The 72,089-nt window shown below is 37.6% G+C and overlaps 1 protein-coding gene across 1 annotated transcript; it reads left to right on the forward strand.

The window, feature by feature from the left end:
• Positions 1–8,053: 8,053 nt before the first annotated feature.
• LOC139739058 (uncharacterized) lies at positions 8,054–39,735 on the forward strand. The gene is made up of 27 exons (XM_071649671.1): positions 8,054–8,099; positions 8,592–8,666; positions 9,296–9,499; positions 10,569–11,270; positions 14,220–14,450; positions 15,214–15,367; positions 17,753–17,908; positions 22,627–22,744; positions 23,698–23,985; positions 24,807–24,951; positions 25,707–25,827; positions 26,450–26,583; positions 26,867–27,083; positions 27,621–27,814; positions 28,607–28,780; positions 29,186–29,431; positions 29,957–30,127; positions 30,602–30,805; positions 31,913–32,088; positions 32,552–32,645; positions 33,113–33,289; positions 34,229–34,396; positions 35,212–35,391; positions 35,867–36,043; positions 36,848–37,015; positions 37,686–37,812; positions 39,552–39,735. Exons 1-27 carry the CDS (start codon positions 8,054–8,056, stop codon positions 39,733–39,735), a joined length of 5,031 nt encoding a protein of 1,676 aa, XP_071505772.1.
• The last annotated feature ends 32,354 nt before the right edge of the window (positions 39,736–72,089 follow it).

Below are 72,089 nucleotides of genomic sequence, written 5' to 3' on the forward strand. Positions count from 1 at the left end.
TTTTTTTTTTGGTCTTGTTTGATTTGGTTTTCTGCCCCCCCCCCCCCTTTTCCGGGCGAGTTTTTTTTTTTTTTCTTTTTCTTCTCCTCTTTTTTTTTTCTTTTCTTTTTTTTTTCTTCTTCTTCGTTTTTTTTCTTTTTTTTTTCTTCTTCTCCGTTTTTTTGCGCCCCCGGGGAGTGGCGCCCGGGGCACGTGCCCCCCTTGCCCCCCCTTAGATACGCCACTGAATAAGAGAAATTAACATTTCACCGAAGAAAAAAAACTGGTTTGAATTATAATTTTTGGGAGGGGGCTGCAAAAAAGAATTAAAGTACAGTTGTATTGCACCAAAAGTTTACACCAGATTGCTGAATTTCAGGTCTGAAAATACATGCAAAATCATCTTCGTTTGAGAGGAGAAATGCCCCTTGTGTACGCCCTCGTGTGCACGCACCCCCCCCCCCCTTGAAAAAAAAAACTGGTGACGCCCCTGTCTATCCATTGCATAAAATAAAAGAAGATAAACATACGAATAAATTAGCAATAAATTGAGGATGATGACATGAGGTAATTGATATCTAATGCAATTGCACACTGGAATAAAAACGGTACTTGATAAATCCGTCGCTTAAAATCCATTAATGTTTTCACAGCATCTCATATCAAAATAAAGAGTATTACATATTTCCATATTCACAATAGCCTTTCAATAAAATTCTGCTTTACAACGATATACTCCAGAAAGTTTCTTTTCGTTATTTCTCATTTCTTTCTGAACTTTGTCATCCAATAATACATATACGTGCTGCTTATCGAAGATAAAACATTTTATGTACACACTTTATTAAACTTGACATGCTAAAGTTTTGCAAACTACATCAATTCAATTCATTGAAGACGTAGACGGAGTTTCCTACGACTTGATATGAGCTATGATATAAGATGCTCTCTAATGCATCCTGTTCAAATATCCAGGTATTATTTCAACATTTGAGACCAAACATTGTTACAATGCAGAATATGAGGAAGAACATAACCCCAATAAAATTGTTTTAATTTCACTGTAATTCAATATAATCCTCAGGCGTCGGATAACATCTTATTTCTGTTTAACGATTTGTAAAACATTTTCACATGTTCGTTGAATGTAAGGATAGTGTCAATGGTAACTACAAGACACTTGAAACTAGTTACATAATCCAAATAATGATTATTGATTTTTTTTCCCCTTAGAACATGATTAGGAAAAGCCTTCATTCTCTGACGTGAACTTACCATCCTAACATTTGTTTTCTTAACAATCATAATAAACATATTCCTAACTTAACAATTATAAAAATGCGTTCATCATTATGTCGTGTTTTTTTTTAAATTAATATCTTCTGTTGACGTCCCGCTGACAGTTAAGGGTGACATCGTCAGCATACGTGAAAACATCACGTATTGGTATATTGCTGGGTAAGTCGTCCATCATGAGTATGAAAAGGAGAAGGCCTAACACGGAGCCCTGTGGAACACCCGTGGAGAGGGATCGTTGACTTGATGATTTACCAGATATCGAAACAAACTGATTTCTGTGCATTATATTAGATTTGAACCATTTAACACAGTGTGAAGAACAACCATTCAAAGCAAGCTTAGTTAAAATAATTTCATGATCAACAGAATCAAAGGCCTTTTTTTTTAGATCTTAAAAAAACCCCAGCCATTTACGTGCCATTGGTCAACATTACCAGCTAACACTTCGGCTAAGGATAAAAGTGCTACTTCGCATGAGTGCCCTTTCCGAAATACATGCTGGTTATAGGACAGTGATTATGTGGTGAAATAATCATACAAATGTTCATGTTCAGCCTGTTCTAAAATCTTTGATACTACACACAATAAAGAGATTGGTCGATAGTTCTCCACTTTATTTCTATTACTGACTTTAGGTGTTGGTTGAATTCTCGCGACTTTCCAAGCATCAGGCACACCCCTGCATTTGTGAGAGACAAATCATGAAATGTGTGTCAGACTTTCCAACATGGAGGGCACCTCTATTACTATCTTTGATAATCTAATAGATATTTCATCAGGTCCCGTTCCTTTCTTAAGGTCAAGAGATTCATTTTTTTAACAAGCTGAGTGGTGATAAAAGGCAAATTAAGAATACAGTCATAACATTGACATTTATTATTCAAAGCAATAAACTCATTTGGTTTGTTGTCAGACCATTCATCATTTTCTTGGTCGTTATTTTTTTTCCGCAATCATTTTAGGATCGGATATATGGTTTTCGTCTACATCAACTAGGATAATTTGTCTTGAAGTGTTTTCTTCGTCAAAGCATTTACAACGGTCCAAATAGTATCAGGTTTCCCGCTATTTAACAATGCCGGAACTTACAAATCGTTTGCTTTTTTCAGCTTTTTAGAAACTAAATTTTTCATTTGTATTTACCGATTCCACTAGGCTGGGCTATTGTTTCTTGTGCATGGGCGGGAAAATATCAGCTCTCATCCGGGGGCATGGATTATGCGTATTACGCTTTGTCTTAAAGGAAGCAAATTTCTCCACAGCCTGTCTAAACATCGAGTACCATATTTCCCAGGTTGCATTAACATCGTTTTCAAGTACTATTTTTGAAAAAATGCATGTGTTGTAAAAATATCTTAAAAGCTACTATGTCTTAAGTGGGTAACTGCGATAAGTTAAATAATCATGATCATGACCATGATGACAGTGTTTGGTATGATCCCCACCCTTTTCAACGACAGTATGATACCAAAAATTTGTCACTTTAATACATAGGTTTTCAATACACCTGACTTAACATGTATGTCAAGATCGCTTGTGAAGATGTGATCGATCGATGTCTGTGTGTTACTCGATACTCGTGTTCGTAATGTAATAAATTAATGCATAGGAACATTAGTCATTGCTGTCATTGGGGCATTTGATGTCAAGCTCTTACTCATTGTTTCTACTCTCGTTTTAACGCATTGAAGAAAAAAAAATCCGAATTCACTTTAGTTGTAATCAAATTTAAATTCATGTTGGATATACAACATGTGCACATTGTATTCATTAATGCTACTGAAAACAGATCTTTTGATTGTGGCTGTGTGAAATTGCGATATTCCTAACTGAATAGCCTCTTATCATTCTCACTTTATATTTCGTCATTGTTCTAATCGTTTAGGTATACAATCAAGTTTGAATTGTCGATAGCAATTAACCAGAGCAGCTCTTTGACTGACCTCGATGCTACGTTTAACGCAGAGGAGCATTTGATAGACCATACCAATCAAGCCCTTGAGGCGAATCGTCTGGAATTATCGAACGCCAGTTCGGAAATCGGTATCACACTGATGTTGGTTGAAGATTCGTATGATTACGGGTATGCAGAGCTCCTCTGTCATCCTCCTTTCACGGCTGACAACCAAGATTATCACTGCAGTAAGAATCGCATCTAGAGTTCTTTACAGGAACGAATATCACTACTTTTTAAAAGTGTGTGTATGTGTGTGTGGGGGGGGGGGGGGGGTTGAACTTATAATTCTTATGGCAGTTCCCGGTTTCATTTCTTATTGAAGCGCAACTTCTTCTTGTGCCATTTCCGGGTTTCTTACTCACGCTTCTTCTACCACTTCAGTGTTTCCTCGACAAGCAAGTAAACCGGAAGAAGCTTAATCACGATTTATTTTTTAATGCCACTTTACGGGGTCGAAAAAGTGGGGGCCCAGGTGGCTACACTCTATGTATTCCTATGTATTCTGCCAAAAAGAAAGGGGGCGAGCCCCCACACCCATCCCCCTTCCACCAGCCCTGCATTATCATTGTTATGATAATCTTGCATGATGTTAAACCCCTCTCGATCCTCCCCTCAATATAGGCCAATAATCAGTCTCGGAAAAGCAATATAAGAAGCAATTATTGTGACTATTCATAAACTTTGGAACAATGATATCAATACGGTCATCTTCACGGAAAAAAAAAAAACGTGCGATATAATTCATATTCTCTCTTGAAGCAGATTGGAAGCCTCACCAGAGAGGCTTCCATAAAGTGATAAAAATATTAGGAACTGTCAATTTAGGAGATAGTTTTGCAGTGCAGTGACATAATACTACTCTTTGAAGAATGTAAGGGCATTTTGTATTAGCCACTGCGTTATGACCGTTTGTTGCAATACATTCGTAGAAAAATAATATCATACATTTCTAACTGCTAACGTTCTTGAACCAAATACGTCTGAAAAAATAATTACGACAGCCAATTTTAATATTCTACATGTGTGTACCTTGGGGAGGTTAAAGTGAAGCTTTCATCTATTATTACATACTTTCATAGTGTATGATGTGTTTTGATTATCGCAAATTCTGAATCTGTATTCATCTGCAAAATGTAAGAATAATTTATGACCCTATCATACATTCAAATATCTGTAATAGCTCCGTGTGGGTCAGGGTTCTACTTTGGCAACACAACCAAGAATTGCTTGCAGTGTGAAATAGGCTCATACCAAAGCAAAGCTGCCCAGTTCACATGTGACAAGTGTCCAGATGGTCAGTCTACGCTGGAACTTGGCGCCAAAAACATTACACAGTGCATTGGTAAGAGTCCAGGTGTCGATTCTCTTACTGTTTGAAGGCTATTTGCTACTTAAGAAAAACATTCTTTAAAGTGACTTAAAATCAATTGTGCCACCCGGGCATGAAATTCAGTGAAGCTCAGTAAAATAGTACGAATTATATTCGAGGTATATAGAGCGAATTCATGTATTATAACATGTAGTATAAGATATGTAAAATGTTCCCATTTTTTGTAATGTTTAAAAAAATGATGTCTTTATTTCGTCTTAAATGTCATCGATTTTGAATGCTGTTCATGTACTCTATTGTATTTTGGAAAAAAAGCGTGTAAACAAAACAAGTATCAATGACATGGACAATAAATGATTGAAATGACATGACATGAAATGAAATGGACAAGTTTATTCAAGTCATCTTACAAGACGCTTGTTTTGATGATTATGCGTAGATTAAACAGGTGAAATCACATATGCAAAGGAACTTTTCATGCCAACTAAATGCCACAGATATCGTCTGCAAGCCAAAAATTGTAGGCTACCCAAATAACTTACCAGCTACTTCGCTTCATCCCATAATCAACAACAACAAAAAAAAACTATAATAGTTCCCTTTTCTGATCTTATTATGTACCTGGAAGTTTATTTGATATAAAGCAGGCTGGAAATAGTACCGGCGATTTTTATGAAGACTTATTGAAACCAAAATCAAGATAAAATAGGTTTTCCTAGTTTCTAGTTTCATTGCTTTATCCTTCAATTTCATAAAAGCATGTTATTTCATTTTCGTCAAATACGCTCAATCATCAAATTATCGTCAATCAAAAGCATTTTTAGTCGTTTCAATTAGCAATTGCGCATTCTGACTCATTGAATGCGCATACATGTTAGGCAGCCTCAAGATCGTCCCAATTTGTCGCCAGCTCTTCCTGAATATTCAATTTCGCATATGGACGAAACCATTCATAAAAGTTGCATTCACATCAGACCAGTGCCTTTATGTTTATAAGGAAATTAAAGGCTGAGTTGCGAAAAATTATCACTCAAAAACGAAACTGAAAGTGCTTTGAAGTGCTAACCAAGCCCGTCGCTCTAATTTGAATGCACAAATTTGGAATTCATGCCCAAAACATGAAAGGAAATGAAATGAACTTGTGACAATCTATTCGGATGCCTATTTTTTTTTTTATGGAAATTCTAAGAATTTGGCCGAGAAAACGTAATATATGGCAGAATAAATACTAAAACTAGAAATGTCGCTATGCGACTGATGCCTCCGCCATGATGCATGATTCTCCTGATAGGTGTATAGTATAATGTCTTCACAATGTGAGATAACAGTTTCACATAACTGGCAAAATATTGAAATGACAGGTTTGTCAGAAATATCTTGAATGTTCACTTTACTTGAACTACGTTTGCTATAATTGTCTATTAAAGAGTGCAGGTACATGTATTTGGGAAATTGAGGATTTTTACTTGACTTCTGACTGACCCTTTTATAAGTTGATGCATTGAGTAATTTTAAAGGTATAAAGAAAGAGTGTAATTACAGTATAAAATATTTTTTTTGCATTTAAACCTGGCTTTGACCCTTAACCTTTGACCTTTGACCTTCTGGCAGGAAATTTCCAAGAGAATCTCCATGAGGTAATACATGTTAAGTTCTAAAAATAATGTAAGCATTGCATATACTAGTATATGAGGGAAATAGTAAAATTTTGACGAGTTGACCTTGGCCTTTGACCCCTGACAATTGACCCATGACCCCTAAATTCCCTAGATAATCCCTGCCAGTCAGTACATGTGTATGTACCAAGTTCCATGAAGATACATTGAACCATTAGTGAGAAAAGTGAAGTTGTAACATTTTTACCTAATCTTTGACCTTTTGACCTTTGACCTTATGACATGAAACTATCTCTGGAGAATCTTTATGCAGTAATACATGTCTACACTAAGTTTCAAGAAAAAACCTTTGGGCATTGCATGGATATAGGGAAATAGCAACATTTTTAGCATTTGACCTTGACCTTTTGACCTTTGACCTCTTGCCAATGTCACTAAAATCTACTCAACTAATTGCCGTATCATATATCATCCTTGGACCAAGTTTGGTGAAAACTGCTTCATCCAGTTTTGAGTTATCACGTAAAAAGATAGATTTTAGAATTTGACCTTGATCTTTGACCTTTGACCTCTGTCCGATTTCACTCAAAAATTAAAGTAATTGTCCTACCATACATCATCCTTGGACAAAGTTTGGTGAAATTTGCTTGATCCAGTCTTGAGTTATCGCGTAAACAGATACAATTTCATGATTTGACCTTGACCTTTGACCTTTGGCCGATTTCACCCAAAAGCTAATCAAGTCATTGCCCTATCAAACTTTATACTTGGACCAAGTTTGGTAAAATTCCAGTTGTTATTACTCGAGTTATCGCGTAATCGAATGCGGACGGACGTACGGACGGACGGACAACCCGAAAACATAATGCCTCCGGCACCACTTCGTGACCTCTGTCCGATTTCACTCAAAAATTAAAGTAATTGTCCTACCATACATCATCCTTGGACAAAGTTTGGTGAAATTTGCTTGATCCAGTCTTGAGTTATCGCGTAAACAGATACAATTTCATGATTTGACCTTGACCTTTGACCTTTGGCCGATTTCACCCAAAAGCTAATCAAGTCATTGCCCTATCAAACTTTATACTTGGACCAAGTTTGGTAAAATTCCAGTTGTTATTACTCGAGTTATCGCGTAATCGAATGCGGACGGACGTACGGACGGACGGACAACCCGAAAACATAATGCCTCCGGCACCACTTCGTGGCGGAGGCATAAAAAAGAACTTACCTAGAGATTGGACTGATCTGTTTTATATTAATTTTTTTTTTTATCCATTTGAAACGGGAACTCACTTTGTTTTGTTTTTTCTCAAAGAAATTTTATTCATATAAACATTCAGGAACACACTTTGTTATTATTGCAGAGTAATGTTGCTTGATTCTGAGAGTTTCTTTTGAAATGTAGACACATGTATGTATAGGAGAATAATATATGTTTATATGATATATACATACATTTTCGTATCTATTTTATATTTAAGTATAATATGTTTACATATGTAGCAGCATTTACAGCAATGACATTTATAGATATAGGTCTACTTGTACATAGACTTAGTAGTATAAAGCTTGAATACTGATAACATTTGTGATCTCTTTCATCCTGGTGCATTTTGCATTCATTTGATGCCCGTTATTGGTCATAAACTTACTTCCTAGGCTTGATTCCAACGCTAACAAATGAGGAAAAGTACTATAAATGCAGTGTGCATAATTTTTATGAAGACGTGTCAATTAATTATCTTTATAATAGATATATGCAAGCCGGGATTCAGCTCCCAGACGGGCCTGGAGCCATGCTATAGATGTGCTATTGGTACCTACCAGAACTCCTCCTATAGCACTGAATGTAACCAATGTCCTGAGGGAATGACAACAAGACAAAAGGGATCTAATTCTTCAAACCAATGCATTCGTGAGTCTGCAGCTGCCAGTAACAATGCACTCTCTCACACAATTTTAAACCTTAAATCACTTTCATCATTTTATGTCAAGTATTCTGCATGTGTTTTTTTTTTTATTGATGGCTGATTAAAAACAGCAATATCAACAACAAAAAGATCACTGGTATCACATGTACTGCCACTGAAAGTCTTGATTCTTTACCTTTTACCGGTATAAGAGCTGCTGCATTTATTCATGGACAATCATAAATCAAAGACATAATGACATGAAGGCATTTTGTACGCTGTTGTGAAAACACAACCAAACAAAGTGACTTCTATCTTTTTGTATGTATCTGATTCTCGTGATAAATGCTCATAACAACAAACGCCACTTAAAAAAAAAGAGGAAGAATGTTTATTGTTACTAACTCTCTGCGCTTCTTTTTCTCTTTATTCTCGTGTCACTCTTTCCCGTCGATTTATTCTTTTTTTTTTCTGTGGTTTCTATACACGTCATAAAGATCCATGCAAGGCAGGGGAGTTTTCTGAGTCTGGATTTGTCCCATGCTCTCCCTGCCCTGTTGGAAGCTACCAAAGTTTGGTTCAACGGACGAAATGCATCCCATGTCCCGACAATACCACTACACGTCACAACGGAACAACCACTCCCACTCAGTGTATCAGTGAGTATTGAAACTTCAAAATTATGTTCTTGACTGTTTGGAGATATATACTTGGTCTTTACGATGGGGCTTGTACTACGATGTCAATTTAACGAGTATACTAGTAGTACATTGTATACGATAATCTTCTGCAGAAAGAAAAAAAGGTTCAGAAACAGTTCTGTTTATTCCGCATGGATAGAAAAAAAAACAACATGTATCAGATACAATCAGATACAAACATGTAAACATAAAAGTATTACATCATGAAACGGCAAAAAAGTCCAACAACTATAATTGAATGGGTATTGCGGGGGTGTGAGGGACCAGAAAAGGACATTGGCCATTGCCTGTCCCTGATTATGATGGGTGAATGTTGGTCGCCCTCTGTTGGCTATGATGGTATATATGCCGACCTACACACATACATCTGCTAGAAACATTGACACAGGAAAAAACAATTATGCTGCTTGTTCTTATAAATGTATATTCATGCATGTGTATTTCCAATTCATTTTCATAAAGGAGTAACGTGAGTTTCAATGTTTCAAACTTAATTCCAGGTGCCTGTGATTATGAACCCTGTCAAAATGGAGCTTTCTGCGTAAATGAAGGCATCGATTACAGCTGCACGTGCCAGGCGGGTTACTCAGGAAAGAACTGTCAGATGAATATTGATGAATGTTCATCGGACCCTTGTGCTAATGGAGCAACGTGTTCAGACTTTGTCGATAGCTTTCAGTGCACTTGTGCTCCAGGATACGAAGGTGTGAATGCAATCCCAGAATTGACATGTCTCCAAGAAAATTATTCCTCTATATTCACAGCTGATTGATTGATTGATAATGGTTTATTGGAGCAAACATGCAAAATAGTAGCCCGAAGGCTAAATTATAATGCATCACATAAAAAACGTATAAATTACATCAAACAACAGACATTATATAAACATTTTAACAATAACAAAGACACCACATTTCCCTATGATTGATTCAATACAATGTAAAAATTCAATAAATATATTATACATATCATCTGTTAAAAAAAAAAAACCTCATTAACCATTAACACTTTAATACTCAAATAACTGCGTTTGCATTCATTTTTAACTGAACTTAACATCAATTCCCCAAATCCAATTTCTCATATCAGTTATTACAGAAAACACAAAACAAAAAATACTTTACAATACAAATACACAAACTAATAAATTATTTCTTATTGCACGAGCACCGTATGATGTAAATTCATGAGGGCGAGTATACTACTCATAAAATACCTGTGCATTTAATGGCACTTTGCTCTTTGCTCTTCTTTTTATCAACCGAAAGTATTTTGGTGGCTCTTTGTCGATATAGATATGATTAGAATATTAAGATGGCGTACAGACCTAGGTGCGAATGTACCGTTTGCACCGTACCGTTGCAATCAAAACTAATGTTAAGTATATTTCGACCGAAGGATCTCTCATCAGGCGTATTCTTTGTCTTGGTTATGCCAAGTACAAAAAGGAGTACAATCCAATAATGGATATTTATTCCCAATAGCATTTAAACAACCAGAAAGCACTCTATTCGTCATGAAAGTTTGCGTGTGTAAACTTACTTGCGCACCGAAGTAAAGTTTAGAAAAGATAGAAAGCTTACAATGATTTGAAGCCTTGCTAGATTTTTTCACTGCCTATTTCGATGTGATGCCTGTTCGGCAACCACAGACATGACAGAGCAAGAAACACATGTTTGTGATCTCTAATAAATTCCAAGTTCATGATTCCAACAGACACTAGAAGGGTCCATTCATTGTAATTCCCTCATTTGAATATTTAACTCCTGCCAGGTGTGAACTGTGAAAACGAAATCGACTTCTGCCTCTCCACACCATGTGAGAATAATGCACCCTGCACAAGTGTTCTAGGAGATTTCGAGTGCAGTTGTCCATATGGTTTAAGTGGAAAAAACTGCAGCATTGAAGTGGATCTGTGCGCAGGGGATCCGTGCAAGAATGGCGCTACCTGTTCCCAATCCCGGCATGCAGTAACGGGCTACCTGTGCCAATGTGCGCCAGGATATCGGGGCGTGAACTGTTCCATGAATATAGACGAATGCCAATCTAGTCCCTGTCTCAATCATGGGTCATGTATCGATGGCATCAACAGCTACACCTGCAACTGTCCATTCGACTTCTCGGGCAGCAGATGCGAAGAAGATGTTGACCTCTGCGCCAACGTCACTTGCCAGAATAATGGCACTTGCACAGAGATAGGAAATAGGACATTCTGCGCGTGTGCTGCAAAGTTTTCTGGAGAGTTTTGCCAGGAGGAAACCACAGCGTGTAGTGGTGTCATCTGCGAGAATGGAGGAACGTGCACTGCTATCTCCGAGTCAACCCTCGAGTACTCTTGTAGGTGCGTGCCAGGGTATACAGGTCTTCACTGTGAGGTGGATGTGGACTTCTGCCAATCAGAACCTTGTCTTAATGGGGCGACATGCATCGATGGAAACACAAATTTCACTTGCGAGTGTCCCACGGGCTTTACTGGCAAGTATTTTTTTTTGCCAGTAATAATGAGTCATGAAGGCACTTCAAAACGAGGAGAAAACTTCCTTGCCGCGCTGAAGAATAACTTTAAAAATTCAGATCCCAATTTGAGACCTTACAGAACTTCAGTCAACTTTGTAAAATATTGTACAAATAGTGAATGGTCACGAGTGCAATGGTACAAGATTTCGCACGAGGTGGAAGATAGAGGCGCTCTATTCAACGAGGCGAAGCCGAGTTGAACAGTGCGCCTCATCTTTCACCGAGTGCGAAATCTGGTTCTATTGCACGAGTAAAGACCATACACTATTTATTTTATACAACACCTCGAACGTCAACAGATTTGGTACTCACAGATTCTTGAATTTAGCACAGAAATGGCAACCATTTTCCGTGAAAAACGAATGAGTAGCCTCACAGTCGCAGTCACCGTGTATGTACATGTGTATGGTACATACGTACGTACGTACATGCGAAACGAAGTTGTTTACAAATAAGCGCGCTTGTAATTGTTGAGTGCGCGCGGCACATGTTTGTCTATTGTGACATCAGAGCGCGTGCAATGAAACATTTTGTTCAAACCAAAATTGCACGCTGAGACAGTCAGAGCATGCAATGGAACCTTTCATTAAATGTCACGTGATGGGCAGTCGACCAATCGGATAGCTACATTCTAAATAGGTGTTGTATTATACAGATATTGACTGGTACGGGGTGGAATATAAAATTCTTTGGACCGCCAGGGACTTATATTTCCCAATTGATTATATTTTCCCGAAGCACGCAGCGCTGAGGGAAAATATGATCACGAGGGAAAATATAACTCCCTGGCGTTCCAAAGATTGTTACATTCCACCCCTACCAGTCGATATCTGTTATATTAGATGGTCTTGCCCTTGATTGTGCTTTACAGAAGAGCCTACACTAACGACGCATAGCCTAACCGTTTATACGCTCATGTTAGCCCGACCAGACGCTGCGTGCGCCTGGATCGCGATTTTGTAGTTGTACAGCGGCGACTGGACTGTGTAGTTGCTAGTACTGTGTAGGCTCATGTCCTCTAACGACAGTAGGCCCTACTAACGTTAACGTTAGGCTCAAGTCAAGTAACGACGCTTTAGGGCCCTATAGGCTCAGGTCCAAAAGATCAGCAGATGTTCTAGGGTCTACTCACAAAACAAATCTAACTTTAGGGCCTAGGCCTTAAACGCTATGGCCTACTGGGCAATTTTTATCATTCGATATTTGTTTCTACATGTAGGCCCTAACGTTAGAACCTATGTCTAACGTGTTAGATTCTAAATGTTATAGAAAGGGCCTACTAGTAGTACTAACGTTAGAAAGACTCTATTCTATATAACGTTAGTCCTGATTTAGATCTAACGTTAGCTAGGGAGTTCAAACGTAAATAGAATGTACACGGTCTAACGTTATGTTAGGCTATGTTAGCGTCTAAAACTCTAAGTCTAACGTTAGAGTTAGTGTCTAACTGTTAGAAGGGCCTACATCACATGCGTCCAAATTGGCTCCCCAGTCTAGTGCATCATCTTTTTCTAGGCCTAGGCCCTACCCTGTGATTTTCAGTCAATTTGTCTTGTGCCAGGACCGGTATAGACTATTGCCTACCTTCTGTGATCAGGAATCTGCAGCAATTTCAAAATCAGTCTTTTTTTTCCTCTGTTGTAGAGATGAACATTGTAGAAACACAGTGATTTGCAAACCAGTTTGCTCAGTGTCGTAGTCCTCCACTTGTGGTTTGTTCGATTTAACGTTAGGCCTGGATCTAATGTTAGTCTAACTATAAGTTACGTTAATACAAAAAGATGCATGAATTGCCCTCGTTCAAAGAACTGAACTGAACAAATGTCTCTAGACTGTTAACTCGCTTGTTTTAGGCCATGTTTAGTGGAGTTAGAATCCTTATCCTCCGAAATCTTATCGAGCTCGTCGTCGTTTATTATAGAAAAAACGGGGTTCCATTTTGAAGTGTGAATCCAAACTTCGCGGGCCGAATGATACGTGCATATACGTAAACGGTACATTGGGTAGGGCCTACGGTACCTACATTATTACATGTACACTGTAGGGCCTACGTAACGTTTAGCTTCCTGAATTCCATCCAGGCAGGCCTAGCGCATGACGCTACTCCGCGCCGCGCCGTGCCGCCTAGTACTCTCTCACGTATCGTGTGTGTGTGTGTGGTGGGGGGGGGGGGGGGGGGGGTGAGTGGGAACAGATTATATCAATCCAGATCCAGACTGCAGTTATCGATAGTAATCGTTTGCACCTCCCAGTTACCGACGTGGTCCCACACCCTGATATTGGTGTAATTGTTTGTATTTCAACCGTAAGAGGGCGACACACATGGAAAAAATATATTCGTTTGACCAGTTGGTCAATATAACTAGCTGGGAAAATATAACATTTGCGATCCTCGCAAACAGCATCACGTGATGAGCTCTCGACCAATCACAAACCAGAAACTGTCTAAGCCATCTAATATAAATGTTTATATAGATCTATATAATATATATATATATATATATATATTCGTCGAAGGTTTGATATTTCATTAACAAATTGAAAAATTAGATTCAGAGAGCTTAGAAAGAGTTGAGGATATATAGATTGTAGGCCTACTATATAGTTAGTTCCGTCATCGGCAGACTTGTTTGTTGAAACATTCAAATATTGTTTTCATGCACGCAAATGTCTGCACAACACAATTGGGGAAATAAAGGCGGGTTGAAACAAGGTCAGTTCCTTTGATTTAATCTTTTCCAGAATAGAGTTATTTTTTTCAACCTGTATTGAATGCTTGATAGTTGTTTGTGGCGTCGGTCTAGATGTTTATTCATTGTCGAGTTGATACACTTTATGTGTAAACCTGTTAATGGCTTGTTCGTTGTCTGTATAATGATTAGTATGGTTGCTTTTCCACTTTTCCAGGTTCAGTGTGTGGTAATTATGTGGACTGGTGTGCGGACGCTCCTTGTGGGGGGAACTCTGAGTGTGTCAATGAGTTTCAAGGCTTTCGATGCAATTGTGTGGCCGGGTGGACAGGGCAGTACTGCCTTGAAGAAATCAATCTCTGTGACGAGCTGGAGCCTTGTAGCAATGGCAGCACATGTACGGGAGATCATGCGAGCTTCGTATGCCACTGTCCTCCGGGATATCAAGGTATAATTACTCTCTGGACTCATTAACAGCTAACTGTAGACTTCTCCGTCCACCACCCGTAATCACTGTCACTGTGATTATTACTGAATTAAGTACAGCTTACTATAGTCATAAGCTTTCTAGCTTACTTTTGTTCTATAATTGTGTCTGCCGTTAATTCAGCGTCTGGAATCTATCGCAAGCCGTGTTTTGTAAAGTGGAAGCCATATGTCCTCATGAATGCTGTCTTTGTACACTGCATACCATTACCAATGCAATTGTCTATGTATATTAGCATAACATCATAATGAAATGCAATCAGAAAAAAAAAAACAAGTTGTAAATATATCAGGCTCTATACACTTGAAAAATTGTTATTCCCTAGAAGGCAATAAATTGGCAACGGACATAAGATGTGATCAGCTTGACAAAATTGGATTTTCAGAGACTCAACCCCAAGCACCTTCTGATCTGGAGATTCTCTCGCCCGAAACCCCTAGCAAACGGGAGACTCCAAGTTTGTGTGCGAAGCGCTAAGTTCCTAGGGTTATAGATGCTCTCTGGTGCTATCTAAGGCTTATTTTTGCAACATACGATAGCAATAAGTAAGAAATCCCTTCCAACGGGAGACATTGAGCCAGGGCGGGAGAAATTAAATCTCAAACGGGAGAACGGGAGATTTTGCAAAAATAGGTTTTCGGCGAGAGATCTCCCGTCGAAAACGGGAGAGTTGGAGTCTCTGGATTTTGTTGATTTCATAACACCCATTTCATGTTGATATTAGGACTTACATGCCACGAAGAAATAAACAACTGTTCCAGTGCACCTTGCCTTCATGGGGGATCCTGTATCAGGCTGTTGGAATCCTACGATTGTGAGTGTGCGGATGGCTTCATGGGAGCGAATTGCGAGATCAATATTGATGACTGTGAGGGAAAGTAAGTTTACTAATCACCGTTTAGGAAGTTACATTAGAGACTCTAGTCCTTTATTGGTATCTGACAGATGTTACATTAAACTCTATCAAAGTTAGCTTGATTTAAAGGGACTGTACAGTTCTGGTTGAGGTGAGGATTTAGCTTTTAATGTTTTGCGAGATATTCAGAAACCACTCTCATGAGATGTCAAAGAGCATGCAATTCTAAAGGGGAATCAAAAGTTTATTTGATGAAAATCGGTTTTGAAATGGCTGAGATATCCAAAAACAAGGTGAAACAAAGAGATCCTAATAAAAGGCGTGGCCTGTCGCCTTTAAATATTATCACCTTTTTTTTTTTTTTGGATACCTCTGGCAATTGAAAACCAATTTTCATCAATTAGGCATGGAATCCTTCTTAGAATTACATGCTCTTTCATTTTTGTCCCCGCCGAACGAGTTCGAGCAGGGGACTATGAAACGGGCTCCTACGTGTGTGTGTCCGTGTGTCCGTATGTGCGTCCGTGTGTGATCAAATGTTCAATTTGCTACTTCTATGTCATTTATGAGCCAATTTTGATTCTGTTTGCTTTATATGGTAGCACTACATGGGAGCTTTGACACTTCTACACAGAATTTCAGTTGTGACCTTTGACCTTGACCTTTGACCTATATTGTACATTTTGCTACAAAATGTTACTCCGCCATTTCTAACCCGATTTCGATTCCGTTTGCTTTATGTGATGGCGCTAGGTGAGGGCTTCAAAACTTCTACACAGAATTTTGACCTTTGACTTCTTTGACCTTTCACCTGGATTTTTGACCTGTATTGTACATTTTGCTACAAAATGCTACTCCTTCGCCATTTCTAACCCGATTTCGATTCCGTTTGCTTTATTTGATGGTACTAGGTGAGGGCTTCAAAACTTCTACACAGAATTTTGATCTTTGACCTTTGACCTTGATTTTTTAACTATATTGTACATTGGCTACAAAATGCTACTCCGCCATTTCTAACCCGATTTCGATTCCGTTTGCTTTATGTGATGGCAGTAGGTGAGGGCTTCAAAACTTCTACACAGAATTTTGACCTTTGACTTCTTTGACCTTTGACCTTGTTTTTTTACCTATATTGTGCATTTTGCTACAAAATGCTACTTCCGGCGGGGACATATATTACGCACCGCGTAATTTCTACTTTTCCTTGTTAATGGGAGGTTTCTCATTATCTCACTTAGGAATGTTATAAACCTGAATCCTCACCTCAACCAGTACTGTACAGTCCCTTTAAATTCTAGACGTGGGATGAGCATGATCCCATCTTCATGTTCAGAAATAATTGGAAGGGAATGAAATTATGCTCTAACGTAACTGTGATAACCCGACATATTTGTTCTCGATTTCCTCCCTAAAGTTGTGCAAAATAGAGGTCGTTTCAACTATTCTATATTGAAAGCTTTCTTTGGACGGCTCTGTTTGAAAAAAAAAAAACACACACACACACACAATAATGAAGCAAAATGAAAAAAGATGAAACATTTCTGCAGGGGAACTTCCTCAGCAGACGCACTGTGATAGGAATGAACAATAAGCCAGTTCGTAGTTCCACTTTGCGCATGAGCAGAAACAAGGTCATTCGGACCAACAGGCATAATGGTTTTTAAATTCACTTGGATAAACATCTGTAATGTAATGATTACTCATGAGATACTTATAAATACTGCTTTCCAGCACATCCACCTGACAGCAAAAGTGGTATTTGGCAATATCAATAGAAAGAGATTGTCGTTACATTCGATGCAAAATAATGAAATTGATGCTTTCCCAAGTGTAAATTGACGGCTCGTTCTGCTCATCTGGTCTACGCAAATCCCATGAATTGTTATGTAAAGCTTATGCATTATGTCGCTCTAAAACGAGTGGAGCGCCCCTAACCGACTGAGAAAAGAGAAAGGTCATTCGTACCAATGCGCCCACGAGCTAACTCCGAACTAGCTTATTGTGGATTTTATTTACATTATGGCCCTTGCAGGAAACTATAGATGCGTGCATTCTACATATTTATTTTTTGAACTGCCAAATAAATCAGACGATATTGTTTGCAATTGAGAAAAGTAGAGCGTTTTGCGTGTTTCCATGGAAAAACAGACTCACATGCAACGTGATCACAGGTGACATGTCCAGTGTATCACTCTCCTCTTCAACTTTATCAACGAGTTACATTGTTACCAGCGTGGAAAGCAGAATGTATTAGGGCCTTACTACTGACACACAGCCAAAGTGGAGAATAGTCATGTCATTTTAGTACTATCGCACACACCGAAATTATTTAGGAAAGTTATATCTTTGTATCATTGAATTCTCGAGCTATTGTTCACTTTTTTCACTTGCTCCTTTTTTTTCCCAGTCTTTGTCAACATGGAATCTGCACTGATGGCGTTGACTCCTACACATGTGAATGCGAAATTGGCTACACTGGAACTTATTGTGAAACTGACATTCGTTGTACAGATAGCCCGTGCGAAAATAACGCCACTTGTTTCATTGCTTGGAAGCGCCCACAGTAAGCAAGCGAATCGCATATGTGTGTGTATATATATATATATATATATATATATATATATATTAACATGTTGGGAATTCACATATTGGCTCCAAGATAACGAAGAATCAAGAAATAAACTGGTAATGCATTTTTTTTTTTTTGGTATCGTCATTGTACCAGGCCTTCTTCAGGAGTCTCGACAATGACGGTACCCTTTTGGTACCGTCATTGTCGAGACTCCTGAAGAAGATGGAGGCCACCGAAAATTCGAGTCGAATAAACTCACTCTTTATTGGCCAAAAAAATAAAAATGCATTACCAGTTTATTTCTCGATTCTTCGTTGTATATATATATATATATATATATACTAGGTGTTACAAAAACATTTCCCACTTTTGATCCTTAATAGTTCGAATACTTCAGATAACAATGTCATTGGTACGAGTAATAGTTGAATAGTGTGCAATTTAGTTGGAGATGATTTGAATATGAGAGCATGAATAAGTTTCGTTAAATCCATGATTGATTTTAAAGACAAGTTCCAGGTTTTGGTCAAATTTGAACCCTCTGTACAAAATTGAACTTTGCAGATTAACGAATGATGTGAGTGCGTGCTTACAATGACCCTGAACAATAGACATGAATGCCACGAATATCACCTTTTCAGAGCTATGCTGACTAGGCTTCTGGACTCTTTCCCCAAGGAACATGAATGCTTTATTGATAATTCATGATGGATTGCACTGGGCACTGCTAGTCAGAATTCATGGTAAAGGGTAAAATGCTTGCACATGAAAAAACATAAGCACATGTTTTCATGTGCTTTTGTACATTACATTTCAGGATGAATAAAGACTAGCTGTGATAGAGGAATTTCTCATGAATATATAATAGAGCATTCCAATCCTGGCCATTGTTCAAGACCATTGTCAGGGTGTTAACTACACACTCCCATACATACCAATTGACCCCTGTGCAAAATTACAATTTTGTACAGAGGGTTGAAAACAGAGCAAAATCTGAAACCTAACTTTAATAGAAATAAATCTTGATTTTACTGAAAGTGATTTATGCTATCAGTTTTAAATTACCGCCAACAAAATTGTACACTATTCAGCTATTGCTCATATCAATATCAGTGTTATCTGATATATTGCTTTTGAACTATTAAGGATCAAAAGTGGGACATTTTTTTTGTAACACACACACACACACACACACACACACACACATATATATATATATATATATATATATATATATATATATATATATGTATACAAAAAATATATATGTATATGTATATGTATATGTATATGAAACATGTGGAAATATTCCAACATGAAATAATGAAATGATTTTATAAACGACTTTTCTACTATTGTCCCATTTGAAGTGAAATTAAGTACACAAACTGTCCAGTTGGATTCGGTGATATCTTTTATAATAATTACACATTAAAAGTAAAAATTCATATGCCTACAGAAAATTTTGAATAGGAAATTCAAAAGCAAAAGTCATATCACCCATTAGTTTGTTTTTCATGATATTAACGAGGTGTATTTTATCTTCGTATTCCTTGTGCAATAAGTTCAGATTAAAAATTAGTGTGTCAATGAGATTATTCTTCCATTGATGACCATTCTCAGTAATACTCCAAATGATAAGCGTTATAATGATCATATTGTCACCATTCCATCACAGAAAACAGAATTGTACTGTTCCATATATCAGCAGGGGCGGATCCAGGATTTCCGTTAAGAGGGGGCGCCTGTACAAAATTAAAGAGGGGTGCATGCGCCCCTCCCCCATTTCTATCTTCATCATTATTTTGATGACCCTTACTTAGAACGTGTATTTCACATAAAATTTCTCGGTATCACTGTGGACGTTAAACTTTCGTAGAGGCCTCATATCATTGACAGTAAATAATTTCGCGTAATATTGGTATAACTAACAGACTTAAATTTCACATCTCACTGCCCTCCTCGTTGACGTTGTATTTTTATGCCTCCGCCACGAAATGGTGCCGGAGGCATTATGTTTTCGGGTTGTCCGTCCGTACGTACGTCCGTAGTCCGTCCGTCCGCTTTCGTTTACGCGATAACTTGAGTAATATTTACTGGAGTTTTACCAAACTTGGTCCAAGTGTGAAGTATGATGGGGCAATTATTTGATAAGATTTTGGGTGAAATCGGCTAAAGGTCAAAGGTCAAAGGTCAAGGTCAAATCATGAAATTGTATCCGTTTACGCGGTAACTCAAGACTGGAGAGAGCAAATTTCACCAAACTTTGTTGGAGGATGATATATGATAGGGCAATTACTTGATTAGTTTTTCAGTGAAATCGGACAGAGGTCAAAGGTCAAAGATCAAGGTCAAATCCTAAAATTTATCTGTTTACGTGATAACTCAAAACTGGATGAAGCAGCTTTTACCAAATTTGGTCCAAGGATGATGTATGATAGGACAATTATTTGAGTAGATTGTAGTGACATTGGCAAGAGGTCAAAGGTCAACAGGTCAAGGTCAAATGCTACAAATGTTGCAATTTCCCCCATATCTATGCAATGCCCAAAGGTATCTTCTTGAAACTTGGTGTGGATATGTACTACTGCGTAAAGATTCTCCAGAAAGAGTTTCATGTCATGAGGTCAAAGGTCAAAGGTTAGGTGAATATGTTGCAATATCACTTTTCTCGCAAATGGTTCAATGTATCTTCGTGGAAATTGGTACATACGCATTTACTGACTGGCAGGGATTATCTAGGGAATTTAGGGGTCATGGGTCAATAGTCAGGGGTCAAAGGTCAAGGTCAACTCCTCAAAATTTTACTATTTCCCTCATATACTAGTATATGCAGTGCTTAATACATGCATTACCTAATGGAGATTCTTTGGGAAATTTCCAGCCAGAAGATCAAAGGTCAAAGGTTAAGGGTCAAAGGCCAGATTTCAATCCCCCCCAAAAAAAAAAAAAAAAAAAATCCGTTTTGTACCGTCATTACACACTTTCTTCATACCTTGGAAATTACTCAATGCATAAACTTATAAAAAGGTCTGTCAGAATTCAAGTAAAAATTCTCAATTCCCCAAATATGTGTACCTGCACTCTTAGAAAATTAAAGCAAACCCAGTTCAAGACATTTCTGACAAACCTGTCATTCCAGTGTTTTGCCAGTTATGTGAAACTGTCATGGATCACACATTGTGAAGACATTGTACTATACGCCTATTGGGAGAATCATGCATTATGGCGGAGGCATCAGTCGCCATAGCGACATTTCTAGTTCTTTTGATATTACCTTATCTTAATAATTTCAGTATGGGGTGTAATGCCCGTTGAACTTTACTAGATACACTATTGTTATTACCAAAAAAAAACAGGGGCACTTCGTATCATTTGTGGCGTTTCACCACGTTCCCATACAGACCCATTATTTACGAAACATAAAAACATTTGTTTATCATTCATCTGGGTCAGTTTATGTTTAATCATAACGCAAATGCACATCCCAGCATTTTCAATTCAATGTTTCCACGAAATCAATCCTTTCATAATTATCCCACTGGGCGATCTAATGAGTTTCATTTCCCCCTCCTGAGAACTCTATTGGCTCGGAATACATTTACATACACCGGCTCTAGATTTTGGAATAGGTTGTGATATAAAAGAAAAAAAATCTCTGTCCTTGCATTATCGTAAGCGTAAATTGAAATTCTTTTTGTTAAATTCCTACTGAGATATCCATTATTCATTAGCTAGCTTGTCTTTACAACCTAAAGGTTCATCTTCAATCATTGAATTCATCATTGTGTAATGTATCACATCATCTTATTTGTATAAACCTTGCTCAGCTGCTTGAGCTCCGAAGCACCTCAAATTCCTCTTCCTATCCCGATGTTCAGCGTGTGGGCTTTTCCTTTCATTTCCTTTTTTTTTCTTTCTTTCCTCTCTTTCCATCATTCTGTTGTGCCTTTTTCCTTTCAATGGTTATACCCTTCTGTCAAGTCATGTCGTGTTTTTGTGTTTCTTCTGTCTTGTTCTGTCCTGTCTTTGTAAACAAATAGTTTCATAAGAATCCTTTGAGTGGTTCACAGTATACAAGTATGCTTTTCAATGGACATTTCAATTTTTTAATTTTTCTCTAAACATAACTTTGTATTTTGCCGGTATGCATGTATAATTCTATTTGTTAAACATTATCTATCATGTAAAGTTGAATACATGCCTATGTTATAATTCCTGATTTATTCTGTGTTATGTTTTGCTCGAAAAAAAAATAATGAAAAATAAATGAAATGAAAATCTTTGTTTCTTTTGTTTAAAAAAAATAAATGGGGGCGCGCACGGTGCGCTCTCCCTGGATCCCCCACTGCATCAGATATCGCAGAGGGAATATTTTATATTTAGTTTTAAATGAAGAAGTCAGCATTTACAATTATATTTCCTAAATTGCAGAACAATGATTGTACCGACGGAAATTATGATGAACATAAAGCAAATCTATAAGGTGCTAACTTGAGCTTCTACCACTAAAGCGAACATTTCCTTTTCTAATGTATCCTGTTGCGCAGATGTATTTGTGCACCAGGATTCGAGGGTCTTTATTGTCAATGGGACATCGATGAATGCAGATCACAACCATGCGTCGAAGCTACAAACTGCATCGATGGCGTCAATTCATTCACCTGCGTATGCAAGGATAGTTTCACCGGAACCCTTTGTGACGTTAGAATCAGCCCATGTCAAAGTTCAGCGTCAATCTGCCAGAACGGTGGAACCTGCCACGACCGACTTGATGGCAGTTACTCCTGCCAGTGTATGCTTGGGTTTGAGGGCAACAACTGTGAGGTTTGTAAGAAAAAGTACCAAATGAGTCCTATTACGTGGAGAGATATATATTTCGGTCTTCATGGAGAGGTGTTAGCTATAAAGTTTTGTCTGAAATCACATGTACACTCCTTTGATGAAGTAATTTTCAAGTAAGCTATAAAAATACACTTTTCCTTTCTTTGTCTTTATACCCCTCCACACACACACATACACACACACAAATATCAAAGATAAATATTAATACCTTAATGATCATAGCGGTAACCTTATGTACACATATCAGAGTTTGGGGAACATCGCATGACTCGAGAGAAAACAACAGTATTACTTGGTAGTAGCTACAATGCTTTGTCTCCCCTAAAAAGGTAATGAGAATTACTTGATAACTAAATTATAAAAAAACCAGTCTTGGTATCAGGAAGGAGGTTCAAGAGAATGGAGTCACAACCGTCTTATTTCCTTTGCTAGATGTTCGATGCCGCCGCTCAAATATATTTGAAGCATGTGCCAAACAGGATCTGCCACGCAGATACGAAGACAATTGACTCGTGTCTTATTGCATGATCGCCAGCCACTTTCGGAAGATATTTCTTTGTGGTAGTAATTACGTTTCGCTATCCCTTCTTATAAAAGGTAGGTGGTACAGACACGGGGATGCGCGAATAAAAATTGGGCAAAAAATGCTGAAATAAAGATGAAAATTACTCGACAGGGCCTACCCGGGCACTAATCTGATATATCTATCAATGAAACAAGATTATTCCATATAAGTTTTATTTGTGGAAATTAAGTGGAAAAGTGATAAACATTTTCACATGAAACAGCTCTGAATTGTACTTTTGCACAAGTTTCTGGACGGGATTGACTTTTGTTTTACATACTTTATCACCAAGGGAAATTTCATTGTATTTCATAAATAAGCAAGATATGGCCAACATTATGTTAGCATTAGTGTTTTTGATTAAATTCAGAACAACGTTGATGACTGCGTAAACAACGGTTGTGAGAATGGAGGTACATGCGTTGATGGAGTCCATGAATACACCTGTCAGTGTGCGGAGGGGACGTGGGGCACGTATTGTCAGCTGTCGGCCAATCCGTGTGACTCGACGCCCTGCAGGAATGGGGGACAATGTGACCCCATTGAAGATGGCTTCGTCTGCCATTGTCTGGCTGGCTTCACGGGTGATACGTGTAACACCAATGTGGACGACTGTCAAGACCACCATTGCTCAGCAGGATCAACATGTGATGACCTGGTATGGAATTTGTAACCCCATTGTCATTCCTTCTATCTTGTACCAACGAGACCAAGGAGGTTTGCTTGTACTACTGACGTCAAATGTGCTTCAGCAACCACTAGTTCTTACAGTTCAATTGCGAACATTCTGTGCAAAAGAATCCAAACACGCGACTCGGGTCCACTTTATTTCCCCTCATGGACATGTCTATGCTTTATGTGGTTCTGACCACTTGACCACCTATACTGGAATCGTCCTTCTAACTTGCGATTGAAGTTTGTTATAGATTCTATAATCTCAGTTGTTACTGCAGTCATCAATTTTGCAGCGCACAAAAGTCGTACACTGCGTCCTAGCTTGTCTGCGTTCTAAATCACAGTGCTGTTTTTCACATTCACCACTGCTATGATTTTTAAAGTAAGAAAATATTTTGGTAGCAAAAGTAGTTCAAGATTATGATATCGATGACAATCATTAAAAACAAAATTCAACACAGGCATCCATGCAAGTGATAGAACAAAAGAATAACTTATCTTTAGACATGTGGTATTTTCAGTAGCATCCAAATGTGATGTAATAATATGTATTGAATCGATTCGACTCGACTGTTGGACAAAAGTTATTCATATTTTGTAATGAATAAATAAAGTTTATTCCAGATGCTTCACTTTATTCTCCAATCTCAATTTTAAAGGATATGTTAATTTCTAATCAACATTACTGTTAAAGGCATTGCTGCGTCAGATTTATGTGATTATGATGCTAGGAATACTGAAAGCAAAACATGGATTGTGATTCCTAGGTGGCAATAAAATATCAATCACTAATGTGAATTACAGGTGGATGGATACCAATGTATCTGTCCGGACGGTGTGACTGGAAATTACTGCGATGAAGATATTGATGAGTGCGAGAACAACCCCTGTCAAAACGGAGGGACCTGTGTGGATGGCAATGACATCTACACCTGTCTGTGTGTGAGCGGTAAGTAAACGGATACGCCTGTGATTGTTTTGTTTTTATTTGTTTCTTTTTTGGAAGAGGGGGTAGTCAATACATGAATAACAAGTGTTACTGCTGATCACGAAAGCTTGTTTTGATGCTATGTAGAAATGTCATATATTATATACCTCATAATATAGATTCCTCTCATCTGATTGGTTAAAAGTGGCGAGTCATGAAAATAGCTGTGCCCCATTTTTTATCAAAATGACGTCATGATTTACTGTGCCCGGGGCATAGAATCAACTGTGCCCTGTAAATAGGTTTGGAGACAGTCGCAACCCCGTACACATAGATCGCTCATATGTGCGCACCAATGATAGTGACGACCGCCGCGCTGTCGATCATCGTTTATTACGAGTCCTTGTTTAATTCAGGTATACCTTTTAACCAATCAGATCAGAAGAATCTATATTTTCGGTATATAAAACAAATAATGACAGCTTGATATTCGGGGCACAGTTAAAATTGTGTTGGCCCTCGGTGATGTGAAAACAATAACTGTGCCGTCAGTTTCGCTTCGGGCATAGTTATGGTTTTGACATCACCTTGGGCCCATAATTTTAACTGTGCCCCTCATAGCAGTAATCATTTGTATATTATAAACTCTTGCAGACAGATTGTAACAAGAAAAAATGCAAAGAACCATGTACCCTAAAAGTTACTTTCATTTATACCATGCCATCAGTCTTTCTGTTATCATTTTCGTTATGATATATTCCGTGTCCTATATCTAGGTTACGTTGGAAGGGACTGTGAGACAGATGCGGACGAATGTGCTTCCTTTCCCTGTGACAACCTCGGAGTGTGTAGAGATGGAATTAATAGCTTCGAATGTGACTGTCTTGAAGGATATCGGTATGAAATGTATTGTCCAAGCACCTGCGTACTACTCCCAGAAGTCTTTTGTTTTATGTTTTGTTTTGTTTTCTTTTCTTTTTCATGATTCGTTTTTTTTTTTCCAGTGGTTTTTATGCATTGTCGAGATTAGACGACAGTTTTGTCGGAAGCAGAAAAAAGCACCAAAAAAATATAAAATAGATAGGGAAAGATAGACAGAGAGAGGGAGAAGAGATTTTTCAGGTTGAATAGCTAGACGGACTATAAGTGCAGAAAAGCTTTATCATACTCTTACAATATGACTGACGATTTAAAACATTAAGGTCTGTGTCTCAGATCACCAAACAATGTGTGCTAGATCAGCTCTATTTAAGGTTTCTTATAGATGTTTCTGCTATGATAAGTTCAAGATTTTTAAAATGATAGTCTGTTGCGTGACGGTTAAGATGAAAGGATAAAGTTTGAAATACACGTGTCTTTAAGCATTACTGGAGCTGGTTAAATATTTTTGTACATGAATATTGAGGTTTGTCATGTATACTGTTCCTGCAAGTCTTTGAGTCATATAACAAGCTGCACGTCAGAAAAACTCGCTTGAAATCTTATCACCTAATATACATTGCCTGAATATTTTCTCCAGTGGTGCTACATGTGAAGAGAGGATCAGTTCTTGCGAGTCCTACCCTTGCATGAACAACGGCTCCTGTACAGATGGACTGATTCAATTCATTTGCTCGTGTCAGAGGGGATTTACAGGCGAGCGTTGTGAAACAGGTAAATTATACAACACTAACTCTTTCTGCCGTAATGTTACCTGTTATGATCCCCGCCTTGTTAGAAGGCAAAATATCAATTACGCGTTTATTAAACTGATTATTCCTTGGTGTGCTATAAATGCCGAGTAGAGAGAAACTCCCTAACTTTCTACATATACTTCCTCTCTCAGAAATGGCTTAATGGTTGATATACTTATTATCATTTTACAAAGATAATGTGCTCTATTTTATCGTTGTTTTTATGCGTTTCTATTTGAATTATTTTGATATAATTTGAACAGAAATCCTCGGCAACTTTGATTTAAGACTGGACCAGAGGGTTCAAATGGTGCATCACTCTGTTCAGATGGAGGGTGACTATCAAAACTTGACCCTTTCTGTGTGGATGTGGGTGGATATCCCTGCACCATCAGAAAATCTGCACCTCCTTCGTCTGAGTGCTGGAAATTTCACCGTCGCTCTATATAATCCGTGCAGCTTCACTTTGATGATCGGAAGGTATAAACTGTTCAAACCTTGAAAGCACATAAAATATAAACATCATCCTCACCCAAACCTTAACTCTAACCCTAACCCTAACCCCACTGAACCCTAACCCTATTATCATAACCCTCGCTCTAACCTAATCCTAACCTTAACCCTACTCCTTACCGTAACCTTTTCTTTTACCCATCAAACAAAGAACGATCATCTACACAAAAGCAAATTGCACATGATATTTCACTAGTTAAGCATTGTTAACAAGCATTGACGGCAGATTATTATAAAGTCCAGCTAGGAAATAGTGAAGTATGGGTAAAAATATGATACAAGCTTTATGAAGATAGAGGTAAGAAAATGAATGTTAACAGAGACGTCAAGATGAAAACTGATTACAAAGCAGACATTAATCCCAGCTGTAGTACAACCAAGGAGCTGAGTGGGAAAAAACTAAATTACAAGGGACCAACAAACCTACGTCTTCTGTGTGAGCTGTGTTTGCTCCGTTCAAATGGTCTCAGACAGCCATATTTCGGTGTTCATTTCTTCCTCCAGGGAAGCATTTGTAAGCAACCAGTCAAGTATTTGTGACAAGCGTTGGCATCACATCTTCCTGTGGTTGGATACATACGGTCAGTGGGAGTGGCGAGTTGATGGCTCTGAGCTGTTGGCCAATCACAGTGCAGCCAATGAGAGTAGAATGGGAAGAAACATTGACGTCACAATCGGATCGAATCTTCTCGGCATTGGTTAGTTGATTAAAAAAAAACTCGGGTCGCTGCGTGTCCCTGCAGCTTAATTGGCAATTCATATTAGGAGTATTAAGAAAAAACCTGATCTGTTAAGAGTTTGTTATCAAGGCGTAAATGCACAATGCAATAATTAATACGAATGAACGTGATGATATCATGATATCCTTTCATGTATTATCTATCAGCTTAAAAGGGAAAAAAGCTGCCAGAATGCACACAGATATTTAGTGTCAACCCCCTTTATGCACCGTTTATCACTATAGGGTAGTGTTCATCTGTACTTTATAAATAGTGGTTGTAAATGTTTATGAAACTATCAAGTGCATTCCAAAAAGACACAAGTTATCGTGGAAGTCATAGGCTGAAAAGGATTGAAGGAATGATACAAATCGCCTCGGAGCCTAATTTGTTGTCTTTTTCTTTCTCCATCAAACAGCATAGCATGATTAGAAAGAACGAACGAAACACAAACATTACTGTGCATCACACACGATATTGTGCTAATACGCAAAGTCCTCTGATAACTTTGTGGAGAACAATGGTACCCTTGCGATAAATGTGTCTGATCCTTCTTCAAATTATGAAAATGAATTGATATTTCACTCATGTTAGCATGAATAACAGAATCTTAAGTAGCCAAATGTATGTGAATACCGTTAAATTCTAGCTGATGATTTAAGCTGTTAAAGTGAAACCGCAAGATGTTTTACTCCTTTGCCTTTCTGACATATTTATATGACACTTACTTGCCGCATGATAATCATGATATTGTTCGAATCCTGTAAACAGGCAATATTCATGTTAACGCCCTCAACCTCTGGAGTGGTTTTGTGGGGGAGGATATGACTTCTGTTCTTCACACCAAGTGCAATTCAAGTGCTTCAGGAAACGTCATCACATGGACAGACTTTACTGGGAACGAAGCATTTACTCTTGCTGCAACATTTCCTTCAGAGTGTGATGGTGAGATAATGTTACATACGCCATGTAAAGGTACTTAGTACACCGAGTATTTCATCGATGTTTACCACGGATATGTAAAAAAATATATAATCTGCTATGATCAGCACTTCGAATTGTTTGCTTTTGTTGTAGAACGAGGGGCCAGCAGGCAAAAGTTGACGACTTCACCAACAGCGTATTGGATATCGAGAAACCTGTTGACAATGGTAGAGAATGAATGGAATTTGTTCCTCTTCATCGGCTGTGCTCAATTTTATATGCGGCATAATCATGAATACGTCCTTGGTGGTTGTACACCATTGCCCCTTGTTGACAATGAACTCGTCAAAACTGTCTTTGCTATTAAGTCTCATCTGCATTGCAGATACATCTTTTATATTGGCAGGCCTGTCAATTATTTTCCAGATACCAATGAGTGTTTGCTGGCCACGCCGTCACCGCCTTGTCAAAATGGAGGTACCTGTGTCGACCAACTGAACTCCTACATGTGCCTCTGTCCAGAGTATCTGACAGGAAAGAACTGTGATGAAGAGGTCGACCTTTGCACCAATACCACCTGCCAGAATGGAGGGAGCTGCACCATGCTGAATAGGACCACCTCGTGTGAATGCTCAGACGTATTCAAGGGACCATACTGTGAAGTCGCCATTAGTAAGTTAGACGCAAGTTACAAATGAAATTTGTCAAAATGACTACAAAGCATGAGGTCTTGCGAGTATAAAAAGGGGAAAGATTGGTACGACATAATCATATGTCATCACTTTATGATGCAAGACAATATTCATTAGCCGCTTTTTATTTAGAAAACACGTCAATTACTTCCAATAGTAAAGAGACTGTGTCTTTTATTAGCGCAGTAGCAATTTATCATGCTGTGTTCTTTATATAGCATCGAGTGCATTTTAGCACTGATGACTTATAGACTTACAGCGTGTAGAATGACATGTATTAATGGTTCTAGTTACATGGTTTAGATTAATGAAATATTCAACAGTGAATTGAGAAGTACATGTTGATGTTTTGCTTACTTCAACTGATATTTTTTGCTTCTATATTTCTTTCATGCAAACAGGCGTCGTGTTTCCAACAATGAAGTAAAACTGGGTTTCTTTTCTTTTTGCATGTATTTGTTGTGTACAAGGAAACAAGTGAAAATTTCATGCATGTTATTTTCAGTCCATGGAAACTGGAGTGAATGGTCACACTGGAGTCCCTGCTCTGAGTCCTGCGGTGGAGGGACTAGAAATCGGACTCGGGAGTGCACCAACCCACCCCCGAATGAACATGGAGTGCCCTGCGAAGGTCATGACCTTGAAGAGGAAGCTTGCAACACCCAGGAATGTCCAGGTAAATGCATTGAATCACCGTGTTACAGGTGATATCTGCCGTCAGTATTTTTGCAGAATTATTTCTGTTCATTTTTCTTCTGCACGAACAAGCGAAAGGATGGAATTGTGTGTCATACTTTCCCTCTTTTTTTTTTCTGATTAGAATGGTTAGCAACATACTAATGTAGGCAGATTTAATCATTTTTATGTCTATTCACCATAACCTTCTTCCGAGGTCGGTAAGCGCTGCGTAATACGATTACATAAAGCATAACATTACTATAATGTTGTCGCATAACATGGCTTCTCCAAGGTAGCGGTTGTTCTTCCTTTTGTCATCTCCCTACAACATGCCAATTTTCTCCCTAATGTTATTAATAATGTCCTTGCACATCCGGTATCTATCATAATAGTGTTATTTTTTTATATAAAGGGAAATTTCAGATCAGTTAAAAGTTGTCCCGTCGCCTATACCTTTCGTCTTTTGCTTCAGCCTGTCTCACCCTCAAGGCCCCGGAGAATGGAACCCTGCAGTGCGAGACGGACGGAGAGGCGTACAATTGCACGGCCAGCTGCCCCGAAGGCCTGGATTTTGTCGGAGTTGCCGATCCTTTCTACGAATGCAGCCCATCCACCAACTATTTGTGGAGCCATCAGGACGACATAAACTTCAAAGCCAAGCTGCCAAGTTGCAAGGGTGGGTCATTATGGCATTCACAATTTGAATGACGAGAAATCACCAGACACCGACACACTACCAGCTTTGCTGGTCTCCCAAAAGTCTATTCATGATGGCTGCTGCTCTGATCGTATCGAATTCCCCTCTGCATTCAAGTCATTAATTCACCTTGTCCCTTGGTAAACATTTCAAGTGATCACGTTGGGTGCAAGCCTTGTCAATCACAGATCCAACATAACATCCTTGCTCAGAGAGCAAGGTGAAAACAAACTGTTGGTGAAACAGCCAGCAAGATTATACTTCCCAGTCTTACAACACAAGCTTTTAAAGCAATAATCCGCACGTATTGCAGAAACCGCACATGTAACTTGGTGAGTAGGGAAGTTTCCCTAAACTTAGACCCACACGTTATTTCCCTTCGAAAGGGGTAACATTGGTCCAACTCTTGTCTTGAGATGGGGCGTTGGAATGACCTTTCACTTGAGATAGGGAGTGCAAGGGGGGTTCAAGGAAAAGCTAGCAAAAATCCCTCGTATGGGAGATTCAAACATTTTGACAGTCCTGAGATAGGAACTAGGATACTTTCAATGAAATACTTGTTACCCGTCTACTTCTCCCATTATTAATCATTGTTTGAAGATGTGGGAATGAACTCATGCTGGCCTGCAGCCAATCTGGGCGTGGGGAGGAATTGTGTCTTTGGTTGCTTCATGCCACAGGATCCACACCCTGTTGAATTCAGGCAGGATGGAGCATGACAGAAACATGCCAATCAGCTAGATGTCAAAACTTAGAAATGATTGAATGCATTCCGATGATTTAAACCTCAACGTGTGTCGCATTGTTGCTAGTGTTGTTTGACTTTATCCTAATTCTTCATGCAAGACTTGATAACCTGCAAGAAAAGCGTGTGCGGCCAATAAGCGAACTGAGAGCTGTCAAGTTTCTTATGAATGTTTATCATGTATAGGAAAAGTGAAGAGTTTGAGACTGTGTCTCAGAGAGCGCTTTGAGCATGTTGAGTGAGGTTTGGTGCAGAAATTGATATAACGTGTATACACACCGTTCAAATTCCCTGCACCATAAGGGTTAATGAGTTCTCCTGTTTTCAATCACCTGCTGCAGAGGTTAGCAAGCCCAACGAGGTGACGACCAACATCAGTTTGCCCTACCCCAGTGCCCAGTGCTCCTCGGAGCAGGATGAGAACACTCTGAAGGAGCAGCTCACCAATGCCTTCGACAACAACATAGGGAACTTTGGTTGCTCTAGCAAGAACGATTGCTCCATTTCAAATATACAAGTAATTATTCAGGCGCTGTGAGTTCTTTTTTGGATGATACGAAGAATAGAATGTCCTGGATTCATCTCAAGTAAGGACAAGTGGAAAATAGTCACAAAGAGGCTTCCACTTTTCTGTACTGGAATGGTTTGAGCTTAAAATGCAGAGATCATTATTCATTTCCTCTCATTGAAAATAACAGTGGGCAGATATGTCATCAAACTGTCATTGTAGTAACAGCTTTCATTAATTATTACGTCTAGGAAAAATCATGTTCTTGTCATGACGAATTCAGCTATTTGTCTTTCGTTTGTGTGTTTTTTTTTTCAATGTCAACGCAATTTCAAAATGTGCTTCTAGGGCATGACACATAGGCCACATAAATACATGAGTCACTCATCTGAATTTTGTAGAGCTTCTATACACCTCAAATGACAAGAGAAAAATGTTCTGCAAAATATGACCCTTTGTTCATTTTATCCAGGTCGAGAACTGCGTTTCTCGCAAGCGGAGAGCAACTGATAATGAACCTGTTACACTAGCAGTGGAGACAGTGTTCAATTACACACATACTGAAGGTATCCAAAGCTTATTTTATATTCTCATTCATTAATTGTATTTGGTTTTGCAGTTTAAAGGCTAGACTTGTTAGGTATTTTGCTATTCTGCTTAAAAGAGGCTACCTTTTCAAGAGTTCAAAATAGTTGATAAGTTGTTACGATTGCAAAATAGGCTGTGTGAGATTGGATTTTTTTTAATTTCATTTTGTTGACATAGTATTAATTAAAACTCTTGCATTTAGTGATGAAATAATGATGCATGTTTCACATCATTTGCTTTGTCATATGGTTTTATGTTACATTTAGTTATCAACTCTGGTGATTTGAATTCACGAACAATATTTACAAGTTAAGTTCACCTTTTGGTTTTAAAGTTTTGAAGAACATGACCTTGTGTCTCGCCTTTTACGTATGTAGTAGCTCTGTGTGGAAGGCATTTACATATGTGGTAACAAATTTCTCTCCTGTATGTTACGGCTATACAGAGACTGACCAGCCCTCCGTGGATGAAATGAGTGAAACCCTTAACACACTGATGTCAAACGGCGCCCTTTCATTGGAGATCGACGGCGAGACAATAGATCCTGATGCCGGTGGTGTGGTGTCGACAGCCGCCATCATTTGTTCTGCAGGACAGGGGTTCACTACCAGGGGAAACTGCGGTATGAGAACTGTTGCACTAAAGTGCGCTCAAGGATTTGCGAGTGTTGTTTCTGTGTCCACTATAGCAAAATCAAAACGAAATCCATACCGACCTGGTTTTATAACCAGCATAAATGAAGTACAGTGGTTTTGTGATGAAAAACACCTGAGCACAGACTCTTGGTTTGGATTATGTCAAATCTGGACATCATTGGTTTGGGCAAGACATCGTATCCAGTCTGTATCGATCAGTTCCGTTTTATGAGTAGTCATTACGGCAGTACACGCAGAAACCAACAACAATACCCATCATTATCTAATTCTAAAGGCGTTATCATTGTTATTTTATCATTACTCATTATTATTATCGTTATCAGTAGTATCAGTATTAGTAAAAGTACAGATGTATTAGCATGATTAGTATTATTGATACTATCATTGATATTACTACTGCTACTACTACTACTCCTACTACTGCTACTACCAACATCACTTATTATGTTAATGATAATAATTATTAATCATAGCCATTATGTTGATCGTTGTCAATAATGATGAAACTATTATCGTAGTTGTGATATTATTATTATTATTATTATTATTATTATTATTATTATTATTAAATGTTATCATTTTCGTCATCATCGTTATCATTATCATTATCACTAGCTTAATAGAAGTGTAGTTGAAGTTAAAATCGCAGATTTATGGTCATTTCTGATCTGCGAGTACTGATGATGATGGCACTTAAAGAGTTGCGTAGCACCTGTAATAAATGCTCCATGGATTACGCTTGTTTTGTAGAAGTCGTATTTCATGTAGTAGTAAAGTAACATTGTTATTTCCTGTTGAGTAAACATGAATACATTATTTAAGAGTAGACCTGAAGTAAATAAAAACATTAAAAAGGAAACATGACGGATGAGAAAACAACTATATAATGTTTTGTTTGCACACAGTAACCTGTCCTGCTGGCACTTACCATACTGTGATCGAAAGTTTGTCCACCTGCGCTGCCTGTCCACGGAATACTTACCAAGATGAGGAGGGGCAAGCGGAGTGTAAGGAATGCCCCCATGGTCTCATCACAGCCAGTCCTGGTGCCGTCAATATTACAGAGTGCATCGGTGAGCCTCAAGTTTAGCATTCCATCAGCGTCCATGTGCGGCAAACTATACAGTCCATTTTGTTTCACTCTTGTGGTGGGAGGATATTTTTCGGATTAATTTGTCTCTTTCTGAGATTCTCTACATGGACGGACAGAGTGCAGGGAAATGTTACCCCAATAGTTACGGGTGATTTTACGTCCTCATTGTGGTAAAAGACCCGATGGATTGGAGTGAGAATGTTGGCAGGAGCTAGCTATTCTTGGTTTCCGAATGCTGCCGAAAGTCAGTTGAACCACCCATGTTTCCCCATGCTGCAAATGCTTTAATATGAGCAGCTCTAGCATAATTAGGACTCGTAGACTATCTCGGTGTGGAGCGTGAAAAACTTTGTCCCGACAATCTATTAAACGAAAAAGGGAAGTTGCCATTCAAACTATCATATACAACGTATAGAGCCAATATGCCTTTTAGATATAAACAATTCTTTAGCATATTAAGCGTTTTGTGTTATAGAATGACAGACAAGTATTATAATTCAGAGCAGTAAACGTCGGCAGTAATGTGACATGATAATACGACTTCTTTTAATAACAGATGTAATGCATGGGGATGAATTTTCATGTTCAAGTTCATATTCATTTTCTTTTCAGGGAAGTCAATACATCACAAAATATTATCAATATTTTGATGATGATATGGGGGGGGCAAGAAAAAGCGAAGATTGGAGATTTTATGTCCCCACCAGATACAAAACATTATGCACACCTTTCACCAATTGATGTGCATAGTTAATTACAATTTGCTATCTTCCTGACACAATCATTGTAATACAGTTCCCTGTCCCGAGGGTTACTACCAAGACGTGTGGGTTGACATTGACAACCCAGAGCCAGTCTGCGTTGAATGTCCACTGAACGCCTACCAGGACCAAAGTGGACAGCAGAACTGTATCTCATGTCCAACTGGCTACGTTACTCTGGCCGTGGCCTCCTCCGATATCAGCGACTGTGTGGGTAGGTGTACAAGTCCGCTTTTCTTGTGCATGGTAATCTCTTCCTTTTTATGTCACTTTGCGAATTAATCTTGCCCAAACTCCTTTAGTTTTCTTCTGCTGTTTCTGCATTGTTATTGTGTGTGTGTGTGTGTGTGTGTGTGTATGTGTTTACTCACTGAATTCAATTCAGTTTAATAGATTATTTATTTCCATTTAAAACTACACGATACAAAGCGGTAGGCCTACATGCGCCAGTTGGACGTTTTATTATGAAGAAGCACATCATTTGTAAAAGAAATTTGAGTACATGAGAATCAACAACACGACATGGCAACTTTATTATGAAGGTAGGGAAAAACATATTAATAGGGTATATCTTGATATCCACGTGTAGTTACGGCAAAAATCATATTTCAGTTGATGATTGCACTCTGGCTTGCCAGTATATAACACAGTAGTTAATATGTTTTCATAATTATGTTGTACTCAACCAGTCATCTGTGAGGCAGGATTCTACGTAGACGTGTCCAATGCCACCAACCCACGCTGCCTACCATGTCCAGTCAATTCATACATGGACCAAAGTGGACACCAAGAGCAAGAGTGCATCCCGTGTCCGGATGACCTGGTTACCAAGGGCAACGGCTCTGCAAATATCACAGATTGCATCGGTAAATTGGATCTTGAACTTATATTTCAAGTATCTCAAGTCTAGTTATTAACAATGACGCCTAATGACGCAACAATATACCACAAAAAGTAAATCAACACGTACATGGTTAACAAATATGCACTATTGTGGTATAAGCAGATTGCTTCCATCTTGATTAAAGATGTAGTGTATTAATTTACATTTTGGGTGACGAATCCAAGAAATATTCAAGAGCGTAAATCGTTGGCAAATCATTTTACGACTACAAGTTAGAGTGACATTGCTGAAGAATAGTGCTGCTTGTCATATGATTGAAAATAGATAACAGACACACGTATTAACAGCTCAGCAAGGAATGAAATCAAACCTCTTTATGGGAAGATGGGTGCAGAAGCAAGATTGAGAGAGATTATGTTATGTAACAATGATAGATGTGCACAACCCCAATAGCCGCATGCTCTCATGTTCAAAACAGTCCTTGTCTTATACCATAATTCATGATCTGGGACACAAGAATGACCCTCAGCATTTATTGTCTTGGTCCTGGTGCGAAAGTATCCGCTGAAGCTGCGCTAAGAATATTATTCAGTGTATGTGTTGGCGAAGAATTTGCCCACCAGCGTGTTTTGACTGTTTGCATGCCAATAAAAGTATCATTTGATTTTAGCTATTTAAAGCTTCCTGAATTTCTAAACTTTTCCAAACTGAATTGTTATGTTTCTTAACGCGACTCTGCAACACAGTGCCTTTATAATATATGCTTTGCTTAAACAGGTGTATTTTGACTCTCCCCTTGGTACTATTTGTTGATCATTCTTATCAGTTGCTTGTGGCAGTGGAAGTTACTTTGATGTCCAGACCTCGATCTGCCTTCCCTGTCCTCCCAACACGTACCAGAAACGTGGTCATCATCTGGAGGAGGCCTGTATGCCTTGTCCCGATGGAATGGTTACCATTGGCAACGGATCAACCAGTCTCCAGGACTGTTTGTGTAAGTTGCAGAAGGAAAAGCAGAATAGAAAGCGTATAGCCAAATCGATAGTAACAAAAGTAATAATAATGATAATCATCAGCTTCATCATCATCATAATCATAATACTTAACAATGACATAATATTAACAATTATCTCTTTGTTTGATGAAAATGAAAGTAAATGTGTACTTTGAACACTGAACTTTGAATAAAAACAACAAAAATAATGATAATTACACTTACAATGATAATGATAACAATAACAAAAAAAATTATAATTGTCCAAGTAATATTATTGATCGGTCTATGTATTCTCGTATGAAGAGTTTGACCCCTATATCGGTTAAGCTGCCATTGAAAAATGATAATAAAGCAAGTCCATTATCAGATTGAGATCCATTAAATCTTTCCACTGCTTCTTCACTATACCTTGTTGTATGAACTTATGATTAAATAGGTTTCATATTTTCTTAATATCTCTTCTTCGAAAGTATAAACATACATATTTCACTTGACTAGAATGAAGCTTACCCATTTTGCGATCAATTTCATCTCATTTACTTTGGGCCTATTCATGCGTATCTTATGTATCTATTTCGAGAAATAATGCCAAGCTTTTCAAAACTAGATGAAAATAAATGCAATAAACAACGTAAAAACTTTTCCGCTGTGTGCTTTACTTGACTAGATCCAGTCCCTCCAGTTCCGGAAAGAACGTTGCACACGGTCATCATTGTCGGGGCCTGTGTGGCTGCGGTTATCCTCATCCTAGTTGCCTATGGTGTAATTGTCGTGGTCTCCAAGAAAATGAGCAGGTTGGTTGTTTGTTTTGAGTGCAGTCTTCACCCCTAACAATGGTTTTGCTCGCCATTACAGGAAATGGTCCCCAGTTGAAAATGTGTTCAAAGAAAAAGAAGGAAATTTGAAGTGTCTTTATGTAACCACCAGTAGACCAATGCTATGTTCAGTTTACATCGGGTCATATGTATGTCTGTTGTTTGTTTTTGTCAGTGGTTGTCACTTTGATTTATATGTTTCATTATTGTTTTTGAAATGTTACAAACGTTTGAAAACCAATAAAAATTTCAACAGAAAAAAAAACGGTTTTGCTCGCTCCTATTCAAGGAGATCGTCTATCCATTATTGTCCCGACACGGCTTGGGGCGTCATTTCTACGTCTGTTTATGAATTCTTGTTAGTATGACATCGATATCGCTGCATTATCCTATCAATACATTCATGGTTTTTAAAAGAGCAGAATGCCTCTAATTTCCAAAGAATCTTGTGGCTGTATCTCTGAATGTGACAATTCCCGTAGATTTGTTATAACTGTGAACGACTATCAGTGTTTCAAAAACGTCCTTTTCTTGCTCCTACATCACCACATTTTCTGTCATTCCTGAGGATATTGGGGCTGAACAATATGTAGAACTATCAAGAGGCGATTTTCCATGTATATTTGTGAAAACTTTTATTACCTACAACTCTCTTAGATTTGTTCACTTCTAAGACAAATCAAATTCATGACTATAGCACTCAATCTGAGAGTGATTTTTACCTATCTCTTTTTCGTATTACCCTGGGGAAAATAATGTTTTGTTTCCCCTGTGTAAAACGTAATTCCAACTCTTTGAATGCGTTTAAACCTGGTTCAAAAAAAAATCTCAATAGTTACACCCAAACTCCGATTGAAGTCAAAAGTATCATTTCTTATCCTTTACGTTATAAGACATCATGTATACCGTTTTTGTCATTGTATGTTTTAATTTGTCTTTGTCTCGCCCTGTTCTCACGTTTCACGTGCTTTGAACACATCACATAATCCAAATGGAATAAATTATTTCAGGTCAGCCGAAAAGAAGGGATATTTCCTTTCTGGCTGCTGTCTCCAGTAGCATACCTGTAAACCTATGTACGTATGCAGTGTATTTTCATGATTATTTGTTTGTTTGTTTTTTTGCTATAATATCTAATTAAGTGTATTCTAATGTCAATGTAGGTGTTTTTATGTTATACTTTATTACCACTAATATTATGTTCCATGCTTTGGTGAAACGAATAAACTTGAAACTTGAATTCACTTTCAATTGACACTTAGTGATAAGATCAAGCGATGCCACTAATTGCAATATACCAAGCGTGTATTTTGACTCAACACTCACTTTATGTCGTAGTGTCTATCTCCCTCCTTCATTATTTTTGTTATTATTATTATTATTATTATTATTATTATTATTATTATTATTATTATCATTATTATTATTATTATTATTATTATCATCATCATCATCATCATTTTCATCGCTTCACCCTTTGGCCGGTTTGCTTGAGGGGCTTTTGTGTGCTTTTCCACCTGGGCATTATTACTTCGCTTTTATCTGACATTCTTCCATGTCGTCATGCCGTCTCGGCAGCATTTGGGATTATCAAAGAAAAGAACATAACATCTTATTTTTTGACATGTAATCCTAACTATCCCCCGCCCCTCTCTCTCCGTCTCTCCCTCCGTCTCCCTCTCTCTCTCTCTCTCTCTTATTAAATGTCTGTGCCACAGGATGAAAAAGCCAGCCCCGGCGCCGTCTGAAAGCGAAGAGAGCCTAAACGAGGACGGCCATATTATGATGAGTCTGACCAACTTCCGTACAATAGACAGAGTACGTGAAGAGGACCAGGAAGATGATTTCCGTGCCCCCCAGGGCCCTCGACCGTACGCCATGACACCAGTCAATTTTTTTTAGAAGGATGCATAGAGATGCGTCGTCCAAAGAAGTCAAATTTCCGTTGTAACTTCACCCATCTTAGTCTTGCGATCATTGCAGGTATAATCAATCATATATCTTTGCTTTGTTATTCAACTGTTGTTGTTGGGTTTTTTTACATCTTATTTTGTTAACTCAGTGCAGAGGAAGTTGTTTGGGAATTTTCACATGAGAAATTGAAGGGGATTACAGAAATCTTTGTCTTTCTAAGATATGGAATCATCGACAGAGTGATATTGATCCAACTTATCCGTCTCCAGTTCCCAAATGAGCACCATCCAGTCTCCAAACACAAATTTTGTTTTCAGTCTTGATAGGCAAGTGAATAATGTGGAATGGTTATGTGGACATAAGTCTGATGACGTTTTCAAAAGAAATTCTTGTACATTATAACAGGGCCGGCAGAACAGTTGGTGAGGGGGCCCACTAGCCACGAATGGGACCAGAGCGGGAACAGACGTCGATCCGTTTTCCAGATTGAGGGAGGGGATGAGCGCCATGGGTAGCGGGGTCGTATCTTTCTTTTGTTTTTTCCTACGAGACATTTGTAGGCCCTATGTTAAATGTTTGAAGTGACCGCTCATTCGAGGGAAGAAGCGGGAGAGCTTGGGGAGGGTCTGGAACGGGTATATCCCTCCTACACTAGAAAGACTGTGCAATGTAAGCAGGTAAGAAGTGAAATGAAACGATCTGGTGCATACATTTTGGTGGAACAGTTTGGAAAGTTATCGATAAAGAAAAAAGAATATTCCAAGACAATGCAAGTAGCTTTTATGAAATCTGTCACCTCTTTTCCTTTTTCGTGTCTGCGTTTCCACTGTGTATACGGAGATGAACAGAAGGGGGGTGTGAGATGTCCAAGCTCCCACACGAGGGAGATATTGCATTTTCAGAATTGAAATCTGACGATCCGGTGCGCTCATTTTGGTGGAATATTTTGGAAAAAAAATCAATCTAAGAGTATCAGAAAAATTGAAATTCGAGGACAATCAAAATAGGTAACATGGCATCTATCACCTATTTATCCTTTGCGTCTTCACTTTATGGATATACCAAGTCCAAAGGGAGGTGATAAACCCCTCCCCGGTGAGGGAGATTTGCATTTTAGAACTAAAATTCATTGATCTGGTGGGCACTTTTGGGGAATGTTTGGAAAAAGTTTGAAGTAAACACTCATGCTAGGGAGGAAGCGACCGAGCTGGAGGATCCCCCTCCCAATTGACGCGGATTTTGCATTTTGATTTTGAAATTCGACGATGTGATGCACACTTTTAGGTGGAATATTTGGAAAGATGTCAAAGAGTAAGAATAAAAATTATATTCGAGGACAACTAAAGTAGCTGATATGGTATCTACCCTGTGTCTGGGTCTTCATTACGTACATTGTAAGTCTACGGAGATGGAAAAAGGGGGAGGGTGTCAGACCCACACGCGGTGGTTTACCTTTTAAGATGTGAAATCTGACGATCTGGTGCGCGCATTTTGGTGAAATATTTTGAGCGCTGTAAATCAAAAAGGTAAGGAAAACTTATATTTGAGGACAATTGCAGTTGCTTATGTGGTAGCTTATGTTGTATGTATCCGATCACTTCTTTTCTGTGTCTTCGCCTTCACTGAGTATACCAAGTTTACCAAGATGGACCAAAGAAGGGAGTGCATGTGCGTGGGGGTATCCCCCTCGCAGGCGAGGGGATTTTGCATTCAGTCTAGAATTGTACTTTAATGATCTAGCATGCATGGTTTGGATAATTTTCAGACAATGTTTGAAGTGAGAACTCATGCGAGGAGGAAGCGACCGTGCTGGGGAGGGTATGGGACTGGGTATCTCCCTCACACATGAGGTAGATTTTGCATTTACGAAGTGACATCTAATCATTTGGTGACTGGTTTAGATAGAACGATTTCGAAAGGTATCAATGAAAATGTAATAAAAAATAATATTCAAGGACAATAGCAAGTAGCTTATATGCAGTCTATCATCTCTTTTTTTTTTTTCGTGTCTGCGTTTTCATTCTATAAACGGAGATGAAAAGAAGGGGGAGGATGTGGAAGGGGTATCCCGATCCCAGGCGAGGGACTCTGTATTTTAGAAATGAAATCAAACGATTTGGTGCGCACATTTTGGTGGAACATTAATTCGAAAGTTGTCAGTCAAAGAGTAAGAACCATTAATGTTCGAGGACAATTAAAGTAGATAATGTGATATCTACTCTTTTAGTATCTCTTCTTTGTGTCTTCGTCTTCACTGTGTGTATACTATCATATACAGGGATGGACCGGGGAGGGGATGGGACCCACACGAGGGAATTAAGGAGTTAAATCTAACGATCTGGTGCAAACATTTTGGTGAAGTGGACTCTAAATTTTCTGCACAAAAAAAAAAAACACAAGTGGACGGGGCGTGCCCCTGTCTCCTCGATGTCTCCGGCCTTGAGTAATATGATAATAATGATATTCATAATACGTAGCAATAATGATGATTATACTGATAAGAAGTAAGACTGATAATAATATAGTGATGTGTATAATCATAATAAGCTACTATTACACAGAACTCTGTCTGTTGAAACTTCGTGAAATATTTAATGATAACTGAGGGAGTAAGCCATTGCCGCAGAAAAGTTTAGAAGCCGCACCTTGAAGTTGCTAATAAAAATATACAAATAATATAAGATGGAAAGAGAACGGCTTTATAGCCGATTTACGGAAACTTTCTTCGGCTGTGCCACATGTGCTTAGGAATAATCCTTTTCTCACAGAAAATATCATTATGTCACCGATAACTTGTCACTCCTAAATTCACTCTGTTTTCCTTATTGTTAGATTACTCAGAACGAATATATCAAGGAACAACTAGTGACATTAATGTACATTACGTAGATGTGATTCTCGTTACAGGGATATGTTTTCTTTTGTAATTCTCTATTTGCTTGTTTGTTTTTTCATTGTGTTTGTTGTTTTATTTGTGTTTTTTGTGTGTTTTTTTTCTTCGTACAATTTTTTTGATTGTCGATTTTAGGTGTGATGTAGTGCATATATCTAGGCGGATTAGCAGATATTCCTATGCTTGAGAATGGATGAAACAAAGGGAAATCAGTTTATCTAAGGCTTGTGGTACTTCACGTACTTAATATCAGTCTAAGTTTCCTAAATTATACTATCCACTGAAACCATTACGATCAGTGAACAGTAGGAAGAGCTGTTTTATTCATTTTGTCATTATTCTGAGATATCACGTTTTTTACCATTACCATATTTTAGAGAAAGAGAATTGATTTCCATCCAGATATTGGGACATTTTTGCCCACCAAAAAGAGTGTTCGTGTTTTGATCGAAGCATTCTTGGTCGGTCGAGCCCAAAGAGTACAGTGATTGTATTTTTTTTTGGGGGGGGGGGGGGAGGGAGGGGGTCCCGTCCAGTGATTGTAACTTTATTCTAGAAATGGTTGACATTGTATTCACTTTGACCATTTATTGAAAATAGATATCCATGTCGTGATAAACAGTGACAGTAAGACGGAAGTATATCTTATATTCTGCTCTTATATGCCCATTGTACATTTTCATGTGTTTACTACAGCTAGAGTGATTGAAATTACTGTGCCTTTTAATACAAATTAAATTCATTAAAGTTTGTCTCATGAGGTAAGAAATGTAAGTGGTCCAACTGAAATCTATACGAGTTAATGTTTGCGATGTAATGTATTATCTGACATCAAGAAGACTGCGACAATGTATCCCAAATTAGATTGATTTATAAACTGAGTGGTTTTTTTTTCTTTGTGTTTGTTCTTCGGACAGGTGTGAAAATATCTCTGTCAATGATTAAGACATTATAAGAACTGTTTGTAACCGGAAATGAGAAAGAACTGAACAATGATATCAGATCAAATATTGTTGAATTAGTTTGTCCTTCGCTATAGATTATAATTCAGCATGATAAATAGTGAACTAGTGACATTTTAGTCTCTTCCTTTGTCTTGCAAATGAAGTCAGAATCTTTATTCCGGTTGGGAGTAGAGTTGCATTTGTAAATTTCCGTCAACTCGCTGTGAGAAACTTTCATTGTAGATTTGTATAAGGGACTGTATACCGGCTTACTCTTATGTCATTGCTTGCTACATCAATTTCAGTTATATCATTTAAGAGTATCTCTGTCCGACAATGTACTGCAACCCTTGGTCGGGGAATTCATATTTTAGTTCAGTTCAGTTCCTATCAGAGTTCACCTCACCTCACCTCAATTCACTTCACTTCACTTCAGCTCCATTTTCTGTCTGCATGCCATTATCTGTGTTCAAGTGTTGGCTTGTTCACATGAAGTGGTTATTATCGTACATGTTAATATTCAAAACATACTCCAGAAAACATATAAAGGAAACATATAAAACAAATGTTATATGTATTCAAGAGAGGACACACTCGATTTGAATATATTCAACCAAGGAAACACTCCAAGTGAAGGTTTGAGATAATAATAAAAATGTAGAAGGCCATTATGAGGGATGCCCGAGTAGATAAATTGCCCAAAATAATGTTGGCAACATGAAATAGATTATCATAAAGTATAATACTTTACATATCTTGAGACTCATCAAGTTGTGCAAGAGAACTTGCGATAGATTGAGGAGTGCGTTGTACTATTATATTAATGTAGATTGAGGAGTGCGTTGTACTATTATATTAATGTTGATCTGTTCAAAGCCACAAAACTCATGTTTACAAGTGTCCGTGAGTTCTCGTGTCGTAATGTTTATGCTTGCGTTTCGTCAATCCGCTTTTAAGTTAAAAGTAAATGTAGTTCTATGCACTGGCAGTCTTTGAAGTTAGAGTGTATTTTTTTTTTCAGTAGCGATAGAGAGGAATGCATTGTTTGTGTAATGTAACTTTAGAGCTTTCTGGTTGGATTCTCATGACAACTCTTATCATGTTGTATTTTGTAAAATTGCTTCATCAAGTCTGATATTCCATGTGCAATGCAGTTTATCAATGATGACTACTAAGTCGCAGAGTAGCGTAAGGTTGCAATGATTCAGATATGTTTACATGAAGCTCAATTCTTCTCTCTTATAGAGGACTTCTATGCCTCTGAGAAAACGTAATTTTCAGATTAGTTTTTTTTTTCTAAAGTTGATGATTCTTGTATCGAGTTGTTTTTGTTGCAAAACTGATTGACAAAGTGCCCTTCACTAGCGTCAGTACACGTCGATTATTTACTGTTTTGAGTTAGAGCCATTGATCAAATACGTGAAGTTGTGATTAAAAATGTGATTTTCATGCATGCTAGGACATCACAATACCAACTTGTCTTCTTACGTGCAGTAAAAAGCTTCACTATATTATCATTCTTCTTTTTGTCAGAGATTACGCCTGAATCTGTGTTCGAATAGCGCAATGCATGTGTGAGTGTTTGTGTGTATATATATATATATATATATGAAGGGTTTGTTTGCAAAAACCGATAAGTCCATTTTTGAAGATTTTGAAGTACGATCTCTGTCATAAAGTTCAAAATAATACCAGTTAAATGATATATCAACTGATTGTCAGATATGTATGAGTAATTGTAGAAATAAATGTAAGTATGTATGTATGTTTGTATATATATTATGTTTTGCAGTTGATTATTCGACTTATGGGAAAGTATTGAATAGATGTATGAGGGTGTATTATAAAGAGATAGATGAGAAGAGATCAATTGAATGTTAGTGTATAAAAATATGTTATTTTTAGATTATTACAATATTTGTTAGATTAATTGAATGTTAGTATATGATAAATATGTTATTGTTTGAGAAGGTTAGAATAAATTTTAGTTCGATAGAATTAGTGATTGATGTAAATGTAGGTAGATATATAATAGGTAATGTAATAATGGTATATGTATTTTGGGAAAGTTGAATTGTAGTTAAAGTAACGTGGTTGTAAGTATGTAAGTATTTGGATAAATAGATTCATGTGTATAAATTATATTATGTATGCGGATATGTATGTTTGTATGTATTACAAGAGGTGTATTAATATGTAGAAATTGTAATGGTAATTTGGAAGTTTTTCTGTATTGTTGGATGGTGAAAATTTTTGAGTATTGGTAGTTTTTGATTGATTATTGAGAACGAGCCTTAGTACAGGAACGCCCCCCCCCCCCCATATACACAAATACATATAAGATACCCCCGACCACAACCTTCACACAGACAACACTACAAGACCACACTCAGCACCAACACAGTAAGTTTTGTTTTGAGATTGTATTTAGTAATAGTATGCTGATTTGTTTTTTGTTATAAAATGCGCTGAATTGAGGTATGTTTTATGTTGAGTATATTCTGAAATGTATAGTATATGAGGCTAGTTAAGTTTTGTATGATTTTATACCTAGGTTGATTTTATTTATACGTTGTTGTCATTGACTGTATAGATCCTGAAGAAGGGCTTTTCGCCCGAAAGCTCGATGATTAAAGGGGTGCTACCCAACACCATCCACGTCTATTAATGTGCAAGATTTGCTGTCAATAGATTCACTGTTCTTGCACCGCCCCGCCATGTTGTGGTTTAGTCTTTTGATGTCAGTATATATATATATATATATATATATATATATATATATATATTATATGTGATAAAAACCTAAAATGGCTTTAGACTAAAACGCTTTATCCTGGCGAGGAAAGCGCATGATATATATTATTGCCAGGAAAACTTGAACGAGAGACGTGGCTGTGATGTTGAGTAGCACCCCTTTAATTAAGTTTTTGGGCTAATTGCCATTCTTCAGAATCTACAATGACAATATATAACAACATATAAACAAAATCAACCTCGGTGTAAAGTCATACTAAACTTAACTAATCTTAAATGCAGAGATTGATCGCAAAAACCGATAAGTCCATTTTTTAAGATTTTGAAGTACGGCCTCTGTCATAAAGTACAAAATAATACCTTTTAAATGATATATTGGTCACTACATATAAAGGTACATTTTTTAAGTTATGGTCGAAAGAAGCAGAAATTTTCTTATTATTCTCTTTATTTTTCTTGACCTTTAATCGCAAAATATCTCCATTTGGCAAATATGGACTTATCGGTTTTTGCGAACAAACTCTTCAAATATTAATTCTATACATTCAAAAATAAACCAAACATAACAATAAATACAAAACGTACAAAATTACAACACATTTTTAACAAATACCAAATAACAAACAAACATGATATTACTAAATACAATCACAAAACGGAACTTACTCTGTTACTGCTTGGTACGGTCTTAAATGTTGTCCGTTAAGATTGTAGCCGGGTGCATATTAAATGTGTGTGTGTGTGTGTGTATGGGGGGACGTTCTGTGCTGAGGCTCGTTCCCATTTAGTCTATTGCAAACTACAAATAATCATTTTTTAAACCATCCATCAACAGAAAAAAAAAATGTTTTATGTTGTTATATATTGTCATTGTAGATTCTGAAGAAGGGCAATTCGCCCGAAGGCTTAATTAAAGGGGTGCTACTCGACATCACAGCCACCGACGTCTCTCGTGCAAGTTTTGCTGGCAATATATCTAACTGTCCTTGCACCGCCCCGCCATGTTCTTGTTTAGTCCATTGCTGTCACTATTATATATATATTATATATATAATATGATACATATATATATATATATATATATATATATATATATTATATTAGATGGCTTAGACAGTTTCTGGTATGTGATTGGTCGAGAGCTCGTCACATGATACTGTTTGCGAGGATCGCAAATGTTATATTTTTCCAGCTCGTTATATTTCACCAACTGGTCAAATGAATATATTTTTTCCATGTGTGTCGCCCCCTTACGGTTTAAATACGAACAATTACACCAATATAAGGGTGTGGGACCACGTCGGTAACTGGAACGAGCAAACGATTACTATCGATAACTGCAGTCTGGATCGACATAATCTGCTCCCACCCCCCCCCCCCCCCCACGATACGTGTGATACGTGAGAGAGTAGAGGGTCTACGGCGCGGCGCGGCGCGCAGTAGCGTCACGCGCTAGGTTTGCCTGGGTGGACGTGGAAATCGGGAAGCTAAACGTTACACAGTGTAATAACGTAGGTACCGTACCCAATGTGCCGTTTACGTAAGCACGTATCATTCTGTGCGCGAAGTTTGGATTCACACTTCAAATGGAACCCCATTTTGTCTATAATAAACGACAACGAGCTCGATAAGATTTTGGAGGATAAGGATTCTAACTCCACTAAACATGTCCGAAACAAGCGAGTTAATAGTCTAGAGACATTTTATTCAGTTCATCTTCATTGTACGCGCCTACATTGACGTAGGCTAAGACTAACGTTAGATCTAACGTTACACTGAACAAGTGGAGGACTACGACACCGAGCAGACTAACGTTAGTTTGCAAATCACTGTGTTTGTGAATAGTTTCTACAATTTTTATCTCTGCAACAGAGGAAAAACAAGACTGATTTTGAAATTGCTGCAGATTCCTGATGACAAAACTCAGGGTACGTCTACACGTTAGGCCTATACCTGTCCTGGCACAAGACAAATGACTGAAAATCACAGGGTAGAAAAAGTATGATGCACTGGGGAGCCAATTTGGACGCATGTGATGTAGACACTAACACTAGACCTATATAGACGCTAGACTTACGTAACGTTAGACCGTGTAGATTCTAGAAACTAGATCTAGTTAAGCCTATTACATTAGAATGAGCCTAACTACTGAGTACACAGCCCGGTCGCTGTACAAAATCGCGACAGCGCGCACACACAGCGTCTGGTCGGGCTAACGCATGAGCGTAAAAACGGTTATGCGTCGTTAGTGTGTAGGCTCTTCTGTAAACCGTAATCAAGGGCAAGGCCATCTAATATAACAGATATCGACTGGTAGGGGGTGGAATGTAACATTCTTTGGAACGCCAGGGGGTTATATTTTCCCTCGTGATCATATCTTCCCTCAGCGCTGCGCACTTCGGGAAAATATAATCCCTTGGGAAAATATAACTCCCTGGCGGTCCAAAGAATGTTATATGCCACCCCGTACCAATCAATATCTGTATGATATATCATATTATATTATATTATATCACATATGATATTATATTACGTTAAATATATTATATATGTAATGAATATGTATTCATTCCTATAATATATTATTTCCAGTCTTTAATCGTGGGAAATGCCTAATAAACAACAGTTTGGGGAAGTTTGATTTATAAAAAGAATGATCATATTGTCTGACGGTACAAATACATAGATGAATATATATTTTTCAATAAATACATAAATAAATATATAAATATATATATATATATATATATATATATATTCATATATATATATATATATTCATATATACATATATATATATATATATATATATATATATATATATATAAGATACAAATTTGTTTTTAAATCTGTTCTCTAAATGAAAACTGGATCAAAATTCAAATTCAAATTTGCCAACAAGTGTGTTCTTTTACTACATGTAATTAAACCACCTTAACAGTAAAGAGAACGATGGAGAGTAATGACAAAATTGGCATACAGCTTCACGTTATCTTTTCTCCCTCTGTCTGTTTCTAAGTTTTGCGCTAATAAAAAAAAAATAACAGGATCATCATAGCCGTGCATGACTCACTACCACCACAATGACCATTTCGCCAGTGGACATAGTTCTGCAACCTTCTTGCTAGAGACTTCACCTACAGCACCCCTTTGGACACATCCGAACGTCATGTCGTGGTTCGTTCAGTACGATCCCGTCAGAGGTGACCTGTACTCCGTCGACTCTACCACCGTTTACATCGCCCGGGCAGACCTTGATGTGATCTCGAAAGGGGCGATGTTCTTTGAAGACAGCCGCCCGTCGATCGATCGTCAGTTCATGACGACCTCATTGCCAACAGCAGTGAGTAGATTACCATTCGAGACAGTCCAACCCACGTTTTTGTCTTTAATTTGCGTCTTTGACCCAACCATTTCTTCAGTCAACGTTGAACCTATATCTCTATAAGAGCTGTATTCATTCACTATACTTATTTTGACATAAGTGTTTTCCTTTGCTTATTCATTAATTTTTCTTTCATTTATTCAGTTGTTATTCTTTGTTCAATAGTGAATTACATTTATTCAAGTTAACGTTTCAGGTGTTTGACTGCTGCTACGAGGTGAACATTTGTACCTGTACTTTGTTTATTTACCCATGGTGGCTATCACGTTCGATATGCAAGGATGCTTTATATATGTCCAGGCCAGTTAGGTCGGCTTTAACCTCTACTGTGTTGTTTTTTGTTTCTTTGTTTCTTTATTCGATTGATGTTTGTAGCTATTCTTCATCTACCTCTGATACTATGAGCATAAACCCACTGTAGCAAGTGAAAATTCGCAGAGATATGTTTGTAGTCTTTTCTTTAGCATAAACGTGCTATAAAAAGACATGAGTATCGTTGGATATTTATTCGCCTTTTGTATATCCGTCCATGTCGTGCTGAGCGTATTATAGCAATGAGATGTTTAGCTTTGGACCGTATCAACCGGAAGCTGTACTGTTCTCTAGGTCATCCGATTGCTGTATGTACCTGTGATAGTTTCGACGACGGGCTGTCATCATTCTCAAACGATGGGTAATCGGCGACTGATGTTTTGGCGCCAATTTATAATCATCCAGGTGTGACATTTGGGTTATGAGCGTTTGGGTCAGATGACAGCCCGTCGTCGAAACTGTCACAGGTAAATACAACAATTGGATGACCTAGAGAACTAGATATTTATCTTGACGTCACGTTGTTTCAAAATGATTTTGTTGCAAGAGGTACATCCGGTGTGCCATAAACTGTAAGGAAGATGAGAGAGTAAAATCATGTGAAAATGTTTTAGGATGATAGACATCTTTGTCCCTGAGAGGTAATCAATTAACCCCCGTCATCCGGCGTCTGATCCATGTATCCCAACAGAAATGATGATGTATTGGTCATGAATCGATTTTGAATTCGAAAACAAACCCCTCACGGAACACTCGCGAGGCAGAATTATCCGATTAACACGCGTGATATTATATCGGCCTCATTTGTCTTATCTGTTTTGTTTCTAATCCAGATATTTGTTCTGCGTCCAGACGGATGGCGAGCGAGCGGTAATAGTGAGAGCGAATCTAAACTCTGGCGCTCACACTTATCTCATCACTGACTATACGATCAAGGGATTAACACTGGCGAAAGGTGACAATCCTTTATCAAAGTATTATCATCACAAGCTTTATAGTGAAGTGAGCAATCTTATGACACGATACTCTAGTTTTTTTTCTGATTCGTTGGTATCATCAAACTCAAAAGGTATTTTAAGTATTTGTTGTCTAGAAAAGAATAGTAAGCCTGGAACCTTAGTTTTGCTTCGTTTCTCATACGCAGGAATATTATTATCAAGAAACAATATGTATGTTAACACAATCATATATATGTATATATACATATATATATATATATATATATATATATATATATATATATATATATATATATATATATATATATATATATAAATGTTGTGTTGTCATCCATTCATTGCAGCCAATTACAAACAATCACGGAAGATTGACGGTAGTCTTTTATACTGAAATTGCAACGCAATACAGTTGCAGCTTCGATTATTAATCAACATAATGCATTATTTTGTCGTATATCTCTGTTTGAAGTAAATTATGACCTGTCTGACTAATGAAAATCTGACAAATAATTCATTTCACCGTGGTTTCATGCTTTCACATATAATTCCGGGATTTAGATGCATGGTAAAACTGCGCGGGATTTCAAAAGAGCAGCAAATATGCAACATTCAATAATCACTCCAACAATATGTCCAAAGAACTTGAGGCGGGACGCCATGAGTACGAGTATTATTTGCATGCATGACTGGAAGTCGTTAAATTACTATAACGATGCTCCTTGATTAGTTTACGACGTTTCATTCATCAACTGATTCGAGAATCATCTGTTGGATATATCCAAGACGAGTAGATGTTCAGCATAACACTCATTTGCATGAGTTGAGGAATAAAATTATTGAGGACAGCTAGTCTTTCTTGCATTCCCATCATGAAACTGTCATTTTGAGAGTGATTTGAAAACTTCAGTGCGGCGCATTTCGTTCGGAGTAATCATACAACTGTAACTCGACTCCCTTATTGGATTATCAACATCGTTATTATTAATTTCCTAGCTCTTTGGTCATTCTGTCATCTATAAATCTATGTCAGTATGTGAGTCAAAAATTCAAAACACTTAAAATATTGCAGAACTGAGCATATTCTGAAATGCTGTAAGCTGCATCGCGACTGTATCTCTTCGCTTAACATCACGAATGATTCTGACAATTTTAAACTAACATTCTGGGTGCTAAAATCAGGTTGTGGGCCTATAACAGTCCGCCCTATATTTTTGATGGTGTTACCCTATTTCGAGCCTCGCTGCCTTATCCAAATCTGGACAATGCAACGTTTGCACCCTTGACAGTTTTGAGATATTCAAGATGGCCACCAAAATGATTACCAAAACGGCTGCCAAAAATCTAAGATACTATGTGTGCGTTTCCTTATAAATGATACCTCCCGGATAAAAGCGATGGAATCCCCGGATGGTTGGGAATCAGGGATGGAATAAGAATCCCAATATGAATCACTCTCAACTCACCCCTACATCCTCCATTTCACCTAACAAATCACCCATTTTTTGATAGATGGATAGATAGATAGATAGATAGATAGATAGATAGATAGATAGATAGATGGATAGATAGATAGCTAAATAGATATAGACAGATAGATAGATAGACGGATAGATAGATTAGATAGATAGATTACTGAGATAGAGGGATAGATAGATAGATAAATAGATAAATAGATAGATAGATAGATAAGTAGATAGATGAATAGATGGATGGATAGATAGATAGATAGATCAGGTAGATAGATATATAGATAGGTAGATAGATAGATGGATAGATAGATAGATGGATAGATAGATAGATAGATAGATAGATAGATAGATAGATAGATAGATAGATAAATAGATAGATAGATCAGGTAGATAGATATATAGATAGGTAGATAGATGGATAGATAGATAGATAGATAGATAGATGGATAGATAGATAGATAAATAGATATAGACAGATAGATAGATAGACGGATAGATAGATTAGTTAGATAGATTACTGAGATAGATGGATAGATAGATAGATAAATAGATAGATAGATAGATAGATAAGTAGATAGATAAATAGATGGATGGATGGATAGATAGATAGATAGATAGATCAGGTAGATAGATATATAGATAGATAGATGGATGGATAGATAGATGGATAGATAGATAAATAGATAAATAGATAGATAGATAGATAGATAGATAGATAGATAGATAGATAGCCGTAGATAGATGAATAGATGGATGGATAGATAGATAGATAGATAGATAGATCAGGTAGATAGATATATAGATAGGTAGATAGATAGATGGATAGATAGATAGATAGATAGATAGATGGACAGATGGATGGATAGATAGATAGACAGATAGATAGATAGATAGATAGATAGATAGATGGTAGGGCAGAATTCTCCCTGTATGGCGCCATGAGTGGACCGTGGACACACCCATCACAGGGGCAAACACACACACACACACACACACACACACACACACACACACACACACCGTCCACTATGCAGTCCTCTACCCACTTCCACACACCACCATCATCGCCACAATCCACACACATCCCACACATCACTCTTCATACACTCACCGTACACCCATCACAACAAGAACAAGAGCAACAACAACAACAACAACTGCAACAACAACAACAACACACGCACACACACATACACACACACCACCACCACCACCACCACCGCCACCACCACCACCGCCGCCGCCGCCGCCGCCGCCACGGCCACAATCCATACACATCCCACACATCACCCTTCATACACTCACCGTCCGTACATCCATCACGGGATCAACAGCACACACACCACCACCACCACAATCCATACATACTTCACACGTGTGTGTCTTTCACTTTTCATAAATACATACACCACCACCATCAAGTCCCAACAAGTACAGCAAACACGCAATATTTCCGTTTTCATAATACACTAACTGATATAATAAGCAGAGTACATATTTTATAGCCTAGGTGTTTATTGAGCGTTTTGAAGCCAAAAACTGCAAATCTTATATATTTTCCTACAGGCCCGAAATAGTTAAAAATTGAAGAATGTAATGTTCTTACTCTATTTTAATGGCGTGCTAAATCCGATTCTGGAATTTGCAACTCTTGCATCCTTGAGGACTTTTAGAAATTCAAAATGACTACCAAAATGTCAGCCAAAATCTACCATTATTTGTAGTTTATTATACTGCTTTTTATCATGATGAAACAAAAATCACTGTGTATATCATTGAAAAAGAAAAGATATTGATATGAGACATTCTTGAATTAATCTAAGATTCCTTCGTTGTACATGGTGAAACTGCGTTTTATGTGATTCAGTGAAAACTAATACTTTGTACCCTTATTTACATCTCAGTCGATCAAATTTGTAAATTCAGTCAAAATGGCATCCAAAATACCAGCCACGGGTATGATAATCTGCACTAAAATATCCCAATAATGCATTATGTCTCATACAACGTTTGGGCTCATACAGAAAAGATTGAAATGAACAGCTTCTTTAAGAGGTGAGCGTCTGACATACCCATAAATGCGAAAAAGACGTAAAAATTGCTTTGGATAATGTGTGACATGCACCAAAAAAAATAAATAAATAAATAAGTTAACTGGAGGAAAAAAATATTCATCAAAAACAACAACATCAACCAATCACTTGGGATCGTCATTTTGATAAATTCTTTGTGACAAACAGATTCAAACGTCGATAATGGCTAATATGAACACTATTAAGATTTTTCCATTTTTAGCTAAAAAATAAAATGGTTCCTGTGGGATACCAATTATAGTTGAGCTGAATGTGGGCCATCGAGCCATATTATTAGATGGAAAATGAAACAAACAGACAAACAAACAAATAAACTAAAACTGTAGTTTCATTTCCCAATCGCCCTAGATCATATTAGGGAGCATAAACGATGGTAGAAATACTCGAGATTCCTGGATTGCATTTCCTTTATCACCTCTCATACAGAGATTTACATATTGGAGAATAAATGAGGATGGCATTAATAGTTATTTATTATGCTAATCTAAATTGCTCTGTGTTTATTTTCTGACTTTCTTTTTGAATTCTTCCCTTTTTTGGGGGTGGGAGCTAGTGAGATGTGGTGGGCGACGTGGATTGCGGTGTGATATAAGATTGTTAATCTAGTTAAAACATCTTAGCCACTATTCCTTCTGCAAGTTACTTTTATGGTTCCTTTTACGAGTAAAATCACTTATTTTGTCATGCCTAAAATATACACTGCCATTCTATGTTTCTTCATACAAGAGATTTCAAGCCACCGTCGTGTTTGAACATTATTCTTGTGCTCTTCGATGCCTGGCATGTAGGATATGTAGACTTCGAGATCGTCTTTCAGCTTATGAGAAGTCTTATCAATGAACTAATCTCTGTGAGTGCTACACGCATAGAAAGTGTCGAGCGAGACTTCGCAGAATTCATGCGGTGATTTTTCCAAATTGAATGGCGCCATCTACAGGACGTTAAATACGAATCAAGACTCCCAGTCGGTATCATCGCCACCGATTTTGTCTGGACGCCGTTTCATGAAAGTTGTCAACCCAGGCAAGTTGACAGTCACTGACAATTAATACCAAAGTAACAGTCAGTGACTAGAGCATCTCAGCCAATCAAAACCAAGGATTTTACTGAAATTATCAGAGATTAACAACGTCCTGAAACGGTGCCATGGACGACAGAGCTGTGGTGAAAAGTGATTTCGTCTTTGATGTCGAAATATGATTCAAAGTCCGTCATAAAAGAAAGCAAAACAAGGTATATGGTTGACTGGTAGTGTTCTATCATTACTATGAACAGACAACACATTCTATTATGTGGTAGCTAATGGTTAAAGAGGAAATCAGCTCCAAAATTAATAAACTCTAACAGAAAGAGAAAAAGATCCCTACAGAACGTTTCCAAAATGACAAAAAATTGGAAGAGAAATAAGGAAAATATGACATTTTGAAATTTCATATTTTTTCGGAATGTATATCTTACCCAGTCATTACTAATATTCAAATGAGCGAGTTGATGATGTCATCCCCTCACAGTTTTTCTTGTATATTATAAGAGCTTTTTTTTGGGGGGGGGAGGGGGGTGTTATTTTTAGCCCATACCAAGATATATCAGAGTTAACATTTTGTTCTTTTTTTATTTTGGGTGGTTTTAAGGTAAGTTTTATATTCGTCCAGCTGAGATGTGAGATTTTTGTCATTTCTGTATATGAAATGAATAAGAAATTATAAGAGCATTACATTATCAACTTGCTGATATGAATATTCAAAACAACTGGTCAAGAAGTGTTTTCCGAAAAATTTTGAAATTTCTGAATGTTTTTAACTTCCTTATTTTTTATCCGATTTCGATAATTTTTGTATTTGTCTGCAGCGATTTTTTCTATTTTTAATGAACTTGATAAAATTCTGGGGTGCATTTTTTCTTAGGGACTTGCAAAGCAAATGCATGTTAATTTGTATTGATTTATAATACCCTGATCACCACTTATTGATTATGTGGCCAAAAAGAAACGTCTGAATATGCGTCATGTATTCAATAATATATTCTTTATTTTTCTGCAGATTACTTGGATACACACGCACACGCACACACACACACACACACACACACACACACGAACAAACAAATAAACAAAATATACTTCCAAACCAAGATTCTGTCTATCATTGGTAAAGTATAGGCCCTATGCTATCTACTGAACAAAATGTATTGAACAGTAGACACCTTCCCCTCGACTGAGCATGTGGAATTGCATGCCTCCCCCTGTAGCCTGTCTGGTTTTGAAGATTGTATAGTAACATGAAAATAATGCAAGTTATGCTCATGCAGTCTATAGGGAAAGATTTGTTCCAATATCTTGTGTTAATAACATTAGTACTTTAGCAATGATTGACAGATGATGTCACTGAGAGAATCTTGCTTTGGAAGTTGTGTTTAAGTTTCAGGGGCGGATCCAGGGAGGACCGCAACCGGCTCGCGCCCCCCTTTATTTTTTGTTGAAACGAAATAAATAAAAAGAACAAAATGGGGGAGGGGTGCGTGCGCCCCCCCCCCCCCCTTTAATTTTGTAAACACGCCCCCTCTTTACGGAATTCCTGGATCCGCCCCTGAGTTTAGTTTAGTTTAGTTTAGTTTTGTTTGTTTGTTTGTTTGTTTGTTTGTATTTTTTGAGGGGGGGGTTGGTGGGAGTATCCAAATAATCTGAAGAAAGATAGTAAAAATTTATCATGAAATCAAATGGCCACATTTATGAGCTGGTGTTGAGGATATCATGAATCAACATAAGTCATCGTGCATTTGACAAAAGCGGCAAGGAGAAAATAATTTAGGAAAACGATTGTTATATCAGTAGGATTATAAAAAAAAGTGACGAATGATGAAGGAATATAGACAAACACGTGATGTCATTTCACCAGCTCCTATAGTTTTTAGACTTTATGTCCCTTTCGAACATTTTCGCATTGAATTACTTTAAAGAGTCAACTGCTTATAGGATTCAATATGTTGACCCTTATGGTAAGATTTTTAAAAAAAAATCTTGTTCCGTCTATCTTTTGGGGATGAAGCATTGACTTTCTCATGTCACTCTCTCATGTTATTATTTTTATTGTTGTTGTTCTTTAATTGACTTCAAACATTTATGTACATACATAGATGAAGCCGTATGTCCTCTTTTCATGAAATATCGAGAATCGTGTGTGCTACTTCTTCTTCACTTTCCTTCTTTCTTTCTTTCTTTTTGTGGGGGGAGTGGTTCAAGCGAATTGTAAGTTTTTGTTGTTATCAACTATCCCTTACGAGTCTGACTGATACTACAACGATTGCATTAATTGTTTTTTAACTTTTCCTTTCGCCTTCCGTAGCGAAAATAGCATGACTGAAACAAGATCAAACGAGACATGAAAACTCGTCACATTGAGGACGAGTTAGGTGATACGCTTGTGGTCATCAGATGACAGTCATCTGTGATCGACAAAGAAAAGAATGTGATATAGGCACCTTGAAGTTATATTGAGCGTACATGCGAAACCGTTTCTGTAACCACTCGGCCACGGGTCATCCACGGAAATGGTAAGACAAAAAAAAAAACAATGTATAGATATAACAGGGGGAAAGTCAATGCCCACTCAACCAACGTGGCCGTGTGAACATCTATTGCATTGCTAGACGGAAAAGCGGCCTTGTAACGACTGAGGTCGCTATGCCATTTCTGGCAACTTGGGAAAAATACGTCCCGCAGACATAAAACCTATAATCGGCTGGTTTTGATACCTTGCCTTTAATCACAATTTTCAGTGTAATGACGTCATCAAATTACAAAACAATGACATCGTCTTGAAAGACAATTGTTCAAAGTACAACACCTCAGTCGTCGTCATTACATACTATGATCGGTTTGACAAAGTCAACCTGCAAAATTGTGCTGCAGTCGAAGCAATGTGGTCTCCAACACACAAAAAAGAGGGATATGGCGTGTGTGTGTGTGTCTGTGTGTGTGTATAGGTGCGTTTATATACGTACGTGATTTCTACATGGACGAATATGTAATACAAAATTGGAGAAAAAAAAGTAAAATAGCTAAGTATTTTGTTTCGTGATCTTGTGGGGTTCCAACCCGCAACCTTACGTCTCTGAGACGTCGCCTTTAGCCACTCGGCCATACGTCTCGACGAGAAAATATGGGGAACGTAAACTTATGTATGTGAAAGATATATGAGGAATCGTTTTCTCCACATTCCATTTTCATTTTCAGTTTTAAACTGCAAAATTGTCAATCTGATGAGGAGATTTCAAAGAATAAAATGCATGATTACTGCAGCTTATTGTCTCAGCTACAACATACTAAAGTTTCAGAGGAAATGAAGCAAAATCAGCTGAGATAGAGGTGCTTAAACGTTGTCAAGTCAATGCATGGTTTAAAAAAAAATCACCTCCCATAGACATAACACGTAAACTTGTCCGATTTTGTGTCTTTACTTTTATCACAATTTAAAGTATGATGACGTCATCAAACTAGAAAACATCGATATGGATTTGAAAGACAGTTGTTTAATGTATAATATATTAATCGTACGTTGTCAGTTTGCTATTGACATGACGATCAATCACACGAATATGAGGCAGCTATTAGTACCTGTATGAAATTATTATAGGCATGGTTATCAAATTCCCTTAAAATTTCCTTATTATTGCTTTATTTTTACACACAGTTAAGCTATCTCTTTAAACTCGTCACAGTTTAATGAGAATCATGAACATCATACATTAGTACCATATTCAGTTCCATAGCTGATCGCGTTTGCTAATTAATTAAGATTTATTGTCTAGAATGTGCCATAGGGCCAACCTGTATACACACGTGGACACACAAACACAATGCTAAATGTATGTATCAAACCTCTGTAACACAACTTTGAACTAACTGTAGAAAGTATCGCTGCACTTATCATACATACTTTTTATCATTATCTGAAACTCCACAAAAACCACTAATTGACAAATAATCATCAATACAGAAGACTGACTTAAAGGAACAATTCAAATACCTTTTTTTACAATGTATAGCTTCTTACATGTATAAAATCAGCACAAAGTAACCACGACTACATTGTGTTACTGAATTGATATGAACAAATTTCATTGTGTTACAATATACCATGATCAGCTTGAAAAGCCCAGCCTGCAATATTTTGCAGCAGTCGAAGCAATGCAGTCTCCAACGATAAACAAAGGGATACTGTGTGAGTGTGTGCGTATAGGTGTGTTTACATGCGAACGTGACTTCTACATGGACGAAGGTGTAGTACTCCATTGAAGAAAAAAAGTAAAAAAAAATTATTATTTTCTTTCGTGCTCTTGTGAGGTTCGAACCCGTACGTGTGCAACCTCACGTTTCTGTGACGACACCTCTAACCACTCGGCCATACGTCTCGACGAGAAAATTAGAGGAACGTAAACTTATGTACACTAGATGAATCAGGAATCGTTTCGTCCGCATTCCATTCTCATTTTCAGTTTTAAATTGCAAAATTGTCAACCTGATGAGGAGATTTCAAAGAATAAAATGCATGATTACTGCAGCTTATTGTCACAGCTACAACATACTTAATTTTCAGAGGAAATGAAGCAAAATCATCTGAGATAAAGGTGCTTAAACGTTGTCAAGTCAATGTATGGTTTTTAAAAAAATCACCTCCCATAGACATAACACGTAAACTTGTCCGATTTTGCGTCTTTACCTTTAATCACAATTTAAAGTATGATGACGTCATCAAATTTCAAAACCATGACATGGACTTGAAAGGCAAATGTTCAAAATAAAAACATATCTGAATTTGGGGTGATATTAAGCTTAAACAATAGAGATACGAGTAAATGAATGTCAGAAAGAGTACCTCAAAAAAATTAATTCCACTTTTTTGATTTCAGATGATGATATGATGACGTCATGAGTTTTCCTGGCAATATTGGTACTTGAAACGTTATTTCCAATTCATATGCTTTTGTAATATGCAATAGAAATATAGGGTCAATGGACGATTTAAAGAGCTATGGCGACATAAACAAAAACATGTTTTTTCACTATATTTGCAGAAAGACGCGCGCGCGGAATTTCAACTTTGACGCCAGTGCATTCCTTTGTTATAGGTCAAAATCGATCGGAAATCAATGGATATTGTTACTCAAAGTATCAGAAATCCAAATCAGTCAAAAAAATTGCATTTTCATGTTGGTTACGCCCTCTGCGCGCGAAATTGCGCGGACGGACGCGCACGCGAGAAAATGTTTGAAACGCTTAGAATTGTCTGAAACTTCGAGATTTCCCATTGGGAAGTCGTTTTGAGCCTTTTAAAATTTTGACGCGCGCAAACGCGCGCGTAATGATGACCTTGGTAACTAGCGTTAAAACGTAAGATAGAGCCTGACCTGAACTTTATGTCCACCGAAAATGATACAGAAATGATATCTAGTTATGAAGTTATGATCGATCATGTGACAAGGTCCGAAAATCACAAAATGGCGCCTAGATGACGTCATAGATATGTTACTGTCATGAAAACCTTATTGTGGCTAGATATTGTTATGAGACATGTTGACTGAAAATGTTATGTTATTCCGTAATGTCATTGTTGAGATATTGACGACACAAAATGTGGCAGAAAGAAAGAAGAATAAAAAAAAAGAGAAATTTTGACAATCACAATAGGTGATACGCTGATAGCGTATCACCTAAAAAATAATTATTTTCTTTCGTGCTCTTGTGAGGTTCGAACCCGTACGTGTGCAACCTCACGTTTCTGAGACGACGCCTCTAACCACTCGGCCATACGTCTCGACGAGAAAATTAGAGGAACGTAGATTTATGTACGTGAAAGATGAATCAGGAATCGTTTCGTCCACATTCCATTCTCATTTTCAGTTTTAAATTGCAAAATTGTCAACCTCATGAGGAGATTTCAAAGAATAAAATGCATGATTACTGCAGCTTATTGTCACAGCTACAACATACTTAAGTTTCAGAGGAAATGAAACAAAATCAGCTGAGATAAAGGTGCTTAAACGTTGTTAAGTCAATGCATGGTTTAAAAAAAACTCACCTCCCATAGACAATACACGTAAACTTGTCCGATTTTGCGTCTTTACCTTTAATCACAATTTAAGGTATGATGACGTCATCAAATATCAAAAGCATGATATGGACTTAAAAGGCAAATGTTCAAAGTACAACATATCTGAATTTGGGATAATATTGAGCTTAAACAACAGAGATACGAGTAAATGAATGACAGAAACAGTACCTCAAAAAAATTAATTCCACTTTTTTGATTTCAGATGATGATATGATGACGTCATGAGTTTTCCTGGCAATATTGGTACTTGAAACGTTATTTCCAATTCATATGCTTTTGTAATATGCAATAGAAATATAGGGTCAATGGACGATTTAAAGAGCTATGCCGAAATAAACAAAGACATGTTTTTTCACTATATTTGCAGAAAGACGCGCGCGCGGAATTTCAACTTTGACGCCAGTGCATTTCTTTGTTATAGGTCAACATCGATCGGAAATCAATGGATATTGTTACTCAAAGTATCAGGAATCCAAATCAGTCAAAAAAAATGCATTTTCATGTTGCTTACGCCCTCTGCGCGCGAAATTGCGCGGACGGACGCGCACGCGAGAAAATGTTTGAAACGCTTAAAATTGTCTGAAACTTCGAGATTTCCCATTGGGAAGTCGTTTTGAGCCTTTTAAAATTTTGACGCGCGCAAACGCGCGCGTAATGAAGACCTGGGTAACTAGCGTTAAAAAGTAAGATAGAGCGTGACCTGAACTTTATGTCCACCGAAAATGATACAGAAATGATATCCAGTTATGAAGTTATGATCGATCATGTGACAAGGTCCGAAAATCACAAAATGGCGCCTAGATGACGTCATAGATATGTTACTGTCATGAAAACCTTATTGTGGCTAGATTTTGTCATGAGACATGTTGACTGAAAATGTCATGTTATTCCGTAATGTCATTGTTGAGATATTGACGACACAAAATGTGGCAGAAAGAAAGAAGAACGAGACATGAAAACTCGTCACATTGAGGACGAGTTAGGTGATACGCTTGTGGTCATCAGATGACAGTCATCTGTGATCGACAAAGAAAAGAATGTGATATAGGCACCTTGAAGTTATATTGAGCGTGCATGCGAAACCGTTTCTGTAACCACTCGGCCACGGGTCATCCACGGAAATGGTAAGACAAAAAAACAACAACAATGTATAGATATAACGGGGGGAAAGTCAATGCCCACTCAACTAACGTGGCCGTGTGAACATCTATTGCATTGCTAGACGGAAAAGCGGCCTTGTAACGACTGAGGTCGCTATGCCATTTCTGGCAACTTGGGAAAAATACGTCCCGCAGACATAAAACCTATAATCGGCTGGTTTTGATACCTTGCCTTTAATCACAATTTTCAGTGTAATGACGTCATCAAATTACAAAACAATGACATCATCTTGAAAGAAAATTGTTCAAAGTACAACACCTCAGTCGTCGTCATTACATACTATGATCGGTTTGACAAAGTCAACCTGCAAAATGTTGCTGCAGTCGAAGCAATGTGGTCTCCAACACACAAAAAAGAGGGATATGGCGTGTGTGTGTGTCTGTGTGTGTGTATAGGTGCGTTTATATACGAACGTGATTTCTACATGGACGAATATGTAATACAAAATTGAAGAAAAAAAACAGTAAAGTAGCTAATTATTTTGTTTCGTGATCTTGTGGGGTTCAAACCCGCAACCTCACGTCTCTGAGACGTCGCCTTTAACCACTCGGCGACACGTCTCGACGGGAAAATATGGGGAACGTTATGGACTTGAAAGACAGTTGTTCAATATATAACACATTCATCGTACGTTGTCAGTTTGCTATTGACATGACGATCTATCACATGAATATGAGGCAGGCATTAGTACCTGTATGAAATTATTATAGGCATGGTTATCAAATTGCCCTAAAATATCCTTATAATTGCCTTATTTTTACACACAGTTACGCTATCCCTTTAAACTCGTCACAGTTTAATCAGAATCATTAACATCATACATTAGTACCATATCCAGTTCCATAGCTGATCACGTTTGCTAATCAATTAAGAGTAATTGTCTAGAATGTGTCATATGGCCAACCTGTATACACACGTATATACACACACACAATGCTAAATGTATGTATCAAACATCTGTAACACAGCTTTGAACTAACTATAGGAATTATCGCTGCACTTATCATCCATACTTTTTATCACTATCTGAAACTCCACAAAAACCACTAATTGACAAATAATCATCAATACAGAAGACTGAATACCTTTTTTACAATGTATAGCTTGTTACATGTATAAATCAGCACAAAGTAACCACGACTACATTGTGTTACTGAATTGATATGAACAAATTTCATTTTGTTACAGTATACTATATCAGTTTGAAAAGCCCAACCTGCAAAACTATAATTTTGCAGCAGTCGAAGTAATGCAGTCTCCAACGCAAAACAAAGGTATACTGTGTGAGTGTGTGCGTATAGGTGTGTTTACATGCAAACGTGATTTCTACATGGACGAAGGTGTAGTACTCCATTGAAGAAAAAAAGTAAAAAAAAAAAATATTATTTTCTTTCGTGCTCTTGTGAGGATCGAACCCGTACGTGTGCAACCTCACGTTTCTAAGACGACGCCTCTAACCACTCGGCCATACGTCTCGACGAGAAAATTAGAGGAACGTAAGCTTATGTACGTGAAAGATGAATCAGGAATCGTTTGGTCCGCATTCCATTCTCATTTTCAGTTTTAAATTGCAAAATTGTCAACCTCATGAGGAGATTTCAAAGAATAAAATGCATGATTACTGCAGCTTATTGTCACAGCTACAACATAAATAAGTTTCAGAGGAAATGAAGCAAAATCAGCTGAGATAAAGGTGCTTAAACGTTGTCAAGTCAATGCATGGTTTCTAAAAAAATCACCTCCCATAGACATAACACGTAAACTTGTCCGATTTTGCGTCTTTACCTTTAAACACAATTTAAAGCATGATGACGTCATCAAATTTCAAAACCATGACATGGACTTGAAAGGCAAATGTTCAAAGTACAACATATCTGAATTTGGGATAATATTGAGCTTAAACAACAGAGATACGAGCAAATGAATGTCAGAAACAGTACCTCAAAAAAATTAATTCCACTTTTTTTATTTCAGATGACGATATGATGACGTCATAATGTAATTATGGAAATAATGATACTTGAAACGTCATGTCCAATTTATATGCTTTTGTAATATGCAATAAAAACATAGGGTCACCTGACGTTTTAAAGAGCTATGGCGAAATAAACAAAGACATGTTTTTTCACTATATTTGCACATAGACGCGCACGCGAAATTTGAACTTTGACGCAAGTGCATTGCTTTGTTATTTGTAGGAATCGATTAGAAATCAATGGATATTGTTGCTCAAAGTATCAGGAATCCAAATCTGTCAAAAAAAGTGTATTTTCATGTTGCTGACGCGCTGTGCGCGCGAAAATGCGCGGACGGACACGCACGCGCAAAATTGTTTGAAACGCATAAAATTGTCTGAAACTTCGAGATTTCCCATTGGAAAGTTGTTTTGAGCCTTTTAAAATTTTGACGCGCGCTTACGCGCACTTAATGATGTCCTAGGTAATTAGCATCAAAAGAAGTAAGATAGAACGTGACCTGAACTTTATGTCCACAAAAAATGATACAGAAATGACCTTTAGTTATGAAGTTATGATCGATCATGTAACATGGTCCAAAAATCACAAAATGGCGCCTAGACGACGTCATAGATATGTTACTGTCATGAAAACCTTATTGTGGCTAGATATTGTCATGAGACATGTTCCCTGAAAATGTCATGTTATTCCGTAATGTCATTCTTGAGATATTGATGACACAAAATTGTCCAGAAAGAAAGAAGAATAAAAAGAAATAAAGAGAGATTTTGACAATCACAATAGGTGATACGCTGATAGCGTATCACCTAATAAAAAAAAAGAGAAATTTTGGCAATCACAATAGGTGATACGCTGATAGCGTATCACCTAACAACTCCGAGTAATCGCTTACCAGCAGGACATGGATACCCAAATGAACACATTTTTTGAAATGCATATCTATTTCAAAGACGTCAATAAACCTCGACACGGCATAGACGTCAACACGGCATTAAAAATCATTGATTCTTTGTCATAATGTCGCATTGATTATCAAAGTGTTAGTAAACTCTTCTCAACACGACTCTTTTTGGCCTGGATTTGTGCTTACAGGATGTCGATCTGCGAAAATTGGCTCGTCTTCTCAAACACTGTTAAGCGTTACATTAAGGCTGACGTACATTCACGCGTAATGTGAAAGAAAATTCAATTAATTCGTGCACGAACATACTTGATTAGGAACTAACACACATGTTACCACGTAGGAGTACACAGGCAAACGCAGTATTAAAGCAAAGTGTGATCGTTAATCCGTATCACAGTTGTATCAAGGACCGGCAAGGATTTTGTAAACAAACACCAACAGCTTAATGCGCCTTCATATGACACGTTATGACAGTGAGAGGAAATTCGAAGAGATTGACAGTGGAACAAACAACACCGGATATAAATACAGCACCCTGATTGTGTCATGGTGTTTGTGTATGCTACGGTGAGGTGCTGTTGCCACGCGATTGAGGACGCACGAGAGAATATTAATCGTGCATGCATCACTCTAGACAAGAATAACACTTTATAGTGTCTTCCTGTCGTTACAAATCCTTGTCGAGGGGGGCGCACTACTCTCTCCTTCCCTCTCTCCTTTCTCTGTCATTAATTGTTTTCTCCCCTTCTCCCTCTCTCACTCTCTCTTTTCCCCTCCCTCTCCCTCTCTTCCCCTCTCTCTCCAGTTCCATCCCTTACTGTTTCATTCGCTCTGTCATTCCTTCGTTTGCGAAAGCCTTTCATCCAGGGCAATTAACAATGACCTCTCACAAACACACATGTAGGGCCCTACCACTTAATTCTATTCGCAATATGAAATGTCTCTCTCTCTCTCGTTCTGTCAATAGATGGGGTGGTACCCTTTCACTTGAGATGAGTTTCTTTTTTTTTTTAATAATGAGAAATCTCTTATGAAATATCAAAGAGCATAAAATCCCAAGAGGAATTTAGAGATAAAAGATGAAAATTGGTTTTCAAATGGCTAAGATATGCAAAACAATGCGATCCTAATAGAAAATGGGACCCACCTTTTATGATTTTACCTTAATCTTGATATATTGGCCGTTTCACAACCGATTTCATGAAATAAACTTTGAATTATTCTCAGAGTTTTATGCTCTTTCATTTATAAGGTGATTTCTCAGTATCTCGGAAGAAGTTAGAAGCTGAATTCTCACTTCAAACAATACTATACCATCCCCTTTAAAGTAAAATACGTATTCCTCTTTTCCACAAAAAGTGTTAAGCATTTTACGTTTGCCACACATTACAGTGATTGCATATCACAGTGTCATCATAATGTGCCATTGTTTGCATGTGTGTGTGCGTGTGCGTGAATGTAGTTTTTATGCTTGTTTTCTTTCCTATGCATGTGATGACGGAGATGTAGAGCCAATCATGTTCTGACAGTTGGCTGAATTGGATTTTGTGCTTTTGATGATGATGTCATGTTACGAGGTCATAAGTTTGGATATTGAGTTTTTGAAAAAGACAAAAAGAAATATGGTTTGTTGGCTGACATCCTACATGAGGCTTCATTAATTTGATACTCGCCCCCTGGAGAAGAGAAGGAGAGAATTCATTGGTAAAGCATATTCCTGCTAAAAAACAATAACAACAAGCAAACAAACAAACAAATCGAAATAATTTCAGGAGCCACTATCCACAACTGACTGTTTTTAACTGAATGACGAAATCTTTCTTTACGAGGAACAAAGCCCGGTAGATTAGTTTAGATTTAACTGAATAGTGCATGTCCTGAGATAGTAACAATATCTAGAACCGTGCTACGTTAGCCAGTAACTCACTGATATATCTTTCTATACGTGATGGATTAATTACTGACACAGCTACACGATATTCATGTCCTAACGCGTGACTATTGAGACTTAAGCGTGCATTTTCACCGGCCTATAAGACTATTACTGTTTGTGTGTTGTCTCTCAAAACAGCTATTATTATACATGAGTCGCTGCTGCCAAGTTAGTGTTAAGGCATTTTTGTCTGATGACATCTCACGGTCCTTGAATCTATTTCTGTTAGACTCGTATTTGGTTTGCTAAACAAACATAGCTCTTCTTTTTGTCTGTGCTTTCACGAGGACATTATCTCTTTGATCCCACTGGCGGTCAAGGTTTCTTGATCTTAAAATCCATCCAAAGTCTTACATAACTCCGCTCTCTTATCATTCATGTCGGAATTCATATTACCTGAGGCAACATGGAGATTATGACTTTCATATGTTGCTTTGTGGCAGAAAGTACAGGGAAGGATGAGAAAAAATGAGGAAAGATGATGCGGAGGAGGAGATGAGGAGAGAACTTTTGACACCTTGTGCCTTATCTTTAAATTGCCCCTTTTTATGAGGTCAGCATCAGTTACTTGCTTCAAAAGGTCAAAAGACGGGTTGAGGTAGAACATTCGGCGATGACATTTGCCCAACATGATCAGGATGTCATTCCATCTATTTCTGCATTCGTTACTGATAAGATTTTACCATCTGCACTTCATGGAAAAGTTCACACGCCAAGTGACATTCCAAATAGTCTTATTTCATCGTTGCATTTATCATTTATGGATAAAGAAATAACATTTAGCCTACACATGATACACTTTTCAAAATATCAAAGGTATATCTTGAAACTATATGTATCATTTTGATCATTAGATTCATGACATATCTTATTTTTTCAATCGGTTTATTTCATGACTTTGATAAAAGATTGTGCAAAAGGCATCGAATAGTACTACATTGACCACATGCTATGAAATTGAGTGTTAATAACAAAATGATACCTATAGAACGAACTTAAGAATTAGAGTACAAATTCATACATCAACAAAAGATTTGTTCAGTTTTTTTTAAAGAAAATCATGCACTTAACGTGAAGTCATGAAAATCGCTATATAGAGAAGTGAAGATAAAAAGAAGAAAATGCAAACGGCGAGGTCGAATGAGTGCTGTCTTCTCATCACTTTATAATCATCACTAACAAAAAAACATAAAGAATGATAAATCACCTTGGACATCTTATACACTAAGTAATCGTACATCTGACACTGTACCCCCTCCTACCACCACCAACACCTCCATCACTCCCCTCCCACCACCACCAACACCTCCATCACTCCCCTCCCACTCCCCTCTCTCCTCTTTCTTTCAATCCCTTCTCATCCTCTAAACAACTTTTCAACTGAGGCCAAAAGAATAGCTAATAAGTATCGGTGAGTAATCCACCACACAACATCACGTCCCAAGAATCGACGCGTTCGTTCATCGTAAAGTGAGGGCCCATCAGCTTGGCAAAAATAACGGTGCTGAGTGTATACTTTTATGACCCCAAGATTTCATTGTGATTGGCGCGAAGGGTATTTCTGAGGCTTAGTCCTGACCAATATTGAGGTCCCTTTGTTTGTCTGGTTTTTGTTTGTTTGTTTGTTTGTTTGTTTGTTTGTTCGTTGGTTCTTTGTCGTTGTTTGTGTTTGTTTGGTTGATTATTATTGACGATTTGTTGTGTTGTTGTGTTGTTGTTGTTGTTGTTGTTGTTGTTGTTGTTGTTGTTGTTGTTGTTGTTGTTGTTGTTAAGGTATAATGACTGTGCTGTCACCATGTACAGGCAGACACAGAGTATGGCATCTTGCCAGGACGAGGGATACACACTAATCGGAATGACCCTTCCTGTCTATGAATGGATGTGAGTAGAAAACACTGGAAAGTAGAATGTGTAATCCAAGAGAAACCCAGGAATAAATGTTGATACTCTTGACCAAATCAAAGGGAAATCCCACAGGAATCCTATAGTACAGAGCTGGACTGTGACCAAATCCATTTTAATTTCATTTTGATACCCTAATGAAGACGAAAAACAGAACTACTCACAACAAATTTAGGAAATACACGTATCCTGTCGTGTTCCATCTTTGGGATATTTCTTATGGCATTAATGATTGACTACTACTGTTAGATTTTTGACAAATAAACTTATTATAATAAAAACTAAAATATTTATGATGATAATAACATATAATGTTGATAGTGCTCAAAGCAAAACATTTTAATGTCGATAATAATCACAACAATAACAATTGCAGTCAATACCATGATCATAAAGATAATAATAATGAAAATACAACATGATAGAAGAACATAACTTTTGAAAGAAAATGAAATGTACCGTGTCAAAGTGCCTTGAAAAGTGGACACTTTTATCTTGCACTCCTTTAGTTCATTTAATGATGTATATTTGTTTTTGTTTTTGTTTTTGAAAGCCATATCGTATATGGCTTTCTCCATCAAGCTAATGACTAATAAGAAGAACGACACAATAAGATGTCATGGGGACAGCTGCTGCTCGGCACACTGTGAGAGGGGTGTTGGAGGGGGAAACGAGGCTTCATAATACTCGTCATCATCAGTTTGAAGAGCATCGAAATCATTATCGTCGTCGTCGTCATAAGCGTCAAAAACCAGTCACCAGGGCAAATGACGAATGTAGATAACATTGTTGTTTTGTTCTTTCTTCCAGTGGTCAGTGACACCGAGGGACAGAGCTTAGCTTGACCACACCGACAGGAAACGTATCATTGTGGTCAGTTCACATAGGATTGGATTTATCGGGAGGGATCAATTCAGTCGGACCAGTGAATCACAAGATAGACAAATGATCTCTTCCGATATTGCCTGGGCTTTAATCTAACAAACAGTCATAAGCAAATATAAACATAATTGTTTCCTTGGACGAAACAAAAATGCATATTCACAACTGTAAAAAAAAATAAGACGTGTCAATATGTGATATTAACACAACATCTGGCAAGGTTGTTTGGTGTTAGTTGTAAGACAGAACAATATATCCAGTGTTATTAACACCACATTTGGTATTCAACGGAGATAGCTGTATATAGTCACCTCTCTGTTTTGTTTGTCAACACTAACAAAACATTCACGGATTATTGTATTCTGCATTTTAAAATAGTAATATTCCACTATAGACAGTCTCGTCTTTCAAATCTATTTGATTTTAACTTACAGCAGTTGTAATTTGTTGTAAATCTGGTGTACATCTGAAATAGATATGAGAGATATCGATACAAGACCATAGGATGGAGGTTATTTCGATTGTTTCGTAAAGATTGCATGTCATAGATGCAAGAGCAATTTTACTCTCAATTTGCCATCACTAGGACAACATAGACATAAAACTATCTGAAGGATATCTAGGGAATGGGTTTTTTCCACCAAATAACGTCTAGCAGATTGTGAAAAAAATACTCAGGAAAAACACTTACAAATATAAAGTGTTTGTTCGTTTTGTTTCAGTATTAGAAGGAAATCATAAGTTCAAATACAAGTGATATGAAATATTTTACACATTAAGAAAAAGGAAAAACTACAGCATATAGCCCATCATCAGAAGTGATAATGATTGTTACTTCTCGACATCCACGGGAAATAAGGTTGAAACTCCCTTTGGATAAAACAAGAAATAATGTCGGGACGTGACACTTGAAAGAGGTAGACACAATACTTGACGCACAGTGATTTCGATTCTGGTTTAATAAATCTAAATGTATGCATCCCTTATTCCCCAGAGTCAATTTTTCTTAAATGTTCTTGATGTTCAGATAATGGTTACATAATGTGGATTGTTAATGCTTTTTGTAGTTTAAATAGCAACACCTTTCACATTGTCTCTTAAACTGGGCTTAAATGTTCGAGTAAGATAACATAGAAAGCATGTGAAGAGTTTGTTTGCAAAAACCGATAAGTCCATTTTTGAAGATTTTAAAGTACGGTCTCTGTCATAAAGTACAAAATAATACCTTTTGAATGATATATTGGTCACTACATATAAAGGCACAGTTTTGAAGTTATGGTCAAAAGAAGCAAATATTTTCTTATTATTCTCTTTAATCGCAAATACATGTATCTCCATTTGGCAAATATGGACTTATCGGTTTTTGCGAAACAACTCTTCATGTATAAATCCAGTAATCCCTTTGTTGGGTCAATTAAGAGGAATCTGTTTCTTCTTCTTCATTAATCTTCTTCTTCCCGTTTTAAAAGTTTTTGGGGTGTCACGGACAGTTTGTAGGCATCCCGAGACGCTAAATTCTGATGAATCATGGAAACAAAATATTACAACCGTAGCGTGGAAGCTGTACACATACTAAGTATCTGTCATATAAATGTCAATTTACTCTGTCTTTAAGATATCTTCACAGTGTCAGATGTGCCAAAAGACTGAATAGGACGACCTCACG

This window comes from Diadema antillarum, unplaced genomic scaffold (genome assembly GCF_040938485.1).
Source record: "Diadema antillarum isolate AM-2024a unplaced genomic scaffold, OU_Dant_1.0 seq00000781_RagTag, whole genome shotgun sequence".
In the NCBI taxonomy this organism is placed as follows: Eukaryota; Metazoa; Echinodermata; class Echinoidea; order Diadematoida; family Diadematidae; genus Diadema; species Diadema antillarum.

What these genes read in the sequence shown, in the direction of transcription:
- LOC139739058 (XM_071649671.1), top strand. Translation starts at nt 8,054, where the DNA reads ATGACAACAAGACAAAAGGGATCTAATTCTTCAAACCAATGCATTC. An exon ending in AGGCGAGCGTTGTGAAACAG is followed by an intron (nt 26,584 to 26,866) that starts GTAAATTATACA and finishes TAATTTGAACAG; the next exon opens with AAATCCTCGGCAACTTTGAT. An exon ending in CGATATCAGCGACTGTGTGG is followed by an intron (nt 35,392 to 35,866) that starts GTAGGTGTACAA and finishes GTACTCAACCAG; the next exon opens with TCATCTGTGAGGCAGGATTC.